The following is a 69,443-nucleotide window of genomic DNA, read 5'->3' on the forward strand; positions in this document are numbered from 1 at the left end:
ACACCATTATGCTCAACCAAACCCAATGATGCACATATTAGACTTGCAATAATCTTAGAGCCATGCAGCACGTCACTTCTTTGTGACGCATGGGCTTCCACAACTCCTAACAAATGGGACCCATGCAACCTACCTCCTTCTACCGCATCCTTTTGTTGCACCACAAGCTCCATACCCATTCCCCCAACCTCAGCAATAGGCATCTACTCCGTCACGGAAGCTAGCACTGGTTCCGGAGGGAGAGCACCCACTTCCAACGACAAACCGGCCATCGCTGCTTCCAGTGGCCCATTTCTGAATTTCTACCTTCTCTTGCATTAAAAAACCATCACACCCCGAGGCCTCATGCTCAAACAAGCTGCAATCCCTGCAAAATCCCTTAACTTTCTCATAAATGATAGTAATCTCAAGCTACACCGTGGGAGAGAACTCGAAAAGCATCCAAGTATGTGCCCTCCGACTAGTATCCAACACCAATCGGATTCTCTGCTCCTTCTCTTTCCTACGAAGAGCCGATTGATCAAATCTAATAACCTGACCGACGGCAGATCCAATTAGGGTTAAGACATGCTTGTTTCGAAATGCTAATGGCAAACCTTTGACCGCAATCCAAATCTCCATCTCCCATAAAGGAACCCTTTCCACCGTGCCAACTCCATCATATTCCCCTACCAGCAGCATCGTGTTCCTGTAGAACCACGACCCTCCATGCAGCGCTCTATTACGATCAGCTTCATGAGTGAATTGGAAAAGGAATCGATCTCCGGCATCATGAACAGAGAGGCCAGACTTGAGACGCCAGATGGAAGCAATGGTTCCTTTGAACCCGGGAAACCGCGACTTTGATCCAAGTAGTCGCCCGATGATATACCAGTTGTTGTCTTGCAGCGCTGCCTGCCCCACCTTGGCCAAGGACACCCTTGCGGAATCAGAAGGAGGACGAAGCCATAGAACTCGTAGGAGTCTGTGCCATAGAGCTCAGACAAAAGTTTGAAGATTTTGATCGAAGAAATTTTCTTCAAAAACCCTAGTAGAGCGAGCGGCTAGGTCAAGAGAACTTTTTTATTCTTAAAGAAGGATAAATCTATTTTCAGAAAATTCATTGAATTCTAATAAATTGTTAAATTTTATTTGTAAATTTATTGAATTTTTTTTTTTAGGGTGGTGCTATTCACATACCCCCTCTATTTTTCTATTACTTTAATTTAATTTTCTTTTACAAATTACCCTAACTACCCTCCCTTGCAATTATGTTTCTTTTTCTTATTTCTTTTTTCTATTTGGCAAGTCAATCATGAATCAAACATCATTTATACGATAAATCAAATTTTTTTGCTACTAAGATATTATGATACGAAGATCTTCCAAGTAACATTAATTTTTAGCAGTAAATATGGTTTTGCTCTCCACACTCTAATTATTACATAAAAAGGTACCGGACTTAATTCAACATTGTGAAGAGCATGCCAATACAATCACTAGTTGGTTATTTTGAGTAGGGCTGGGTTCGGTTAGGTACCGGACCTTGAAGCCCAATACCACCTACCGAACCAAACATTGTTGGTACACAAAATGGGCTACCAATTACCGGCCAAAAAGTCGGTATACCAACTTGTCGGTATACTGAGATAGCCTGTTGGTCTCGGTTGGTTGGGCCTCCAACCGACTTTAAGATTGGGCCAGCTTTCAACTCCAGCCCAACTGCAATTGTAAGAACCCAAACGGCCAAACCTGTCTAGCAAATGAAAAACTGCAATAATCATATGAATTTAAAGGCTCAACCATAAGCAAATCTGCAAATGAAAAATAAGCAAAGTTCAACACTTCATCTCATCATCACGTAAGTTCAACCATAAGCAAATAAAGCAATACAAACTTCATCTCATCATAACTTCAGTACCAATACATCGACTTCAGTTCATCTCATCGTCACTTCATAGTTCATACCATTTCTAATTTAAACACTCATAGTTCACACTTCACACAAATGAATGAAATGATACGTTGCTCCAGGTCTAAGCCGGCCTTGATTAGATGATTACTTGAATTTCTGAGATTGGAACAACACCTGAAAAGCACAGTAAGAAAAACAAACTTAAATTTACGAAGAACATAACAATTCACAGGTACATGACTATATTTTCTTCAGTCTTAATTCTATCTACAGCCATCACATATAGATAATGAGTACTGACATTACTCAAAATTACTAATTCATAATTCATTTGACATTATTTCGAAGAGGTATCAATCCAGGCTTTTACTAATTCTACCTTATTCTCAAGATGAGATCTATCTATATATTACTCATAAATCAAACCTACCACAATTGCTGCAAATCAAATCTACAAAGAATTATCAATTATGCATAATATGAATTAATGAATTATACCTTCAATTGTGCAGTGACTTTGCTTTCGTCTCCCTCAAAGTATCAAACACTCAAACTCAGTCCTTGGTCCTCCTGTTCCTGCAAGCACAGAAGGGAAGCCATGAAAACCTAGAACATATTGGTAAAGAAAGAGCAACAAATCATAGGTTAAGAACTCATAGATACCACTTGAGATCCACGATAGCAAGATGCAAAGCAGCAAAAGCATTAGAGTCTTAAAGATTACTCAATTTAGAAATGAATCGAATGAATCCATGCTCTTCTAGCTAAAATTGAAACAAAAATCGAATGAGTCTTAGGGAAAACTCACCGGCCGTAGGACACTAGAACATGAATCTCTTAACTCTGGGTTCGATTCTTGGATAGTTCGAACATCATCACTTCAAAGGGTTGAAGGAGAGGTTGAGAAGCGCCGAGGTTGAGAAGGTTCAGGTCTGAGAGAGACTAAGAGAGGGCTCGATCTAACCCGCCTTAGGGTTTGGAAAATTTAAAATCGAACGGTTATAATTTAATATGAAATCAAACTAATAATAATCAAAGGTTCAGATTGATATATATAAAATATATTTAAATAAATAAATAATATATACAATATACGGTTCGGTACGGTATACCGTATACGTCTAAAATTCAGTACCAATACCGTACCAATATATCACTCTCGGTTCGGTACTACCGTACCAAACTTTCGGTTACCGACATGGTCAGCTACCAACTTTTTCGGTTCGGCTCGGAATCGGTTGGTTGGTTTGTCTCGACTGAAAATGTCAGCCCTAATTTTGAGTAGTAGTTATAGTTACTGAACTGCAATGTATAGATGGTAAAAAGTTGGTTCGTATATAAAAATGAAATGTATAAACCATAGTTGGGGCTGCCAAACCAGAGAGTAAAAAGTTGCACATGATCTTACAGTAGCAAAGAGTAAGCTATCCTTATTTCAACACATTTAATTCCTTTCAACTAGAAACAATGATAAAATTGTCAACACAAATACTTCAATAATGTATATTGGAGCATAAATTACCCAAACAATTTGGTAGATAATAACTAATAACAAAAAGCAATGTACCAGTCCAGAACATTCTTCATAAATATAAAAGCTAATAAACAAGAGTAACTAGAAGCATCAAAATCAATCAACCCTCAATAAAAAAACACAAACCCTTGCTGAAATCCACCCCTACCCCCACAAACAATCACTCCTTATCTTGGATACCCCCTCCCAACTCATATTTGTATAATTTTTCTATGGCAAAATCTTTCGTATTCTAGCATAATATAGTAGAACAAATCATGTCTATAATCATAAGGCTATCATTATTAGGTTGTTGTAAAGTTCTATAGTTGCTAAATGGATTCAAATACACCAAATAATTTTAGTTAGAATCTTATCAGGAATGATGGATTCAAAGGGACTCGAATGATCACTGAACTCATATTTTTCTTCCATGTCTCCATTGCAAATCAAGTGTAGAATTTTCTCCAAACATGGGTCTAAAGTCACTTGTTCTGCTTTGATTGAACTTCAAAGCATCACATGAGAGAGAGAGAGAGAGAGAGAGAGAGAGAGAGAGAGAGAGAGAGAGAGAGAATGACTATATATGCTAGAGAAGTTTTTGATGAAAAGAAAAATGAAATCGAAAAGAGTTTTGAAGTCCTCTATGCCGGTGGAAAAATAAGGGCTTAGGATTTGGGGATGAGTGTATTGCCAAATAGAAAGAAAAGAAAAAAAAAAAAAAAAAAGGAGTGTAGTTAGGGTAATTTGTAAAAAAAAAAATTAAAGTAATAGAAAAATAGAGAGGGTGTGTGAATAGCACCACCCTTTTTTTATTGATGTTTAACTATAAGAGTAATTTTTTTTTTTTTGCATTGAATAACCATTCAATTTTAGTCTTGACTACCCTGAAAAAAGGTTATAAATCCGCCACTGATTTCTGATCAGTCATGGATGACCAACATCCTTCAACTGATTGCATCACATGCAAGGCTAAAGCCCTTTGGACATTAGTTCATTATTAATAGTTTTTTGAGAAAAGTGACCCTTAATCAGTAAAAGCTAGCACAAGGCATAACCACACTGATTGCGCCCTTCAATCGTCTCATTAGGTCTTTAGGAAGTGGTAACCAAAAAGATTGAATTGCATATATGAAGATTTCATTATACTAAAGCAGGTTTTTCTATTTAGATATTGAAAGAGAATTTAGTGCACCGATATGTACTTACACTAACAATAATGAACATATAACATTAAGTATATATTTTTTATTATTAAAAAACAGATTGCCTATAAATATCAACGGTTGAGATCTGTTGGATTTGGTGGAAATTTTTTTCTATGCACCGACGTTGCAAGTGACCCAACACTTATAAAATGATCTCAACACTTGATATTTATAATCAACATTTTTTTTAATAACCAAAAAGTGTATTTGGTGTAATCCAACCATCCATTTATGTTGATGTGAGGAAGATGCGAAAGAAAAGATGACTGCGAATGGCGTTTAAGTTTTGTTAAAACACAAGACTACCCAAATTTGGCATTTAATGTGAATTTTGATGACGTTATTGTTTATCAACAAAGCTAAGGATACCCAAAGACCATAACTAGTCAAGGAGAGGATCTAGATCCCTATAGCATATAACATGTCATTTGAGATCGAATTTCACGTATAATTGATGTTGGTCAGATGTAATTGCACTTTAATCATCAGAATTAGCAAGATAAGGAAGTTAATTAACTTGGGTATGGCCCCTCCCCAAGGGATGTTTTCACAAGCTAAGGCTTGAACCAGAGACCTTCTATTACCAGAAGAAACCCTACAGCGTCCGCCCCACTAACAGCCTAACATGCTTTGGCACTAGACCAACCCCATTGGCTTGTAGTTAGAGGTGGAGCCACGTGGAGACCCAGTGGGTCCCGTGCCCCACCCACTTATATATATACAGATCCTATCCAGAGCGAGGCATCGCTTTGAAATTTTAGAGCGAGGTTAGGGTTTAGGGTCACTTTTCGGTCGCATATCCACATCTCAACCGTTCAGTTTCTAGGTACCAATGTATAGATCATCTCTGCAAAATTTCAGCCAAATTGATGGTCGTTAAGGCATTGATAACTGCCTTAAAGCTAGTACGGTTCAGGTTGGACAAATTCAGTTCGTCCATTTGTTTAAGCGAGTTAGATACCTTAAACACCATCAATTTCGTTGAAATTTTACAGAGATGATCTATACATTAGTACCTAGAAACTGAACGGTTGAGATGTGGATATGCGACCGAAAAGTGACCCTAAACCCTAACTTCGCTCTGAAATTTCAAAGCGATGCCTCGCTCTAGATAAGATCTGTATATATATATATATATATATATATATATATATATTTTAGTTTCTTTATATGAAAACAAGTATAAATAGCTTACAGTTTCTCAACGTTATCACCAGCCAACCTAGTGTAGTGTCAAGCCTTGTATGGTTTTGCAGCTGGTCCCAACCTCCCAAGTTCAAATCATTGTGGAAACATTAGAAAAATTAATTTTCTTGTTTTTTTTTTAAAGGACATTTACATACAATTTTTCCTTAGAGTATGTTTGGATGAGGGAAAAAAATGATGGAATTTAATTGAAAGTGAGGATTTCATATTTCCTAAAAGCCAATTCCCTCGTTTGGCATTATCAGATTGGAAATTTAAATTTCTCTATGGAAAAAAACGAAGGAATTTGTTATTTAAATTATTCACTTCAATTTCCACCAAAATAGGTGTCATTTACGAATTCTTTTGCAGTATTCAATTTTTATTTCCAAAACAAGACTTTTTTCTATTTTATCTTTTTATTTGTTTTAAACTTTCTTCATTTATTACACATTTCAAATCCTAAATAGATGCAACCAAATAATAGAAATTGCAATTAATGGAACTTTAGATTGATGGAATTAAAGATTCCATCATTTTTAAATTCCTACGGATTTTATAATTTTCTCATCAAAACGCACTGTTATAGTTTTAATAGTTAAAAATAAATTGGGCGGTGCTATTCTCACACTCATTTAGTCATTTTCTCTATTCACACACCCCCTCTATTTATCTATTATTTTAAGGGATTTTGTCCATTTACCCCATTTTTAGAAAATTTTTTCTCACTTACCCTATTAAGTTTTTTTAATTCCCTTTTACCCAAAACACTCTAAGGAGGTCTTCCCTAATACCCCATTAAGATTTTTTTTTGGTTTTTAATTTTTTTTAATACCATTTTACCCTCATCCCTTTGTTACTTTAGAGAGAGAGAGAAACCATAAGAGACTTCGCCGGAGCCCCGACACCGCCCACCGGAATTTGCTGAAAATCTCACCGGAAATGTTTTTTTGTCCCCAATAGACCTCTATTGACATCTATTGCCCCCTAATAGGCGTCTATTGCACCAATAGTCTTTTTCCCCCTAATAGACGTCTATTGCCCTCTAGTAGACGACTATCAGCCATGTATTGCCCCTCAATAGACGTCTATTGCCCCCAATAGAACTTTCGATTGCCGGAATAGGAACTAATCTCCATAAAATTAAACAAATAAAACTTTGATTAAGGAAAAAGTGCAAGGAAATTACATCAATTCAAAACATGTATTGCCCCCCAATAGACCTTCAATAAAAGTCTATTGCACTCCAATAGATGTCAAAAATTATATTATACTGTAGCTCCGTAATGAGCAGTATCATCATCTTGTGGATTAGATGTATTATTATACAAAGGCCAATAAGAAGATAGAAACTAGACTAGGTCAAACTTGACTGCAACTAAACAAAACCAAGAAAGAAGCAACATAGCCATTGTCATTGTCACGAAAAAAAAAGCAACATAGCCATTGTCATGAAAAAAAAAGCAACGCAACCATTTAAAATGACTTCTACAAATAATATGATAATGGTTTTTTTTTTTTTTTGGTGTGGAAACGAAGATAATGTTCTTCTTTCTCAGTGAGATTAGAGAGAAGGATATGAACCTTCCCTAAGTAAACTAGCAGTAGCATGGTGGTATGGGGCTTCAAATGAAAACTTGCCTACAAACTCGGCGGACCACAAAGGAGAAAAGCTCGAGGAGCCTGACGAACAGACCCTGCATCAACGTCGCGGTTGTCTTCGGCTTTGAGGAGCTCTTCGCTGCAACCGGAGAAAAGTTTCTATCTCATCGAGTCTCTTCGCCACAACCTGAGAAAGCTCCGATCTCGTCTTATCTCTTCGCCGCAACCGGAGAAATCTCTGATCTCGTCCTCCAAGTTCGGAGCCTCCATGGTGCGGTAGTGTCAGCGTCTTGCTGGTGGGGATGGGAGAGAGAGGGAGGGAGGGAGGGAGAGGGAGAGAGAGAGAGAGAGAGAGAGAGAGAGAGAGAGAGAGAGAGAGAGAGAGAGAGAGAGAGAGAGAGTGGAAAGAGTGGCAATGTTGTAGTTTGATAATTAAGCTTAAGGCAAAATGGTATTTTCTCATTAAATTGTGTAGTTGGGAACAAAAATATCTTGCTGGGGTAAGTGAGATAATTTTCCCTCATTTTGGTGCTTTGGGTCAATAACCCATTTTTAATTTAATTTTTTTTTACAAATTAACCTAACTACCCTCCATTGATTCTTTTTTTTTTTTTTCCTTCTGATTTTACATCTGATTTGCAATTGAGACATGGAAGAAAAATATGAATTTAGTGATCATTCGAGTCCCTTTAAATCTATCATTCCTGATGTATTTCAATCCATCGCTCTCCGATAAAAAGATCAATTTCTCAGCGATTTGGTGGACTAGGAGCTTTAAATTTGTGGGTTCTATTCATCTTAGTTTGATTATGGTATGGCTTACTTTCTAATCATGGTTTTGCCTTGAGTTGATTGATAATTTTGAAATTATTGACTCTTTGATTTCATTTTGACTTTAGTCATATCATCACTCTACAAAATGCTTTATGCCACTTGGAATGGTATCTTGAATCAACGTTGCTTAATCAGATGTGAGATGTTTTTGATCTCCTTTAGTTCAGGTGATATGCTTATATCTTTTTTCAGTTGTATATAGCAGTCATGATGACATACCTAAATCCTCAAACTCAGTTACATCGTGATTTTTCATATGAGCCCTACACTTTGTCACACTAACTGTAGAACTTTTGACAGATTGCACTTCGTCCGGCCCATCAGTTTTTTTTTCTTCTAATCAATAATGACATTCACGAGAAAAATTGATTTATTGTATGATGATGTTTAATTCATGATTGACTTGCCAAATAGAAAAAAGAAAAAAGAAAAAAAAATATAACTACAAGAGAGGGTAGTTAGGGTAATTTGTAAAAAAAAAAATGTATTTAAGTAATGAAAAAATAGAGGGGGTATGTGAATAGAGAAAATGAGTGTGCGAATAGCACCACCCAAATAAATTATGTCACCATAATGAAAAATTGTCTAATATTTAAAGTTGTAAATTTTATTAATAAAATATATAATTTTAAGAAAAATATTAATCTTACTGTAATTTTATTCTAATGTATTATCTTTTATTAAAATTTTGGTATATATACAAAATTTCAATTTTTTTTTCCTAAAACTTCTAAATGTCTTACTTGATATAAAATTCTGGCTCTGCCACTTGTTATAGTCTGATAGTAATATGGTAACTATAGAACATGTAAAGGACATAAGGATATATGAAAACAGGTTACATTGACTATTCTGGGGCTGGGGCTGGGACAGGTCGGGTTTCCAACCATCATCTACCGGAACCGGCACCCAACCGATGTACTAAACTTCAGTTTGGTTTGAAGAATATCAGTCTCTAGAACCGAGCAAAACTTGAACTGATAAAAATTGGTTCCATTTCCTCGATTCTTCGGTTCTGTTATCTGTCTGAATCAGTGAATCCAAATCTTGCTCGATCTCAAATCAGTAGCTATGAAGAAGAAAAGAAGACTGTAGACCAATAGCTATGAAGAATAAGAGAACATGGGTTCAAATCCCTGTAATAATAGCTTCAAATTTTTTCAACATGCAAAGTCAGTGAAGAATTGAAGATTCAATACCTGAAAAATGATGGAAGAATTGAGATGGGATTGCAAGGAAAATGAGTTGAGACAGAACAAGGGTGAAGAAAAAGTTGAGCACCTCAAAGTCCTTACTTTGAGAGACGAAGAGTAGCAGCAAGTTGAAATTGCAAACATCGTCGAAGACAAAATCACAGCTGCCATTCTTGATGGTTGTTATTGCAGAGAAACAGAGAAGAAAATTCAAAGCTGGAATGGAATTACAGTGAATGGAAATAACTGGGCGGCTGGGCCTTTCATTGTGTGTGATGAAAAGATCTATGCACAAACCAATATACTAGTGATTTATGGAAGTGGGAGGATGAATGGGAGAAGAAAGTGGGAGGATATATAAGTTTAAAATGTTTAATTAAAGAAGGAAGTGAGTTTGTGCGGTATAGAAAAAGAAAGTGATGGGGATGGGCCGATAAGGTAGGTAGGTAGGTAGGTTAAAGAAATCATGGCACATGGGCATCAAAGGATAACAATGTAGGGAAATAATGACACCGAACAAAGAGAAAAACACCTCGGTTCGGGTAAAGACAAAAGCTAAATATGGGAACCCAAAAAATAACAACTAAATTAAGAGAAAAAACCGACCCGAACCTACCCGTTCGGATCGATTTGGACCAGTTCCTCAGTTTTTCGGGTATAAAGTCCCAGCCCTAGACTATTCCAATTCCAAGTGAAAACTAGTAGCCACTTATTTGGACTTTGCCACATATACACCCCTCCCAATAGGTCATAGCTACTCATAATGCACATGCGTTACAACTTACAAGTACATTGCCGTTGTTTGAAGTAGAAGCTGGTAGTTTTTCATTCAAAACCCACAAACCTACAATTGACTATGCTGCAATTAATCCAAGCAGGTAATTTGAGATATAAATATAAATTTCGAACATACATGTTTACAGTGGTGGAATGTGATGCTGTGACATGTAAAAACACATTATAAGATATAACTTTAAACCTCATTTAACATTGTGAAGAAATGGGGAAATGATCATTTACCCGATTTTAGGCTAAAAATTGCCCACTTGCTCCACCAACTGTTTTTTAACCCCATTTACCCAAAACACTCTAAGGGATTATTTCCCCTTTACCCAATTAATTCTTTTTTTTTTTTTTTTTTGAGACTTTTTTGCCCTCTCCTTCTTTCTCACTTAGAGAGAGAAGTCATCCTCCACCTCGCTGTGCTCCGATGACCAGTGGCCGGTGACCGGATTCCGGCGAACTGTGACCGGATTCCGGCGACCGTTGACCGGATTCCGGGAACTGGTAACCGAAATCAGGCGACCGATGACCGGAATCCAGCTATTATTGCCCCCAGTAACCATATTATTGCCCCCAGTAATCATATTATTGCCCCCCAAAAATCATATTATTGTCTCCCAAAAATCAAGTTATTGCCATCAAGCGAATTGTATGAACTCTCAAAACCAAAATGAATACACTACAGGCACAATTGACCAATTTATAATCATATTATTGGCTTCCAATAATCATATTAGTGCCTCCCAATAATCATATTATTGCCCCCCAATACAAAGTCCAATGTCTCTACTGCCTCCCAATAGACCACCAAAAATGCACCATTTTGTAGGATTCACAGATAATTTGACTTTAATACATGGAAAACAACATGTAACTTATCAAAACACCACACTATAGTGAACCCTGTCCCTCGTATCAAACTCTACCGGGGGCCAATAATGTGTCTACTGCCCCCCAATAGACCATCAAACAAACCCATATTGGTCAAGTGAAAGTGCAGCATGACTCTACAAATCTCAGACAAATCAAAATTGATACATAACTTCTAGCAACATCCCATATTGAAACTCAGACACCGGAAGGATTAGAAGAACTCAGGCTTTCCTTTTTATCTTCTTCTTACATTCAAGAAGAGCTACAATTTTGTGGAGGTGTATGTACTCCAGGTGCTCCAGTCCCACGTCGGATAACCCCTCAGGGTGGATATCCACGACAAAACTCTCTACCAATCCCTCCGACCCGATTGACCGGGCAAGCTCTTCCAGCGCTCGGACGATTCTAGAAGGCTAGATGCCAACGGTGGACAAGGCTAGGTGCTAGACCGCAAAGGAGAGAAGCGCTTCGCCAGCCAAAACTGCAACGTCTTCGCCGAAAACCTTGTGGTTGGTGGGCTTCCCGCGGCGGAGATCGTCATTATCCATGCACGGAAAGTCGTCATGGATCAACAACATGGTGTGGATCATCTTGACGGCGCAGGCCGCCGGCATGGTGACTGACTCAGACCCTCTGACGATCTCGCACGCTGCGACACACAGAACGGGTCGGACCTTCTTGCCTCCGGCGAGGAAAGATTACCGCATCGCTTCGTGGATCGTAATCGGGTCTTTCAGCGAAATGGCAGCGTCTAAGGCCCTGGTGAGATGGCGGCGTCGAGTTCTGATCTGGAGTTTGATTTCTGGCATAATTCCAGCGACGGTGGAGAGAGAGAGAGTCTGGAGGAGAGAGAGGCTGAGTGGAGGAGAGAGAGAGTATTTGTTAATTAAAATGAGGGTAATATAGTCAATATATGTTAGATCGGATAATTGGGGTTAAAAAAACTCTTAGTGGAGCAAGTGGACAATTTTTAGACTAAAATTGGGTAAGTGGTCACGGCCCCAAGAGAAATACCACTAAATTACTTAAAGATTATGACATGTCATTTGAGGTCACAATATTGATGAGATGTAATTGCATATTACTGATCAGAATTAGCAAGACAAGGATGCTAATTAACCCGTTTATTTAAGCAGCGCTATGCCTATATATAGATTGCCCTTTACATTGAACCGTTCGTTTCATGTTCGTTTCACGTTCAATGCTATGCGTTAAGCATGATCCAACTCCCACACTATAATCGGTTCAATGTGACTAGCCACCTCCTCATCGTTAACAAGTTCTGACCATAACACAACCCAAGCTACAACCAATTAATCCACCTCAGTTTGACAATTAATCACTATCAATGAGCATGGACTATATATTTGAACACCTTCCAACTTTCCAATGACACACTACCCAGTTTTGTTATCTCTCAACCCCTAAACCCTAAAACAAAGCCATGGCTCAATCAAGTAGTTCTTCATCTCTTTCCATTCTGTTCCTTCTGCTCTTGTTCATCCACTTTACTGGTATATTGCTCAATCTTTCACCAGCAATTGCATTCTACTAAAACTTTTTTTTGTTGGTGTGAAATAATTTATTAAACAGATTTGGATAGTGTGCAAATTAAAGTTGTACTTGTAATTTGCAATCTTTTTTTTTTTTACCTTTTTAAATTGTGTAGGAGGGCCTATAAAGCTTGTTAGTGGGGATGATCGAGAATAAGACCTGGTGTGCTGCTAAGCCTTCAGCAACTGATTCAGAGCTCTCTGCAAACATTCAGTTTGCCTGCAACCAATTGAAGGATTGCAGGGTGATACAAGAAGGAGGCTCATCCTATGACCCCAACTCACTCATTAACCATGCCTCGGTGGTGATGAATCTTTACTATAAGGTGGTAGGCCAAAACAGCTGGAATTGTGATCGACTTCAGAGGATCTGCTCTCATCACTCAGACTGATCCAAGTAATGAATAGACTATTTCAGTGTTAACTTTATTTTACCTTATATGAATTTGCTCTTATGATGATGAATTCACTGTTCGGTCTTGCAGGTTATGGTAGCTGCAAGTATGCATATAGCAGGTGTACAAGGTTTCTAGATTTTAATTGGCTAGAATAATTTGAGAAGAAATCCCCATTACTCTCTTGATTTGGTTTTTTTCTAGGATTATTACTTTTAATCGTTGATGTTGTAGTAGTGTGAACTTTTCATTTGGGTGTACTGAGGTTGGTATTTTTCAGCAAAGTGATTCCATAGCTAGCCATGAAGTTCTCTTCATAATGTCTTGTATGGAAACACTAAAACTTCGTCAACAAGTTATAAGTTAACTCTGAAGTAGTACCATCTTCTGGGAAAGCTCGGAAGCATGTTCGGCGTAGTTTGTCAGAACCGTTGAATTTACAGGGGTCATTTTAATTGGGTGATTCTAAGTGGGTCCTTCTCAACAGACAGAATTAACCTATTCTCATTGGTTCAGCCCTTAAAAGGTCAAAACTGTCATGTCAATCTTTTCCCTCTTAAATGATTAGAAAGTGACTGGTTCGAATCGAAATAATTCAGAGCTGGACATTAATCCCTCCAGGTGTAGCATGTAATCGTTCTGATAACATTTAGCCATCCCCAGAAGCTCCCCAGAAAGTAAGAGAGAGTTTTGTGTAGAAAATTAGTCGAGGGTCGAGAAAGGTTTCCGTATAAAACCGTAGAAGATGAATCCTCAAGTGCCGCCGTTCGAAAGTCCTCAACCCCAAGATTCAGAGCTCAGGTGCTTGCCATGTCGAGTTCCCGGTTGTGCATGCGCATCCTCTTTGGAGTTATCATTTGTCTGGGTAAAATTTTAATTGTAACAAATTTGTCTCACTATGGTTATGTGATTTTAGATCTTGGGTTGTTTTGGTTGTTGTTGGGCTTTTGGGCCTCGGTTTGTTATCGTTGGTTAATCAAGCTTTTGTTTATTAGGCGGACCCTTGCTTTCTTCTGTACATATACATTTGTAGTATGTTTCTGTTAATGAATGAACTATTTGACCCAAAAAAAAGAAAAACCTTTGGTTCAGATTCAGCTGAAATTTGATTTATTCTATTATGTAAATTCGATTGATCGAGCTAGTTGAAATTTGATTCATTCTAATTAGTTCCTTTTCAGTTCTCGTTTCAGATTTTGCTTACCAATTGAAAATAAGATTAGATCTTTTACTATAGGTTTGATTGAGTTTGAAGTAAAATTGAAAGAAATTACAGATTTATGTTCTCAGCTTCTGAATTTTTATTTTTTATTTTTTATTTTTTGAATGTTTTGACTTACTGATCAGACAGTTCTATGGTCACTGGGTTGTTGCTGTCCGTTTTGTGTTGATGGACGGCTTATCAATTTTACCACATTAGTTTGTTTGTAAATGGATCTTAATGAGTTTCTGATGGTTTCATTTAATTTGTTTCCTCATATATATATATATATATATATATATGAGTTTGAACAATTTTTTGCAGGACATATTCATATTTCACCTCTGAAGGCATTTGCACAGGTAATGCTCCAGTACATGCCTATATGAACTTGTAAAATTCTAGTATATGTGCTATATCCTCATTACTGACCTCTGTGTATATGTGCTTATGTCCTCTTGTAGACTTGGTGTGTAGCCAATCCATCGTTAGGTTATGATACTCTCGAAAACGTGGAAAGCTATGCATGCAATTACGTAGATTGCTCTTCAATTCACAGCGGAGATCCATGCTTTGTCCCCTCGAACTTGTTTAGTCGTGCATCCTTTGCCATGAATGCTTACTTCCAACAGGAACATGATTGCACATTTAGTGGCTCTGGACTCAGATCTATTACTGATCCAAGTATGTATTTCATTATCTCATAGGGCTTGTAATTGATTAGTTGCAAGCTGTGTTGTTTGTGATTGTTTTATCATTTTGCAGGCTACGGAAACTGCAAATTTGTAGGTTCAGAAGAAATGATTACTGCTCCAGCAGCTCTGGTAATGGATTTAAAGTTCGCTTTTACTTCTGCCAGCTGGTTTCTAACTCTTTGCAGAAGGGTGTTTACATTTGAGCTATTGTAAAATGTGTAATTATATACTGAAGAGGATATCTTTTATACTATACTATCTCCTATTGTGCACTGGCTTTAAGTATGTGCCTTTTCATATCATTTTTTAGTAGTTATTAACTTCATTGTGACGTGTTTTCTTCACAGTGAAAGTTCCTTTGCTGTATTTCTTTAGAACTGAAAATGTGTAGTTTTGTTTGTTGTTGCGTCTGTTTTTGCTGAAATCTTTAGATGTAGCTTCTCAGACTTCCCACTGCTCATACGCTTAACTCTTTTCGTATAAACTATGCTTATTGTGGTATTACAAATTACAGAGTAAATGGTGTATTGCAAAGCCAACTGCCCCTTACAGTTTACTACAAATGAACATTGACTTCGCTTGTAGTCAAGTCGACTGTAGCGTAATTCAAACCGGTGGTGAATGCCAATTACCAGACACTATAATGAACCACGCGTCTGTTGCCATGAATCTTTACTACCAATCATTTGGCAGAACAGATTTGAGCTGTCATTTCAAGTCGACCGGCATGATTGTGATTGACGATCCAAGTAAGTATAATCGTATCTGGTGGTCAAAGTGTACGTAGAAATTTCGTAGACCTTTCAATTTAAATTTATAGTTTGATTGTTGTTTTGTTTATAGGTTTTGGAACTTGTTTATACAAAAGAAAAGGGAAGGAAGGAGGTGCTGGTGTGAGACTCGTAAAAAAGCACGGGAAATCTAGTGTCATTTTAAAATTGATAGTTGCGTCGATAATTACTTTTGGGTTGGTAGGGACTGTAACTGTTGTGTGCGTGTGCCGGCGTTCTCGGAATCCCTCACAAGCAATAAAAAGTGAGATGCAACACATGCCAACCCCAGCCCCCTCTCAGTCCCAGCCACAGCCATCATGTTCAGTGACAGTATCAGTTCCCTGTGAGGCGGTATCAGTTCCTCTCAGTCACCCTCCCGGTCCTTCTCAAACACAACCCAAGAAAGACGACGGCCAACTTGACATTTTTATTTCAGGTAATCAAGTCAATGGAAACAAAGGAGACCATAATGGACAGTTCTCCGTTGGCAACACTATACACAAGACTGTCCATATCAGCATTTAGTAATTAATGTTAAAACATATTGAAGATTTGGGCAAGATATGGTTAGAGAAGATTTGATGAAGATATGGTTAACTTGCAATTTACATTTGTACATGTGGTGAATCCTCCATTATTGCAAAGCAAACATGGTGGTCCTGCTGCAGCGTGGTACAATCAGTCTTTTTTTCATGAATTAATCAAGTGCATGGTGAAGTATGGAGTCTCCTTGTTAGGGCCATACTTTCTTCTGTTGTAATCAGTTTAGTACATACTTTCCTTAGTCCTTTTTTCTCTTTCCTTTGTCTATATATATACTCATTCTTGTAAAGGTTCAGCAATTCAATATAGAGAAAATTGCACCATCAGATTATGTTTTTCTTCAAAAAAAGCCTTTATGGTATATATATGCATCTTTGTGAATAAACTTAGTATGTTGTTAATTTTCTGATCATGTTAATTATGTTGGTAAATGTTATTTACTGAATTACTGATGATCAGAATCAGAGGCAGATTCCCTTAACTTCAACTTTTTTAGCTGGTTAAGAAAGTTTAAGGATGGGAACACCTTTGGGTTTGTAAAAAGGAAAAATTCCACAAATAGTCACTCAACTATGACTCATTCGACACTTTGGTCACTAAAGTTTCAAATATATCACTTTGATCACTTAACGATTACACTGTCAATCACTTCAGTCACCCAAAGAGTATTTTTTATAATTTTTTTTAATGAAAAAAAATTAACAAAGTGACTTAAGTGATTGACAATGTAATAGTTGAGTGACCAAAGTGTCGAATGAGTCATAGTTGAGTGACCATTTGTGAAATTTTCCCTTGTAAAAATGGTAGAATGTGGCCAAGAGGAGGAAGACCAGTGTTGAAAAAGAACAACCCGCTGCGGTTCTTTTTTGATAAAGTAAAGCTATCTCCGAACGATGTCGTTAGGAGAAGCTGTATTGAACCAAAAAAAAAAAAAAAAAAAAAAATAATAATAATAATAAATATCTCCCTACTCCTAATCTCCTATTGTTTTTGTTTTTATTTCCTCTCCTCCTGCGCACTAATCAATTTGTTTGATGGTGATTAATCGATCAATCGAAGTCATCAATTGCACTCGACATCTTCAGTATGAAATTCATTGATTCATACAGTATTTTTTCAGAAAATTCTTTGAATTCTAATCAATTGTTAAATTTTATTTGTAAATTTATTGATTTTTTTAATTGTGATCATTAAATTTTTATTGATGTTTTTTTTTTTTTGATCAAAATTTTTTATTGATGTTTAACTATAAGAGTAATAACAATAATATTTTTTTTTTTGCATTGAATGACTATTCAATTTTAGTCTTAACTACCATGAAAAAAGTTTCTGAATCCACCACTAATCAGAAATCTAGTCTTGGATGACCAAAATGTTCAACTAATCGCATCACATGCAAGGCTGAAACTAGGGCTGTCAATTCCGACACGACCCGATAACACGACTCGAAACCCGCACGAAATAAAGCGGGTTGAACCCGCACGATTAAAAAGCGGGTCGACGGTGGGTCAACCCGCCATGACCCATTTAATAAATGGGTCGGCCACGGGTCAACCCGCCAACAGGAAGTGAACCCGTATAACCCAATTATGCTATGTTTCTTCTTGAAATTTTGGACGTTCAAAGTATTTTATCATAGGATTAGACAATTTGAAATATTTCGCTTTTTAATTATTGGATTTAATTATTTATGAATTATATATAATTATTTATATCATTCGTCTTGTGGAGTTTTTAGTGAATTTAATCAATTTATGCATTTTTTTAGTTAAATGGGTCCCATTGTTAACGCTTAAATGAGTCATTTTGTCTAACAAGACACGACTTATTTATTAAATCGGTTAAGCGGGTTGGAAACGGGTAACCCGTTTAATAAATGGGTTGGGTTTGGGTTTAAATTTTTGACACGATTATTAAATGGGTTGGGTTTGGGTTTATATTTTGCGACACGACAAATACTTTAACCCGACACGAACCCAACCCGACACGACCCATTGACAGCCCTAGCTGAAACCCTCTGGACATTAGTTCATTATTAATAGTTTTTCGAGAAAAATGACACTTGATCAGCAAAAGCTAGCACAAGGCATAACCCCAGTGATTGCGCCCTTCGATCATCTCATTAGGCCTTTAGGAAGTGGTAACCAAAAAGATTGAATTGCATGTATGAAGATTTCATTATACTAAAGTAGGTGTTTCGATTTATATATTGAGAGAGTATTTAATGCACCGATATGTATTTTCACCAACAATAATAAATAGCTAGATAACATTAAATATATTTTATATTATTAAAAAAAATTGCCTATAAATATCAACGGTTGAGATCTGTTGAATCTATTATAAATTCTTATAGTCACTGACGGTGTAAGTGATCTAACACTTATAAGATGATCTCAACCCTTGATATTTATAATCAACATATTTTTTTTTTAATAATCAAAAAGTGTATTTAATGTAATCCAACAATCCATTTATGTTGGTGCTAGGAAGATGCGAAAGAAAAGATGATTGCCGACGGCATTTCAATTTTGTTAACAGAGGACTACCCAAATTTGGCATTTAATTATAATGTGAATTTTGATGACATGGTTGTTTATTAACCGTTAGATATGTCATCAACGGCTGAAATAAAAAGCTGAGGATACCCAATGACCATAACTAGTCAAGGAGAGGATCCGGATCCCTAGCCTATAGCATATAACATGTCATTTGAGGTCGAATTTCACGTATAATTGATATTGGTCGGATGTAACTATATTTTAATCATCAAAATTAGCAAGAGATGTTTTTCACAAGCTAGAATTGGTTCTATTACCAAGAAAAGCCTTACAGCATCCGCACTTATAGCCTAACATGACACTAGACCAACCCTATTGGGTTATAGTCTGATAGTAATATGGTAACTATAGAACATGTAAAGGACATAAGAATGAGAACAGGTTACATTGACTATTCCAATTCCAAGCGAACACTAGTAGCCACTTATGTGGACTTTGCCGCATATACATCCCTCCCAATACGTCATATACTCATAATGCACATGCGTTGCAACTTACAAGTGCATTGCCATTGTTTGAAGTGGAAGTTGATAGTTTTTCATTCAAAACCCACAAACTTACAACTGACTATGCTGCAAGTAATCCAAGGTAATTTGAGATAAAAATATAAATTTCGAACATACATGTTAACCATGGTGGAATGAATCATATGTGATGATGTGACATGTAAAAACATATTATAAGATATAACTTTAAACATCATCTAACATTGTGAAGAGAAATACCACTAAATTACGTAAAGATTATAAAATATCATTTGAGTTCACAATGAGGGGACTTCCACGTATAACTAACATTGATGAGATGTAATTGCATATTACTTATCAGAATTAGCAAGATAAGGATGCTAATTAACTCGTTTATTTAAGTAGGAAGTAGCACTATGCCTATATATAGATTCCCCTTTATATTGAACCGTACGTTCGTTTCATGTTCTTATTCAAAGTTCAATGCCGTGCGTTAAGCATGATCCAACTCCCACACTATAATCGGTTCAATGTGACTAGCGACCTCCTCATCGTTAACAAGTTATGACCATAACACAACCCAAGTTACAACCAATTAATCCACCTCAATTTGACAATTAATCACTATCAATGAGCATGGACTATATATTTGAACCCCTTCCAACTTTCCAATGTCACACTACCCAGTTTTGTTATCTCTCAACCCCTAAACCCTAAAACAAAGCCATGGCTCAATCAAGGAGTGCTTTATCTATTTCTATTCTGTTCCTTCTGCTCTTGTTCATCCACTTTCCTGGTATAATTGCTCAATCTTTCACTAGCAATTTTATGTTGCACATTCGTTAAGTACCTAGATTGGGATGTGCATTCTACTGAAACTTTTTTTTGTTGGTGTGAAATAATTTATTAAACAGATTTGGATACTGTGCAAATGAAAGTTGTACCTGTAATTTACAATCTTTTTTTTTTTTTAAATTTGTTTACACCTTTTAAATTGTGTAGGAGGGCCTATAAAGGTTGTTAGTGAGGATGAGAATAAGACCTGGTGTGTTGCTAAGCCTTCAGCAACTGATTCAGAGCTCTCTGCAAACATTCAGTTTGCCTGCAACCAATTGAAGGATTGCAAGGTGATACAAGAAGGAGGCTCATGCTATAACCCCAACTCACTCATTAACCATGCCTCAGTGGTGATGAATCTTTACTATAAAGCGGTAGGCCAAAACAGCTGGAATTGTGACTTCAGAGGATCTGCTCTCATCACTCAGACTGATCCAAGTAATGAATAGACTATATCAGTGTTAACTTTGATTTACATTATATGAATTTTGCTCTTATGATGATGAATTTACTGTTTGGTCTTGCAGGTTATGGTAACTGCAAGTATGCATAGCAGGCATACAAAGTTTCTCGATTTTAATTGCCTCGAATAATATGAGAAGAAATCCCCTTATTCTCTTGAATTGGTTCTTTTCTAGGATTTTTACATGTAGTCTTCAATGTAGTAGTGTGAACTTTTCATTTGGGTGTACTGGTGTTGGTATTTTTCAGCAGAGTGATTCCATAGCTAGCCATGAAGTTCTCTTTTATAATGTCTTGTATGGAAACACTACTTCATCAACAAGTTTTAAATCTGAAGTACCATCTTCTTGACTATCATTTTTGTTGTGAGGAAAAATTGTTGATCATCTTAGCGCGCAATTCAATATTAAAAAATCCAAGGCACTAGCAGTACACAAGCTTGAATAGCTTCCCATGAGTAGAAAACTAATTGGTCTAACTACACTTATCATTAATTAGTTTGAGGCTTGAAAGTCCTAGGGTCCAGTTAACAATGTTTTAGAGCAACAAGAATACTCGATTATCGGTGGACCACGACAATGGAATTTTAGTTAGAAATAGTACTGCTAGAAGACCTTATTGCTCGGGATGAGCTGCAATCTTTTGGTTGAGGCTAAAGAAAGTAAAACTTAGTACCACTCCAGTTATGCTCGTGGAAATGACGAAAGATACTGCTCCTATTCTGTATTTGCAGTGAATACCAGAAAACCTAGAAATTAAACCATTCTGGTACAAAAATGTTTTCAATTTCATAGTTCGGAAAAAATAAACTCAATTGAAATGAAATGAAGTGGACAAAAAGAAGAGTAGTAAGAAACACTACACATCAAGATGTTCTTATGAGCTGTAACTGTAACACCAAAATCTGCTAATTAAATGACAAGCACCGCACCTCACAGGCTCACACTAGTATTAATAGAGCTGGTTGTGGTTTTGATTTCGGTCAATCTTCTGATCATCTGATGTCACATTCGTCTCCAAGTCATAAAATCCTCTGGCCATTATGCATGCACTAATTTTAATTGGTGCATGTACTCCATGTCTCAAAAAATACAGAACAATGACAATTGTCCTTATTACAACAAATTGCATAGCAAATGGTTTTTCACACAAAAGGGGTTGAATCTCTACTTCAAATCTAATACCCCTTTGAAAAGCAACCTTTCCGTTGGCTTGTTTAATCTGTAGTTAAAAAATTTAAGCCTTGAAGACTTGAAGTGTTCATGGCTAAAGCGGAAAGCTCTCTTTCTCCATCCTCATCCTTTTCCTTCTGCTGGTTTTGTTTTTCCTCAAAGGTATCATTTTCTTCTTTCTAAGTTGTACCAATTTTTCTTAATTCAAAATTTTTTTTTACAGATGACTAATATGACCGACATACAAAGAGTCATCCTACTTTTGAGCCTATGATTTTCCGTTAATTGTCTAAAAGAAAGAGAAAATTTGAGTGCCTCCCCGTCTGTTTATACTGACTCTCTAAATTTGCTCAGATTCTTTTCATAAATGAGAGCTTTTCTTTGTCAGAAGCTTTAGCTTGAATCCTGCTTTTGGTATCTATTGATAAAGAACCTATAGAAAAAAGTATTGCTGAAGACAAACCTTCCAATGTATACGTTATCTGGTCATAATGTCAAAATCTCTATTACAATTGTTCGGGTCATAATCTTCTCCACACTACTGCTATATATAATGTCTTCCTCTTGCAGCATTCCACCTTAGAATTTGGTAACTTGATTATACAACAGCAATGGCTAAGTTAGCTCTATCAAGCTGTATTCTTCCTGTCCTGCTTTTGTTCTTCATCTCAGTTACACTAGAGGCTCTTTGATTTTAAGCTGCAAAGACAGTCAATTTCCTTGCTCCAGAAAATAGTGGGTGATTCTGTGAGGATTGAAAGCTCAGTTTCCCCCACATCAGTGATCGATCCTGCCAATACCAAGTGGGAACCAGCTACTGTCTTACAAACCAGAATGGTCAAAAGGGCTGCTACTCAATGGTTGATCCATTGGTTGGAAGCCATGCCTGAGGAAGCTACATGGGAGTATGCTGATGAGATCATGCTCAGGTACCCTAATTTTGACTCGGACAACTGAAACTTGAGGTCAAGTTTCTTCTGAAGGAGGGAGTAATGTTATGATTTAATTCTTTAGAAATGGTTTCCCAGCTGTACAAGGACTGCTACAATTGACTTTCCAAAACACACCGTTTTATTTTAATTGACTATCGAGAGTAAAGTTGCCAGAGTACGCCTAACCTCTGGATTTGAAATCACTGCTTATATACCTGATATTGGCCATAATTTACAAGAGCATTCTGTAGTCCTAGTAAGAGGACCGTTTTGTGTTGAGCTACTGTTTGTCTATATGGATCGTGCACATGTTCTGCACGTGGCTTTTCCAGATAGGCTTTTGTTTGTTTAGGGTTTACGTTTGTTCACTCGCTCTCTGACAAGTGTCAAGAAATATCGATTATTTCTTAACAAAGGAAATTCTCAGACGGCAACTTATATATCAATCGACGTGTATCAGTGGTATCACACCTTGCAGGACAGAAATGTCCGCCCGGAGTGTACAGGACCGGGGAGAGAATCTGTCCCTGATATTTATAAAAACCCTAGATGATGAAGCCTCAAGCGCCGTCGTTCGAAAGTCCTCAACCCCAAGACTTGCTGGGAACACACAAGATTCACAGCTCAGGTGCTTGTGATGTCGAGTTCTCGGTAAAATTTTAATTCTAGCTTTATTAATGCGATTGGTCTGACTATGGTTCTGATTCAGCTGGTTCAAATTTGATTCATTTTAACCAGTCATTTTATGGTTCTTGGTTCAGATCGTTACCTACTTAGACCCAGTTTATTAGCTACTGTGTGAAGCAGAGAGTCTAAGTATGTAAATTCGATTGAGCTAGTTGAAATTCGATTCATTCTAATTAGTCCTTTTTCAGTTCTCGGTTCAGATTTTGCTTACCAATTGGAAATAAGATTATATCTTTTACTATAGGTTTGATTGGGTTTGAGAAGCAAAATTGAAAGAAATTCCAGATTTATGTTCTCAGCTTCTGAATTTTTTTTTTTTGGATTTACTGATCAGACAGTTCTGTGGTCATCGTCTTGTTGCTGTCCGTTTTGTGTTGATGGACTGCTTATCAACTTTATCATGTTAGTTTGTTTGTAAATGGATCTTAATGAGTTTCTGATGGTTTCATTTAATTTGTTTCCTCATATGAGTCTGAACAATTTTTTGCAGGACATTTTCATATTTCACCTTTCAAGGCATTTGCACAGGTAATGCCCTAGTACATGCCTATATATATGAACTTGTAAAATGCTACTATATGTGCCAATATTCTCATTACTGACCTCTGTGCATATGTGCTTATGTCCTCTTGTAGACTTGGTGTGTAGCCAAACCATCATTAGGTCATGATACTCTGGTAAACGTGGAAAGCTATGCATGCAATTTCGCGGATTGCTTTTCAATTCATAGTGGAGATCCATGCTTTGTCACGTCGAACTTGTTTAGTCGTGCATCCTTTGCCATGAATGCTTACTACCAAGAGGAACATGATTGCAAATTCGGTGGCTCTGGACTCAAATCTATTACCGATCCAAGTATGTATTTGATTATCTCTTAGGGCTTGTAATTGGTTAGTTGCAAGCTGTGTTGGTTGTGATTGTTTTATCCATTTTGCAGGCTATGGGAACTGCATTTTTGTAGGTTCAGAAAAGATGATTTCTCCTCAAGCAGCTCTGGTAATGGATTTTAAGTTTAAATTATTCGCTTTTACTTCTACCAGCTGGTTTCTAACTCTTTGCAGAAGGGTGTTTACATTTGAGCTGTTGTAAAATGTGTAGTTTTATACTGAAGAGGATATCTTTTATATGATGCTGCACTATCTCCTGCTGTGCATTGGACTTTTAAGGCTTTAAGCATGTGCCTTTTCATATCATTTTTTCGGAATTCTTAACTTCCTTGTGACATGTGTTTTCTTCAGAGTGAAGGCTCCTTTGCTCTTTCTTTAGAACTGAAAATGTGTAGTTTGTTTGTTCTTGCGTCTGTTTTTGGCTGAAATCTGTACATGTATCATCTCAGGCTTCCCACTACTCATACACCTACTCTTTTAGTATAAACTATGCTTATTGTGGTATTACAAATTACAGAGTAAATGGTGTATTGCAAAGCCAACTGCCCCTTACAGTTTACTCCAAAGGAACATTGACTTCGCTTGTAGTCAAGTCGATTGTAGCGTAATTCAAACCGGTGGCAAATGCCAATTAGCAGACACTGTCATGAACCTTGCATCAGTTGCCATGAATCTCTCTCTTCTATCAAGATTCTAATAGAACAGATTCAAGCTGTCATTTCAACTCGACCGGCATGATTGTGATTGAAGATCCAAGTAAGTATATTTGTTATCTGGCAGTAAACGTGTAGAAATTTCATAGACCTTTCAATTTGAGTTTATAGTTTGATTGTTATTTACTTTGTTTATAGGTTTTGGAACTTGTTTGTACGAAGGAGAAGGGGAGGAAGGAGGTCCTGGTGTCCCTGTGAGTCAGGCAGTGAAGCAGGGGAAATTTAGTGACATTCTAAAATTAGTGGTTGGGTTTATAACTGCTATTGGGTTGGTATTGACTATAACTGTTGCGTGCCGGTGTTCTTGGAAGCTCGAAGGAGAAATGCAAAATAACGCAAAACTTTCAACCTCAGCCGCCCTTCAGTCCCAGTCAAATCCAACCATCGATCATTCTTAGTGACGGTATCAGGTCTCTCGGAGACCGTGTCTTCGTCCCACGATATCACAATATGATATTTTAAAAAAAAAAAAAAAAAAAAGTAATATTGTGCCACCTTATGTAATTGTGTATCAGGGTCACTAGTACTAGTGTATCGTGGTCCGAACTGTTTTCACTTGGAGGAGTTATTAATCAATAGTCAATGTTGTAATGGATGGTAGTCTTTATTATTTGTAACACTTGCGTATGAATGAAATGATTTGATAAAAAAAACAATAGATGTTCTTTATTACTCAATGTACTTGTATGAATGAAATCATTTGGTCAAAAAAATAATGGATGGTAGTCTTTATTACTCTGAATGCAAAATATTTAAATTCGATTTTAGGATTTAGACATTGGGACATCAAAAAATTCAGAATGGAATAGAAAATTGAAACCTATCGTTTCGGAGAAATTGTGGGAAAAGATCAAAGGACAGAAAAATGTTTGGGGATCTTGCTCGATTTCGATTTTGATTTTGATTTTCTGGAATGCTATCCGTTCGACGGATATAAGGTAAACCAACTCGGACCTAGATTTAGAGTAAATATACTTCGGACGAAAAGGTTAGCCTGTGTGTATTTTCAATAGAAGAATTAGGGATTTGCTTAATCCGATGAAGGGTTAGGATATAGCCCCATCGGATTTCTGCCGGAGTTTGGGGTTGGAGCTTGAGATCCTTCATCTTGCCACCAAAAATCGTGTGAGAAAATCCACCAAAAATCGAACTCAATGAATTAATTGAGCCTGTATTGATCTTGGTCTACCCTCGATTATGAGGAGGGAAGGTTGCTTTGAGTGAATCTTGGATTTGGACCCTGGGATCTCAATGACTTCATCATCTCGAATGGAAACTGCAATTCTTGCACAGTGCAAACTGCAAAAGGTCGAGGTGAGGACGATAAAGAGAAGATGACCGGGAATGGCGTTTATGTTTTGTTAACAGAGGACTACTCAATTTGACATTTAATGTGAATTTTGATGACGTGGTTGTTTATTAACCGTTAGATATGTCATCAACGGCTGAAATAAAAAGCTGAGAATATCCAAAGACCATTATTAGTCAGGGAGAGGATCACATATAATTGATATTGGTAGGATGTAATTGCACATTAATCATCGGAATTAGCAAGATAAGTATGCTAATAAACTAGTTTTAAGTAACCCTATGCCTATCTATGATTCCCCTTTATTTTGAAGCGTTCGTTTCATCTTCTTATTCAATGGCATTTTGATTTACATTATATGAATTTTGCTCTGATGATGATGAATTTACTGTTGGGTCTTGCAAGGTTATGGTAGCTGCAAGTATGCATAGCAGGTTAGCAGATATACAAGGTTTCTCGATTTTAATTGCCTAGAATAATATGAGAAGAAATCCCCATTGTTCTCTTGATTTGGTTCTTTTCTAGTATTTTTACTTTTAGTCTTTAATGTAGTAGTGTGAGCTTTCATTTGGGTGTACTGAGGTTGGAATTTTTCAGCAAAGTGATTCTATATATAGCTACCCATGAAGTTCTCTTTTATATTCTAGTATGGAGACACTAGGAACGTAGTCAACAAGTTTTAACTCTGAAGTCTGAAGTACCATCTTCTTGACTACCTTTCTTGTTCTCAGAAAAATTGTTGGTCATCTTAGCATCCATATTCAATAATAGAAAATCAAAGGAATTAGCAGCTTGCAAATTAATACTCCGTAAACTTCTAAAGAAATTCTTTAATGGCATAGCTTGAAAGCTTGTCCATGAATAGAAAACTACTTGGTCTAACTACACTTGTCATCATTAGTTTGAGGATTGAAAGTCCTAGGGTCAAGTGAACAATGTTTTAGAGCAACAAGAACACTCGATTATCGGTGGACCAAAACAATGGAATTTTCGTTAGAAATAGTACTGCTAGAAGACCTTATTAACCATGATAAGCTGCAATATTTTGGTTCAGGTTAAAGTAAGGTTAAAGGTAACTACTTAAGTACTACCAGTTTTGCTTGAGGAACTGACGAAAGTTACTGCTCCAACTAGAAGCTAAACCATTCTGGTAAAATATGTTTCCGATTTCATAGGGTAGAAAATATCAACCCAATTGAAATGAAATGAAGTGGACAAAAAGAACTGTAGTAAGAAACAGAGACATGAAGATGTTCTTAAGAGCTGTAACCGTAACACCAAAATCTGCTAAATGACTAGCACACACACCTCACACTTGTACTAATAGAGCTGGTTGCGGTTTTGAGTCAAATCTTCTGATTTCACATTCGTCTCCATGTCATAAACTCCTCTGGCCGTTATGCATGCACTAATTTGAATTGGTGCATGTAGTCCGTGTCTCAATCAAGAAATACTGAACAATGCCAATTGTCCTTGTTAAAAAAAAATTGCATAGCAAATGGTTTTTCACACAAAAGGGGTTGAATCTCTACTTCAATTCTCATACCCTTCGAAAAGCAACCTGTGTGTGAGCTTTTTCAGTCTGTAGTTAAAAAAATTAAGCCTCGAAGTGTTCATGGCTAAAGCGGAAAGTTCTTTCTGCATGCTCATCCTTTTCCTTCTGCAGGTTCTGTTTTTCCCCAAAGGTATCATTTTCTTCTTTCTAAGCTGCACCAATTGCATGTTCTTAATGCCAATTTTTTTTTTCCAGATAACTATGACTGACATACAGAGTCATCCTACTTTTGAGCCTATAATTTTCCCTTAATTGTCTAAAAGAAAAGGTAAATTTGAATGCCTTCCCATCTGACTCTAAATTTGCTCAGATTCTCTTCATAAGTGAGAGCTTTTCTTTGTCATAAGTGAGAGCTTTTTCTGTTAACCAAGATTTCAGTGTCTTTCCTCTACCAATTTTCATTTTGAATGCATGAACTTCCACCAACAATTTTGCAGGACAAATGGAAGCTAGCAGAGCGGCGTATGTGAAGGTAATGCCAAGCATATGAACTGAGAAGAATAAATTAAAATGCACAATTTCTACTTCCAGATACAATCCCCTTGTGATTACATTGTTGTAGACGTGGTGCATTGCAAAGCCTTCAACAAGTAAAGAAGCACTGGAGAACAATCTACAATATGGTGCAGCTGCTAAAATAGATAGATAAAAAGTTAAACATACTCTCCAAAATAACTAAGGAGCCACAATAGAGAGTCTGTTAAAGATGCTCTTAGGAGTCTAGTGCAGCTGTTAAAATAGATAAAAAGCTAAACATGCTCTCCAAAATAACTAAGGAGCTAAAATAGAGAGTCTGCCAAAGATGCTCTAAAAATATACATATTTGTGTATTCATTTCCTACATTCTCCCTCAGCTGAGGAAAATTGAAAAACAAAAGTACGGATGCCTTGCCACCTCTTTCTACTAGATATTAAGCCCCTCAAACCCTCTTCATTAGTGAGAGCTTAATTGTAAGAGGTAAATGTGACGCTTTAGCTTGAAGTTGTGATAAAAGAAACTAGGTACTAGACTACTAGATAATGTTCAGGTTATCTAGTACACTATTCCAACTAATCAACATTATGGTACCATTTTTTTTTCCTCGATGAAACAAAGGAACAACGAAGCTACAAGGTATCTCGGCTAATACAACGTAATCGAAACAGATCAAAATAAACTTAATCGGAACAGATCAAATTACAAGGCTTGAGCAACTTAAGTGGGTGAAGAGCCTGTCCAACTAGCGACATGGTACCACGCCCTACTTGCTATGTTTGCTTTGAGATAATTGAGATGGAAGGAATGACGGCAAATGAAGTCACCACCAGAAGTGGTGGATGGCTTTACCAAAAGTCCACAAGGTACCCCGACAAATTAAAGAAACTGCCAAAAGTACAGTCCATGAAGTTCCCCTTTGGGAATGATTTGCTCATCAATTTCACAAAACAAAAGATTCTGTTCTTCTATTCTGCCTGCTACCAAATTGCTGAAACCACGTACCAAACCCCTATTGGTGTAATCCAAATCCTCTAGGTCACCACCCAAAAGGCCAAAACCATTCAAGCTCCTTATTATGCCTTGCAGATCTAGCAGCATGAAGAATCAAGTCAATAACTCGAAAACACTCTTTCCAACTATAACAATGACTCCATGTCTGCATCAGTGTTTCATCTCATCCACCACACTGAAAACAATGGACAATATTTTTTGGATAAAAAGTATTATATAGACTTTGATGAACATTGGGATTTGATATGTGTTTGTGTTTGATGAACTCTTTGTCTATTATGCTTCATTTGTTTGTTTTCTTCGCAGATTTTCTGTTTCTGGTTTTAATTCTGAAATAGATTATGAATTTGAAATTAAATCTTGCAGGAGATAGTCATACTCTGTCCACGGCAGACACTGCAGAGGTAGACCCCAAGACTTGATTGCCATATTCATATGTGAATTAAATTGTGATATACAATTTATATGTGTGTACACTTATTCTTAAGCTCTGTGTCATTTATGATCTTAGACTTGGTGTGTCCCCAATCCATCGTTGACCTATAAGAATCTGCAAGAGATAGAAACCTTTGCTTGCAATTATGTGGATTGCTCTTCAATTCACAGTGGGGGTCCATGCTTCAACCCCTTGAACGCCTTCATTCATGCAGCCTTTGCCATGAATGCTTATTATCAGGAGCAACACCAGTGTTTTGGTAACTCTGGACTCATATCTATTACTGATCCAAGTATGTATGATATTAACTCCTTTGAGTTGTAAGTTACTAGTTGCAAGCTATGCAGGTTGTGATTTTAGATTTGTCATTTTTCAGGCTATGGGAACTGTCATTTTGCAGGTAGAGAAGAGAAGGTTTCCTCTTCAGCAGCTCTGGTAAAAACTTTAAAGTTACAGATATTTGTTTTTACTTTATCTGGTTGCATTAGCTCTTTGCAGAATGGTGTTTAATTACATTCCAGCTCTTGTATTGGTATAATTAGGTGGTGTGAGAATGTGTAGTTTTGCATTGCAGTAAATGTCTTGTACACTATACCCTCTCCTTTCGTGAGTCTGTCCTCTCCACTTTATGGATTTAAGCATGTGTAGTTCATACCAGTGTTTAAGTTATGGCTGTATTTCTTTAGACTGACAGTTCCTTTGTTGTAACTTTTTACAATGGGAATTCAAAATAGTCCCGGAGTTCTGGTTGTATGTTCCTTTGTTGTTTTTGGCTGGAGTCTAGATGTAGCTCATCCAACCTTCTACACTTTCTCTTTATAGCAAATTTAATTATGCTTACTGTGTTATTAATAATTTCAGAATACATGGTGTGTGGCAAAGCCGACTGCCACTGACAATTTGCTACAATTGAACATTGACTTCGCTTGTAGTCATGTCAACTGTAGTGTCATTGAACCCCGGTGGTGAATGCCAATTACAAGACACTATGATGAACCATGCATCTGTAGCCATGAATCTCTTCTACCAATCTTCTGGCAGAACAGATTCGAGTTGTTATTTCAACTCGACCGGCATGAATGTGATTAAAGATCCAGGTAAGTATATCTGTCATTTGGCATATGATTGTAGAAATTCGATAGGCCAGTGGAATTAACTCTATAATCTGCGTGTTCTGTACTTTCTTTATAGGTTCTGGAAGTTGTGTCTATAACGTTGCTGTCCCTGCGAGTCTCAGAACAAAGAAGAGGAAATCTAAAGCTTCTGCAACATTTATTGGACTGATGGTGCTGTGTTTGATCATTGGTTGTGTGCTGCTGGCAGGGGTTGTGTATCTCATCCTCAAGCTTCGTCAGACACCCACAAGAGCAGCAGCGGTGGAACCTCCTCCCATGTACAGATTGCAGGAGCAAACAGCAGCCACTCTTCCTTAGGGTTCATATCATATTATGTTTGCATAGTTTGAAAGGCTAATAGTTTTGGAAGTTGGAAGCCTTATGCACCAACTTCAGAGTCTGGAAGATTGATGGACTGCCTACACCTCATGAGTCATGATAATGGTCTTGGTTCTGTTTAGGACTGTTTTCTCTGGTTTCATTCGTTTCCACTTTGTTTGGTTTTTTAGTCGTGTAATATATGAGGTGTATCATCGGAAATAACAATTGGAAGGTTTGCTATATTATTCCATTGCATGCTGTTTGTATTATGGAAGACTGTCGCGTTAGTTTTATATTATTCTTGGTTGCGGCAGCCCAGGAGTTTGGGAGGGAATCAGGCACACCCGTTACATATTTTAACCGCCCAATAAGCCTAAAACGAACTGAAATTGGTTTCCAGTTTGCGCTTTGGGTCTTCTAGTTTGCAAGGCAAAATGCAAAACATTTCATCCGGCCCATTGGATCGACTAGAAAAGAGAGACCACTTTCTTTGTGGGATTCTAAGGACTGGACCTTGTTCAATCATGAAATGGGCCTGTTACTCATTTGATTTGGAAACATTTCTTCCCTTCTTTTTTGGATAAAAATAAACACAGACGTTGTCCTTCAGCATTTCAAGTTTACAACAAAAAAGGTGGCTGTGCGGGTCCAATTTTCCATCTAGATAGCTTTGCCTTTGGAGATGAGTATCATCACATTGTTCTTTAACTAGATTCACCTCTCGGTAAGAGTTTAATTTCAGAAGGATATAGGCTATGTCTTAAATTTATTTTTAATCTAAAATATAAATTTTCAACTTCTTTTATTTTGCATAAATTCATGTCGAATTTCATTAACTCAGATCAGAATAGCATATTACATACATTTCTTCTGCAGACTATAGACATATAAGAAACAAATGGCATACAGATTAGCAACATCATACACATTATGAAGCTGAAGATATGTAAAATGGTCAAATTGTCTTCTAATTTTTTATTTTTTCTTAAAAATATATGCTGCAGATTATGAAGTTTTAGCTCAACAGCTCCGGCAGTACTAGAACACCCCCAATTGTTTCCCAGACTTCTCCAACCTTAATTTTCCAGGCAACGTTGTGGGTCGACTTACGCCGTGTCATGATGACCGCTCCGCCGTTTCTCGCCACTCCCGGTTTTTTATACATCTCTACCTCTCTCCCCTCCCGCAGCTTCACTCAAAAACATCGTCTTTTTCATCGTCGACCTCCAACTCCAACCTACGATGGCGAATGTTCTTGTCCTTCGCACTGTTGTTATCGTGGCCTTCCTCGCTCTCTCGAACCTCGAGCTCTGCGCCATTGCTGATCTTCCAGGTAACAACAACTGATTCTCAGTCTAAGGTCTAAAGTTTCCATCTTTAGGATTTGTGTTTCTAGGGTTTTACTGCCAAATTCCAGTTCTGACTTCTATGCACATGATCAAAGCTCTTCAATCACTCAAAACCAAAACTTGGGGCTTTTTATTTTTATCAATGGTGAATGGATAATCTTAGTTATACACTGTTATTTCTCACTGAAAAAGTGAAAATGGCTATTGTCTTGTCACTTTGTGTTTGATTATATTCTATACTCTGTTCTTTCTCACTGAAAATTCCTAGTTCTGGTTTTGATACCGAAATGGTTTCATTTCAGTTTCCTTCACTGATATGAATTTAAATTGCAGGACATGGCCATGCCGCTTTCATGGCAGACATTGCTAAGGTGTGCCCCAAGACCCCATTACTATATGCATTTATGAATTAAAATCGTATGATATATACAATTAGATACCTATTATTATTATTTTTTTTTTTACTTTGTGTGGCTGCATTCTCTCTTTGCAGAAGGGCGTTTTATTGGTATCATTAGGTGGTGAGTAAGAATGTGTAGTTTTGTATTGCACTAGATGTCTTTTACACTGCACTATGCTACCTCCTTTTGTCTACTCCACTTTAGAATGCTTTAAGTATGTGCAGTTCATATAATTGTTGAAGTCATTAAGATTTCTTGACATCCTTATGGCCTATCTTTATTCAGAATGGCCGTTCGTTTGGTGTAATTATTTAAAATTGGCATGCAGGAATAGTCTCAGACTTCTGGTTGTTTGTTTGTTACTAGTTGCTGGAGTCTGTAGATGTAGCTTCCCAAGCATAGTTTGGATATCTAGTCCAATTTTCTGTACTTCCCTCGTCTTCTTGTATAAACTATGCATATTGTGCTATTGATAATTGCAGAATACCTGGTGTGTGGCAAAGCCAACTGCCGCTGATAGTTTGCTACAATTGAACATTGACTTTGCTTGTAGTAAAGTCAACTGTAGTGTAATTGAACCCGGTGGTGAATGCCAATTACCAGACACTATAATGAACCACGCGTCTGTTGCCATGAATCTTTACTACCAATCTTTTGGCAGAACAGATTTGAGCTGTTATTTTCAGTCGACCGGCATGGTTGTGATTGAAGATCCAAGTAAGTATGTTTGCTTTTTGGCATTTAGTTATAGAGTTTCCATACGCAAATGAAATCATATCTACAATTTGAGTACTGTTCTGTGCTTTCTTTATAGGTTCTGGAACTTGTGTCTATGAAGGGGTTGTCCTTGTGAGGGATGCTGTCCCTGCAAGTATCAAAATAAAGAAGGGGGAAAGTAAGGCCTTTTCTGCAACATCAATTGGACTTATGGTGGTGTGGTCGATCACTGGTTGTGGACTGGTGGCAGTGGCTGTATATGTTATGCTCTGGCTTCGTCAGAACCGCACACCAGTGGTGGGAGTTCCTGTGCACACATTGCCAGAGCCATTGTATTTGCGGCTGGAGCCATCAGCTCCCCCGCTTCCTGTTTAGGGACATATCATGTTCTCATAGTATGAAAAACGGTAGTTGAAAGCCTTATTCAACAACTTCAGAGTCTTGGTGAACCAACCTCCACTTTCTTTGATGCGCATTCTGAAGATTGAGGGACTGCCTGCACCGCATGATGATGGTTTGTTTTTCTTTAGGATGGTTTACTCTGGTTTTTTGCCTTTCCAGTGAGTTCTATACCGCAAGCAGTTTTACTATGAAATCTTCCACTGGTCAAAATAGAAAAAAAAAGAGTCTGGAGTAGTTGGAAATCCTAGTATTTTGGTTAACTAGTTTGAGGTTATTAGAGATTTTGTCAAATAGAAGATGCATTTATTTGAGATGTTCTCTTATGCAAGCAGGCAACACAGGGTGTGTGATACTATGATGGTTCAACTTTTATACGATGTTTCATTTACTTTCTAAAGCTTAAGAAGGACTTTTACCATTTCATGCCGTTTGTATTATGGAAGATTGTTGTCTTAGTTTTACTTTGTTCTAGGTTGCATCTTGGTTGTTCCTGCCAGGGGAAGCTAATATTTCCCCTCTTCTCATTTCCACCGTGGATGTTCCACGGATGCTTACTGGCAGGACAAGGAGAGGCACCACTGTAACTGTAATTTTGGCGGAAGTGTTTCATTTCCTCGACAGATTCAAGTATACCATTTAATCATTTGTACATTCTGAACTACAACTTTGCAATTAATAGTACTCTGACTGCATTAGTTTTTGCAACTTAGCTGGTTATGGTAGCTGCAAATACGACCATAAGAAATGCAGTATCGGGTGGTTTGTCGAAACATGAATAGAGATGAGAGAGTAAGCCTAGTTTGTGTGAGAAAGTAGTTCATATATTTTGAGTTGGCTTCCTTGAAGATTTACATTATGTATGTGCTGGGGTTTCACATGAATGTTGTGTGAGACAGACTATGTATGACTAGATCATACAAAAAGACTTGACATTATCCTAGACAGAGTTGGAATCAGTGTTCCTACTACAAGTCTGATCTACCCGTTTAAGTTCTCTTGCTTTGCTGATTTCAATGGCCTGTGCTACACTTCGCAACCACAAACTTGAAACTTTTAAACTTCCTTCTCAAATGTGTGTATAAAAACTGAGACACAATTGCAATTGGTGGAATGGGGAAGAAATGTTGTGTTGTAATTCTAAATGGTTATGATCATCTCAAATAACTAATTATTAATTTAGAATTTCACAAAATTTCAATAATAGAAGATCACAGACAACAAGAATTATTGATATGAAACCCTACACAATTAGTTTTGTAAATTATATGGACTGAGTTGCTTGGAATTAAATTGGATATCTAATTCGTGTTTTTAGTAATCGATCTATTGTAATTGTAGATGTTACTAAACAACTTAATGGGAACAATTGTTTCGACCACTGTAATTTATTCATACTTTACTCCTGCTCATCGTCTATCATCAACCCATCATAGAATTAACGAAAAAATTTCACACTAATTTATCGGAATGGCAATTTCGGCCGCTCCCGGTGTCTCTATCCTTCTTCTCTCATTCATCATCATAGAATTAAGGACACGTTTGGTTACGGAAAGTAAGCATTAGGAAAGGAAACTCATTCCTTTCTTGCGTTTGGGATACAAAAGGAAATGAAATACTTTCTTGATGAAGAGAAAATGAAGGGGGAAGTGGATCATTCCAAACTCTAAATGAATCACTTTCCCTCATTCTTTCTTTACATTTATTACTCACAATACAATATGTTATTGCATTAATTATAAACTTTTTAAAAATTTTCCTTATAATTTTCCTTATGTTATCAAATATGGGAGTGGAAAGTGTTTGAGAAATTTCATTTCCCTTACAATTAGTTTTGTAAATTATATGGACTGAGTTGCTTGGAATTAAATTGGATATCTAATTTGTGTTTTTTGTAATCGATCTATTGTAATTGTAGATGTTACTAAACAACTTAACGGGAACAATTGTTTCAACCACCGTAATTTATTCATACTTTACTCCTGCTCATCCTCTATCATCAACCCATCATAGAATTAACGAAAAAATAAATGAATCACTTTCCCTTATTATTTCTTTGCATTTATTACTCACAATACATTATCTTATTGCATTAATAATAAACTATTTAATAATTTTCCTGATAACTTTCCTTATGTTACTAAATATGAGAGTGGAAAGTGTTTGAGAAATTTCACTTCCCTTTCCATGAGAAAGATAAAGGAAATACTTTCATTTTCATGAATCAAACCAGACCTAAGGAAAAAAAAATCCGATTAAGTTGAACAAAGACACGATAAAGTGCAAAAACGTCATTATGGACGGTATAATTGAAGTGATTAAGGGCGTAATAAGTAAAGTGGGGGGCTTTCACACGAGCATAGAGAAGTAGAGAACAGTGGAGTCATTTCCACGATACGCATTCGTCAAACCTCGTGAAAGGGCCCCACATGGTCCCTGCACGCGTGCCCCATCCAACGGCCATCATTGCCCCCGCAATAGACGGAAAGCATTTCCAAGGCCCCCAATCCGACGGCTCCCGCTCTCCGTGTTTGACTCCTCTCTGTCTCACAGTCCCAACACACATCCCAATAAAACCCAAAAACTAAAATTAAATACCAACCCAAACCCAAAACTACCAAACCCAGAGCTTTAGATCTTCCCTCATCTGCTCCAATCCACTGAATTTCAGCTCACAAATCCGACAACCCAAGTCCGATCCTCTCAGAAAACATAGGTTTTGATCTAAAGTTTCAGTCTTTTTTGTTTGATTCTTGTGTATTTGAGTTGGGTTTGTTTTTGAAGGGCTTAAAGCTCTGATCTTTGAGCTGGTTCATGTTGATTCTATTTGATTTTTGAAACTTTTAGTGCTTGGTTTGGTCTCATGAAGTTGGGTTTTCTATTGGAACTATGGTGCTTAGATTCCTTGGAAATTAGCTTTTTTGTGAGCTCAATCTGGATTAAGATAAGTTTGGTTGCTGATAAGCATATATAGAAATGAATGAATTTAGATTAATCTCAGCTCATCAGTTTAGTAAAGGGCTTTGCTTTGCCAGACCCACATCATGAAAATGAAATGTCATTTTTTTGTGGTTTTCTTTGTACTTGTTTCATTATCCAAGCTGGTGTCTTTTTTGGTGTTATATATTCTGCTACCTGACTTGAGATGTAAATGTCTGATAAGGTTTGATTAACTTTGTGTTTGTCCTTCTTCTTTTTTGTTGTTAGTGGGGGAGTTTGAAGGCTAGTACCTATTGTTTTGGAATCAAAGAAGTAAAATCAAAATGCCGTGGAACAGGAACTGTGTTCGTTTGGTGGTGTTCTTCCGCGTCATACTGTAATTGTATTCACTCGGTGAGACTATACCCTCCCTGTATTATAGTATGTTTAATGAGTTGGCTATGCTTACGTCAATTCAGCTTATAAGTTGTAGAAATTGATGTAAATATTGAAACGGGACTACCCATTTAGCTCCACCATCTCCTTTTACCCTTTATGTGCTCTGCAAGATTTTTAACAGCAGTGTAACTATTATTTCTATTGGTGTTTCTGAAAAGTTTCTTTTGTTACGAATCGAACAAAAACTTCCTGCAAGTAAAGTGGTTCCTTTTAGATAAATAATCTGTTAAGTTTTTTTTTTTTTCCCCACATTTTTTAAAATTACATGGTGCATTTTGTGATGTTTACTTTGTTTCTTGTTTCTTTTTCAATTTTCATACTGACAAATGCTGTTTTGAGGGTATACTTCTGCAGGAGAAACTCTTTGGTTGTTGAAGAAATCTTATTTGGTGATTTTTACGGGTAGCTAGAGTTGTGAGAATGTATGTTGGGGTAACCATAAGGAGATACAGAGCTATTCAGGACGTTGGGAAATTTATGATGTATGTTGGGATCATTGCCTACTACCAACTGATGCAAGTTTGCCAGGTACTACCAATATTTCATTTCCCTTCTGACATGCTGTTGTTAATCTTCTACGAGCACCAATTGGATTCTTTGACATGTCTAGTGGATTTCATATGTTCACCAAGAAGGATGGAATAAGATAACTGGCATGGAATTCTCTGATATGTTTAATGTATTTCATTTCTTCACTATAAAGCATAGAATAAGATGATCAACAAGAAAGATGCAACTATTTCCAAAAAAAAACTCATGGTTATTGGCATAGTACATGGTTTGCTTTTGGCTGTTTATGTATATCAGGACTAGCATATGTAGGGTGGGATGTTCAACTCTGTTCCTTCCTTAATAATTAGACTTCAATAGCTTGTTGGCTGTTTTTGCCTGAACTTAAGTGATGATATACTTTCAATTGAAATGATTTTCAAAACCCTGCATTAAGTGGAAATGTTGATATTTTTTATTGTCCTTTGGCATCTTATAATTTAAGATAGGTTACTTTGAAAGCTGTGGAATCGAGCTCCTTTTTCGTTTCTTTTTTAACCGCACAGTTTGCATTATTTTTGTATTTTCACAAATGCATATGTATGTGTTGAATATTCTCATTTCTGCCTTTTGTGGTAGTCTTGGCAATGTGATTTAGCATGACTGCTTGTACCCATTTGAAGATATATTATTGTGTTGATCTTCTTCTATTTGCTCGTACAGGCTGAATATTTTCGTCAGTTGCTTAAACCTGTTACGTAGTCTAATATTGCGGACCTTGTGACTCTGGGATTTGGATAGACTGCTCTCCAGCTGTATTTATACATAAGAAGGCAGTGGTATTGATTGTGGTTGCTGTTAATTGGGAATTAGGCGGCTTTCCAGTAGCAGAATGGCAATAAGTTGATTTGCAAAACAGTCCTTTGTATTACTTAACGAATCTTTATCTAGTCGAAGTCGTAGTATCTTCTAATCAAGTTGAAACTCCACCTGTTCAGCTTTAATTACTTAGGATTTCTGATGCAGAGTGACCAAGCATTTGACCCAAACAAGGCAGCACGGCCCTTTGCAAATCAAGTGGGTAATAACTACATGCATATGCCTGTGGCATCTCCTTTTGGTACTGTTTTACCTCACGATGCAATGCACTACAAACCCTTCCATGGTGTTGAATTTCAAACCTCTGACATTTGCCCAAAGAATTTCATAATCTTTGACCAGACTGATCATCGCAGTCAGATTATGTTCAATCCTGCAATTGCCCACAAAATTTCTGGTCCTGCCTTTGACATCTGTGCAGCTTACATGCAAGACAATTTGGGATTGATTGAGGGAAATAATGAGAATAGAGAAACATCTTCATCTCTGAAGGAGGATTCAGATGATATTGATGCATTGTTGAGCTTGGAAGATGAAGAAGAGCAAGAAGAATATGATGAGGAAGAGGTCAGTACAGCACGAACTCATGGAAACTATGGGAGTTCATACTCTGATTCTTGCTCCAGTTATGGTTTGAAAACCAGGAATGAAGGGCAGAATTTTTCACTTGAAAAAACTTCTGGCATTGGTAGCAGCAGCAGCAGCAGCTGCAACAGTGAAAGAAAACGAAAGAAAATGAAGAAGATGGTGAGAGCACTAAGAGGGATTGTACCTGGTGGGAATGAAATGAACACGGTTGCTGTTATAGATGAAGCTGTTCAGTACTTGAAGTCTCTCAAAGTCGAGATGCAGAAGCTTGGAGTTGGGAATTTGAATAACTAAGATGGAACCTGCAATGGTGGTAATATTAGGTTTCTGTGCTTTCTGGAGCTTCTACTGGAAACTTAATCTCCTCATTAATGGTCAGATTGAAGATATTTGCTTTGCTTTGTAATATGAATACTCATTTTCTTGTTTTCACTTAATTTTCAATGGCATGTTGCAGCTACCAACTGCTATGTAAAACTATGCACCCTTTTCTCCAGCCTTGACTGGTTAATCAAATTTCATTAAGTTAGTATATTTGAAGTTCCATCGTTTCTTATAGATATCCGAGTTATTGTGGGAACAGGTTCACTGTCATTACTCACTTCTGTATCGCCTATTCATCTGTTTGAATTCCAGAGACATGAATATCGTGGAGATACATGCATGGTGCATTGTTGTATTGCCCGGCATAACCAATAAGCATTCATGTGTGTGGCACACTAGTGTAATACATCATCCATTTGTATTTGGTGCTGGATTTATCTAAGCTCCTTTTTCAAAGGCCAGGTTGCTTTATGTGAGCATGACTTACTCAAATCTGTGTCACCATCTTGGTTTCTTATACTTTAAATCCATCCATGTATGCTTTACATTATCTTTTAGGTGCTGCTATTGTAGGGACATGGATGTATGGTGCTTTTGTGTCCTATTCATCCGTATGTTGAAACCCCACTGAAGACTATAGGCGCTTGTGTTAGTGGAGCACCATTGAAGACTTTTCTCGAGTTTTTCCACTACTGCCATTTCTTGCTTGCTAATGGCGCCTTTAGTCCCCACTCTGAAATCAATTTTGTCAAGTTGGGGATGTCTTTACTCTTTAATACCCATCATCCCAACAGTGCTCGTGTTTTCTGGTAATTTTGTTCTTGGCTTTTTCCCATCCATCTATGTACTTTATTTCCTATTGAGATTTGAAGTAACTTTAAGAAAAACGAAATTTTTTTGCTGAAATGTTGTTGAAAATATATGGCCCATTACAGTTGGAGCTAATGTAGTATCTGTGACTCAACAGAATGCAGAGTGAGGGCAAGAAGATGCAGAATGATCTGTATCTGCTGTTTAATTAGGCCACTTTTATTTGATTGTCTATGTTATTAAAACTTTGAAACAGTAAATACTAAATTCATGTCTGCGAACCCTCGAACCGTCCAATCCCCAAAGGACATGGGCATTATCAGATCAATAAGAAACCCTTTTAGCTAATAACTCAACAGCTAGGAGTATCTGATATACAGAGGTGATTGCACCGATTGAGTGATTAGGAACAAAACGATAAAAATAACTAATTTATTAATAAGTTGGGCTAAATTGAGTACAATTAAAAATAAAAGAGAAAAGCGAACTAAATTTTCCTACACAAAATCCTCATAACCAAACCACTAAATTACCAACTTTAAGCCACCAAACCAATCTCTACACAAGGTTAACTTGGAGAGGGAATGTAACCAGATCGTCTCCGAGCGAAATGGTGTGGCTGCCTGATGGTAAAAGATTATAAGCTGTATAATCAATAATTCCCAAGCTCTTGTAAACATTGAAGACAAATTTGACTTTCTCAGTCTTGCCAGCCTCAACAAACACCCTCTGAAACCCAATAACCTGCTTAGCATGTGTAGAGGCAATGCCACTTGGGGGTTTAGAGTAAACTAAAATGACTTCACCTCCATCCCTTCCACCCACATTTCGTACTTCAACCTCAAACTCGAAATCATATTGGCAGTCCAAGTCATCAATGAGGACTGAAGGGCAAGCTGGTTTCTTTTCCCCTTGTTTGTACTCCAAGTCACGGCAGTGTTGGGTCTTCTCCAACTTAATGTCTACAGATCTCTTTGCAGATAGTATAGTGTAGTTGAATTTGGTGTAGCTAAGACCATATCCAAATGGGTAAACTGTGGATCCATTGTAGAACTTGTATGTACGACCAGGATATCCTAAGCTATCAATTGGCCTCAATGGCATGGAGGTTAAGGGTAGCATATCCACATAATCAGCTGGGTACCATGTAAGAGGTAATCTTCCACCTGCAACATAGTGAACAAACAAGTGTTATTAATTATGAACAAACCAGTGCTAATAATTATGAGTTTGTCACATCAAAGGTGAATCCTCAAGCATTATTGATACTTACCCGGATTGTAATGTCCAAAAACAACATCTGCAATGGCACGGCCACCTTGCTCACCAGGGTATCCAGCCCACAAAATGGCTTTGATGTTATCATTGTTCTTGGCAAAGTTGATATCAACACCCCCTGCAGACAATATCACAAGAATTACCGGACCTTTTGACACTTGAGCAACTTGGTTGATGAATTGGGTTTGATACCCCGGGAGAAGAAGATCAGTCCTGTCCAAGCTCTCAGCCTCAACTGATAAGTCTAATCCAGCAAAAATTATTGTCACATCAGCTTCCTTTGCAGCTTGCATGGCTGGGAATATCAGGCTCTCATTTGGACACTTAACATCACATCCCACTTCATACTTCACTTCTCCATATTTCGAAAAAGCATCAAGAGGTGAGATGAACTTGCAAGGAATACCTGCACACGGTAAAAATGTATAGTTCCTTAGAGTGAACTACAATTTTGGTGTTAAAATAATTTTATTGTAAAACAGTTAGAAAACATTATAATCTTCAATATACCTGCATAATTTCCAATCATAGCTGTAGTAGCATTGGCATGAGGCCCGACCACGGCCAATTTCTTGATCTTGTAAGAGTTGACAGGCAAAGTTTCATTGGCATTTTTTAGTAAAACAATTCCTTCTTTGGCTGCTTCTCTTGCCAATTCAATGTGTTCTTGGGAGCACACATCTTTCTTGCCAAGTGAGTTGTAAATAGGGTTTCCATCAAAAAAGCCTAGCCTCATAAGTACCACATAAAGCTGCTTCAAAGAATTGTCTATTTCTTTAACCTTCACCTTCCCTTGTTTCACAGCAGACTCGGTGAAATTAGGGTAGTAGACTCCACAGTCCAAATCCATCCCTATAGTAATGTAATATAGATATTAGTTAATTGAACTCGGATATGTTAATTAAAACCAAAAGCTAGAGATTAGCTCATCCACAAAGAATCCGAATATTTAACTCTTGATAGGAAATTGCAAATTAAGACCATAAACATGACTATATATAGGAGAATAGGATAAAATATATCTGATGCTACCAGCAGCTATTGTCTTTTATAGAATGAGCCATAAATGTGAATCCATACAGCAACTGCATGCAAGAACGAAAAGCTAGAAGTTGGATGAGTTATGCCAAAGATTAACCTGCTTTTAATGCTTGTGCAGAAGCTTCCACTCCAGTGTCACCAAGCCATTTATGGCCATTCACCATTACTTCTAGAGAGTCACAATCTGAGACAATGTATCTACAAAACAAATAAAAATTAAGATGGTTAATTGCATTATAGGTTGCAGAGAAAATTGAATTAAGTTTAAAATTTTAAATTAAATACTACAAATCATACCCATGAAGGTCCCATTCTCCTCTAATGGTATCTTTCAAGAGCTTTGTATCAGCACAAGCTGGTATTCCATTAATCCTGTTGTAGGAGCACATTACACTACTAACATCACCATCTTTAACACACATCTCAAATGGTTTAAGGAAAGTCTCTGACATATCTTGCTCCGTAACCTTTTGATCAAAAAGTAAAGAACAAATTTTAGAAACTTCATCAATATGTAACATATAGAAATGTAGCAACTCATGTGTTCAAATACAGTCACCTGGGCATCAAAATGGTAACGATCCACACCAAGCCAGTTATCAACATCATAGGCAGCATAGTGCTTGCAGCAAGAGGAGACCTTAAGAGGCCTAGAGTTCAAGTCTGCAAAATTCTCTGTACCCTTAACATCTTGCAAGCCTCGGACATAGTTTATAGCATAAGCTCCAACAACATAAGGGTCTTCACCGGGCGTCTCTGTGGCTCTTCCCCACCTTGGATCCCTCACTACATTTATATTGGGACTCCAATATGTCAATCCACCCTTTCCTAGGTTGTACATGGCTCTTGCTTCTGTTGAAACAACCTGAAATAAAATAAATAATTCAGCTAACGTAAATCACATCATAAATTAACAAAATCTAAGCTACTTAAAGAGGAAACATGATTTCGGAGCCTATAAATGATCGAGTAAACATCTAATATAGGATTCCATCAGTTGTGAATCACTGTTAAAATATGCAAAGCATGCATTTGCTTGCCCTAGTTTTTTTGCTAAAGTTCGTTTCCATCTACGCTACTGATGATATACAGTAGCATGTTATATATACATATATATTTGTGTACGAAATTTTTTTATGTAAATATATCTTCTCCAACCAGAAACAAAGAAGATGAGTAATTAACGTAGGCATCATGGGTGTATTTCAAATATACCTGGCCAATCTCCTTCCACAAGGACTCGTTGAATGACGCGGCGGTGAGAATGACAGGGGGGAAGCTTGTTGCACCGGGAACAACATCATCAAAGTACGTACCCGGACCGACATTGGATACACCGTGGAGTGCCTCAGACCACCACTCGTACTTGGGCAAGCCTAGTCTAGGCACCCCAGCTGCTTTGTTTCCGAGCTGCTGCACTTTCTCTGCCAAGGTCATCCTATCCACCAAGTCTTTGACCCTAGCATCGTACGGCAAGGCTGAGTCGCAGAAGGCAAAGTCAGATATGTTCAGGCCGATGTTGGAGTACCTTGACGGATCACACACAATGGTAAAGTTAGTGGCTCCATTGGTGGAAACACTTGTAGAGTTGAGAAGTTTTCTTCCAGCATTAGAAGAAACGAAGAAAGAAGAGGCAATGGAAAAATAAACGAGCAAACTGACAATGGTAGCCATGATTACTCCTCTCTCAAGCTAGGTGACGATGAAAATACCAAGCTACATATATACCTATATATAGTAGTTGAGTGAAATGTGTTTGTTTTCTAAATATCAGATAAAATATTTCAAACGGATTCATTTAGATAATTGGATAAGTTTTCCATATCTCTAACATTGTTTCAATTCAGTAAGGTAAGCTAATATCATGAGTTAAATGAAAAGAGGATATTTGGCTAAAAGCTACATATATACCCATATATAGTAGTTTAGTGAGATATGTTTGTTTTCTAAATATCAGATAAAATATTTCAAACGGAGTCATTTAGATAATTGGATAAGTTTTCCATATCTCTAACATTGTTTCAATTCAGTAAGGTAAGCTACTATCACGAGTTAAATGAAAAGGGGATATTTAGCTTAAAGCTACATATGTACCTATATATAGTAGTTTAGTGAGATATGTTTATTTTCTAAATATCAGATAAAATATTTCAAACGGATTCATTTAGATAATTGGATAAGTTTTCTATATCTCTAACATTGTTTCAATTCAGTAAGGTAAGCTAATATCATGAGTTAAATGAAAAGATGATATTTAGCTGAATGAACATTGTATTTGTATTCAATCACATAACAAAAATATATACAGATTACAAGAGAGAGTTCTTATTCTACAAGAAAGCTATCTCTACAATTAAGGAGAATCAATCACTACGGTCAAGGAGAGAATAAGGCAACAGATAACTATGCCAATCTAATTTTGTCACTCATACTTTGTACTTTGGACCAATGTTCCCCATATTTATTGTGATGGTTTTTTGGCACTAATCTGTTTTTCTTTTTTTCTTTTTTAGGGAAAACAAAAAGATCCAAAAGCTTTTTGCATAAAATCAGTACTCATAAACCTTTTACTCTCCATCTCCGTTACTTTCATTCAACTCACAGTCTCCATCATCGTTCCAGTTTCACCGCGATCTCTCTCTCCCTCTCTCAGACTCACCGCCAAATCTCCACCGTGGTTGATTTGTTGTCTCACATTTTTCGAATCCTTATAGCTGTTCACTTTCTCAAGATTCATCTCTTATAACCTATGGGCTTTATCTCCGGAGATGATTTCTCCATTGCTGGCAATCCGTCCGTCTCTCTCTCTCTCTCCCTCAATTTCACACTCGTCGCAACATTCAATTTCAAATCCTTATAGAATTTATGGGCTTTATTTCATAAGATAGATTGCTCCTTGACGAAATCCTAGAGTCCTCCTTCCTCTTTGGGACAATTTATTTCTCTCAATCTTCTCATTAGTCTTAAAATGTTGGGCCTTTTCTGCTCAAGTATGTGTATGGCTTTTTCTGAAATTAGAAAGGATTTTGGGCAAATTCAATAGTTTTGGTAAGTTTCTGTTGATAATTGCAGATGGCCAGGTATATATTTTGCCTTGTTTCATTTTTTTAATTATGCAGAGAGTAATTTTATTGACACATAGCTGGGATTAAGAAATAGGCTGCTCAAGTGACTATTGGTTTGGCACAGATTTGCATTCTCGTTGAAATCTTTTTTTTTTTTTTTTAATGTAAATGAGAGTATAAGAGGAAGTTTTGATGAAAATATTTAACAAAAAAAAAACTGCAAGGTGTGTATTAACTACATAGATATGTGTGAATAAAATTTCTCTTATGCAAATAGAGTGCCAACTTGTTTCATTTTGACTAAAATGCTTGGATTTGAATCTACCCTTAATTGATATGCAAAACTGCAATGGTTGGAGAGTGAACCTAATGTGACAATCCTGTGTAAAGATTGCATTGATGGGTTTCTTGGTTCAATTGAGAAAGACGTATCTAATGTGTTTGTAAATTGGGTTAAGAGCAATCAGATCAAAACTGTAAGAGTTTACCAAACCCTGAAAGTGTTTGTTTGCTTGTGAGTCTTTGCAATTTGTATTTTGTATGTTTTAGGTCGTTGGTGGCTTTTGATTATTTGTTGTTTCTGTCTGATTTTGTAAGTTACTGTTTCTGAAGATCTTAGTGCTAGGGATATGCACACACACACGCGCGCGCGCACACACACACACATATATATATATATATATATATATATGTACACACACGTGTGTGTGTGTTGGATTTTCGCAGTATGTGAATAAATGTTCTCCATACTTCAGTTCTTTTAATTAGATAGCTCAAATGTTGGGGAAAGAAGAAAGAGAAACAATAGCTCATAGTGGTAAGAATGCTTTGTGAGGATGTATATAAAAGCTTTACATTTTTCTTTTCAGTTCAGTGAGTAATAAGGCTAGACTGTGCCAATTATCTCCTCTCTCTTTTTCATCCTTCAAGCTTTTCTTGGTTTGAAATAATCTCGGGCTAACTCTCTCTTTGGTTAACTCTAACGTATCAGGTTACAAGCAATAATCCAGGTTGCCATTAGCGTCATCTTTGTTGCCGGTGAGTTATTCTAGTCTAATTTACTTTGCTTCCTTGTGTTTGCCTGGTTCTTCAAATTTCCATACTAGTATTTTAATAAGAATTTATAGTGTGAAAAACAGAGCTCAAGTAATTAGAAATTGACCTCATAAAGCTTGGAATTTTGAAGCATTAGTGTTGAAATTGCTGAGACAATTTCTTTATAATGCAGCTGTTCACTCAGAAAGGACTAACTATTGGGTGCTTTCCGCGTAGACGTCCATTTTGGGAAAGCTTAGTAATTGTAAGTCAATGCATTCTTAGCATATTATCTTATGGGATTTTGGCTCAATCATCTAATTCCGTATTGCAGTAGATTTAGTTCTACTATTTTTTGGTGTAACATTTACTTTTGACTTTATATCAATCTCTCGGCTTTGTAGTATCCACTTTTGCATGTTAGCCAGGATTATGATCTAAAAACTATTGGAAGGAATAACATACAGTGTGATGTACTGTGAGGATTGTGGAACCACAATGCTTTGCTAAAGTTTGTGTTGAATGTATTTATTTTTGTTGTATTGTTCTAGAATCAGCATTGGTAATTTCTTATATATGTAAAGATGTTCTATGGGTAAAGCACATGGTTGAGAATGTTTGTATGGACTATTGAGCTCCTTCCTCCTCCTTTATGGATTCACTACAATTTGGATGTAAATATGATGCCTTGAAATTTCAAATGCATCCAGCACCTGATATGTAACTTTTCAGTTATTATATTTGTAAAGTACTGCTAATAAGCATGTTAACACATATTTATGCTACTTATGTACCTATTACTTGTTGTTGTAAAGTGTTGATAACATACATTTATTAATTTAAAATTAATTTTCATATATACTATATATTGGAGAAAGATTAAAAAATAAAAATTAATATTTTATAATTAGACACGAAATTAATTTGGGGCACAAATAGTATTGCATTTGGTGGGTAAAAATGATTCAAAAATAGCAATGAACTATTTTCGTCGCCAATAAAGTCAAATTTGGCGGTAGCAAAAAAATTTGGGGCAAAAAAAAAAAATAGGAGAGTAAGATTTGCATTCCTCAAATTCCTCAAATTGTAATATGCACTCGTACTATCTACATTTAATATATTTTATGCTTCTTACAACCTCACTTCCTGTTTTGCCCTTTCATTTTTTTTTATTTACCAAAAATTAAATTAACTCTCAGTTTACTAGTGGGGATCTGAGAGTCTTGGCCACACTGGCTTCTCATACGACGCACTCCCTCAGCTCTTCGCCGTCTTCTATGGTGGAATCCGTCTGCTTTCTGAATGGAGGGTTAAGCATTTCTCAAATTAAACCAAAGTGGCCCAGTATGTCATTTGATAGATGTGATATTCGTCAACATTCCAAGCGATCTACTGGAGATTTTCAAATGTCACCGAATTCCATTAACCAAGATGCTGAGAGCTTCCTCATTAATGCCATCAATATGAGTTTCTTAGAACCGTTAATTCCAACTCATATCGTTCCTTTTGGAAGATAATCTTGTAGGAACAGATTGAGCAATCTCTTCTATTTCATTGCAAAAATATTTCTTTTCTATAGTAGAATATCTTTTTCTGTTCTGGTTCTACTCAGGATCTGAAATCTGTCACAAAAGGCTATGTCTGTAGATCATATTGGATATGCGCAATTTTCATGATTTGATAAGTTATTGATGAGAAGGCTGTGATTTGTTCATGCATTTTTTGTTTTCTCATTGGTGATGAGATCTGTATGAATCTCTATTGATTCAAAGTATATTAATGTGTTGAAATCCGAATGATAGACAAGTTTTGATGATTTAGCTTTCAATTGAGCACTCTTTATTCACATAAATCTTATTGTTTGATTATTTCGCATACAGGGATGCAAGCCACCAATTGAAATTGCAGGCACTCCCACAAATACCAGTGCGCATTCATCTATGCAACCAAGCCCACAATCCTCATCGTTCCCAAGTCCCATGCCGTCCTACCATGCTAGTCCATCATCCTCCTCCTTTCCGAGCCCAACTCGGTTTAATGGAAACCCCTCCTCTTACCATTAAAACCTTTTCTCTTACCTTCTTCAATTCCCGCATAACTTGGCTTCCATTCCTATAGATCTTCGTCCTCTTTGAATTTCCAATAGTGTTCCTGTTACTCCACCTCTTTCTTCTCCAACCTCTAGAGGATCAAAGCGGAAACCTGACTGGGAATCCCTTACTATCAAATATAGCCAAGCAGCTAGTGCTTGAAGATGATCCTCTTCTCTGACAGATGTGTAGTTAGTGATGAGGATAAACGGAAGATTGTCAACAATGGTGGTCTCCTTGGCCACAATTTCTTTAGCTGGTCTATCAATTTTCACCACTTCCACCTTCGCGATGACCACCACCACTTCCACCTTCGCGATGACCACCACCACTTCCATAGACACCACCTCCGACGAAGCTAGGGTTGAAGATGAAGAGGATCAGTGGGGTATATGGGTGAGAGCAATTTAGTGTTTTGTATAAGGGCAAAAGAGGAAGTGCAACAAATAGAGTCATAAAATATATTAAATTAAGATAGTGGGAGTGCAGATTACAATTTGAGGAGTGCAAATTTCACTCTCCAAAAAGAATAGGTGACGAAATGTCAGAGATTTGGTGACTAATTTATTTCGTCAGCCATATCTATTTTAGTGATGAACTTAGCATTTCGTTACCTAAATGAACCAGTCACGCACTATAGGTGACGAAATTGGTGACAAACATTTTTCACCACCCATACTTATAGGTGATGAAATTTTCAGAATAGGTGACAAAAGTGGTTTGTCACTCATTGGGTGAATTCTAGTAGTGTGCTAAACTACTTTCCTATTATACATGATACACAATATTTACTTTCCTAACTAGGCCTGGGCACGTACCGAGCCCGTTTCTTATTTCACTGGGCCTGGGACCGAGCCCGAACAGTTCGGGCCGGACCCATATTCAATTTTCAACATCCAGGGACCGGGAAGGCCCGGACCGTTAACAAACAGGCCGATCCTTCAGGCATTTCGGGCCCAACTATGAATTTCTGGAAAAACTATGAATTTTTGCTAACAATAACGTTCAACTTAAGCCATCACAATCACATTCAACTTAACAAATCACACTGCCAACCATGTTTACTGCCTTGAGTCTACTGCCGAACAAGAACAAACCTTGAGTCTACTGCCGAACAAGAACAACACAGAACGAAACAACCTTGTCCTGTTATTGATCACCTCTACATTCAACCCACTCCAAACTTCTCAATGCAACCAACCCAATGAGCTGAGCTTCCCCGGACCTCAGACGATGCTCATAGATGTCGGATAAGAGCCCAGAAGCATAGAACGACCAAAGAGGACAACGGCTCCGCCGGTACCCCCGACACCCATCAAAACATCAATCCATCAAAACCCATCCAAAACTAAAAACTAAGTATACCTGAAATGTTGGAAAAAGGGATTGGAAATCTAAAATTGGGGGTTTTACTTCTTGTTTTACTGTTTTAGGGTTCGAAGAAAAGAGAGGCAGAGAGATGAGGTCGTGCTAGCTGCTAAACGAGTAGGATTGGAAATCTGAAATTGAAATTGGAATTGGAAATCTGAAATTAGGGTTCGAAGAAAAGAGAGGCAGAGAGTGAGAGAGATGAGGGTTCGAAGAAAAGAATTCCAGAGAGTGAGCGAGATGAGGTCGTTTAGCTAAGTGGGGGTTGTTTGAAATTGGGATTGCAAATCTCGTTTTAGGGTTCGAAGAAAATAGAGGCAGAGGCCAGAGAGTGAGAGAGATGAGGGTTCGAGGCGGAGAGTGAGAGAGATGAGGTCGTTTAGCTAAGTGAGAGTGAGAGAGATGAGGTCGTTTAGCTAAGTGGGGGTTGTGATCACTTGTGGTCAATTTCACGGTATACTCAAATAAATGACCTATCACAGAGGGACATATGGCAGTAATGGGACTAAGGGCTTATACGGGCTGTAATCCGGGCTTTTACTCATTAGAGATACCAGGCCCGGGACTGGCCAGTTTTATTCATAAACGGTCCGGGCCTCAAATTTTCATCTTTTTTTTTCTTAAAGTCCGACCCTAACCAGGAGGTCCGGACCGATCCGATCCCGTTTTTCTGGTCAAAACACCCAGCCTTATTCCTAACACTCCCCCTCAAGTTTGAGAGTGGATATCGCGAACTCCCAACTTACGAATCATAGGAATGAAGTCTTCTTTTCCCAATGCTTTACTAAGAACATCAGCTAACTGATGTGAAGAACTCACAAACTTTGTAACAATAGAGCCATCTTGAATTGTATCTCTAATGTAATGACAATCCATTTCAATGTGTCTTGTTCTTTTATGAAAAACAGGATTAGCTGCATATAGCTGCCTTATTATCATAGTATAGTAGAGCAGGTTTTGATTGTAATACACCTAAATCATGGATAAGAAATCCCAACCAAGTCAGTTCACAGCAAGCCCCCATCATTGCTCTATACTCTGCCTCTGCTGAAGAAAGAGAGACGGTCTTCTGCCACTTTGATCTAAATGAAACCAAAGAGGGTCCAAGAAAGACACAATAGCCTGTAGTAGACCTTCTAGTAATCGGGCAACCTGCCCAATCAGAATAAGTTCGCAACTTGAGATCACTTTCTGAAGAAAAAAATAAACCTTGACTAGGTGCATTCTTAAGATATAGCACAACACGAAGAGCACTTTCCATATGACATTTTCTAGGTTCATGCATGAACCTGCTCAAAACGTGAACTGGATAGGTAATATCAGGTCGCGAAACCGTAAGATAGATTAACCTTCCAACAAGCCTCCTGTATCGAGATGGATCCTTGAGCACCTCACTTTTATCAGACAATTTCAATCCATGCTCCATAGGAGTATCAATTGGAGTTGCACCTAATAATCAGGCATCTTTAATGATCTGTAAAGCGTATTTCGTCTGGGAAATAAAGATCCCATGGGCAGAAGGTGATACTTCAATGCCAAGAAAATATTTCAAGTTCCCAAGGTCTTTAATAGGAAATTGACTATGCAGAAACTTTTTAAGTGCAGAAATACTAGCAAAGTCATTCCCAGTAATTAAAATATCATCAACATATATTAGAAGAACAGTAAAAGACTTGCCTTGTTTCCTTGTGAATAAAGAATAGTCTTCTTTTGATTGAACATAGCCAGCTGATTGCATAGCAACTGAAAACTTGGCGAACCACTGGCGAGATGCTTGCTTTAGTCCATACAAAGACTTGTGAAGGCGACAAACCAAGTGTTCCTCCCCCTGTCACCAAAGACTTGGAGGAGGTATCATGTAAATTTCTTTGTGAAGATCCCCATGTAAGAAGGCATTGTTGACGTCTAACTGAGAAAGTGTCCATCGCCGAGCAATAGCCAAAGCAATTAAGCAGCGAACTGTTATGATCTTTGCAGTGGGAGAAAAAGTGTCCTGATAGTCAACACCTTCCATCTGAGTAAAACCTTTGGCCACCAAACGAGCCTTATAACGCTCGATGGAACCATCAGAACTGTGTTTGATCTTGTAAACCCATTTATAACCAATTGGCTTCTTACCGGCCAGAAGATGTGTGAGAGTCCATGTGCCATTAGCATGGAGAGCCTCTAACTCGGAGCGCATCGCCTCTTGCCACTTAGGATGGGGAGCGGCTTCAGCATAGGAACTAGGCTCAGAAGCTTGACTAATCTGAGCAATGAAGGATTGATGCCCAGGTGTATACCGATCATATATGACATAATTGGACAAGGGATAGCGGGTACCTTTGGTTGGACTAGAAAACAAAGAGGACGATTGATCGGAAGTAGGCAGTGTGACCTGAGAACAAACATAATCCCAAAGTTTTGGGGGTGGTGCAGTGGTGTGAGCGGAGTGACGGAGAAGAGCCTCAGGTGGTGGTAGAACTATGGGTGCTGGTCGAAGGATGGGATCCCGCGGTGGTGGCACAATCAGAGTGGATAAGGTGGAGGGCGAGCTGGTGTTGGAAGGGGATGGGATTGGGTGAGTGCGGAGATCGAGCGAGGCAGAGCTGGGATTCAGAGATGTTGGGTGAGATCGAGTGACGAGGTGGTCAGAGGCGAAGCAATTGGAGAGGGAGAAGGAGGAGCGAAATCCATGGGAGAACAAGAAGGAACAACGGCATCAATGGGAGAAGACGCGATGGAGTTGTCGCAATGGGGTTGACAAGATTGTGAGTAGGAAGGTGAAGTCGGGTCAACGTCTAGTGCTGGAGAAGGAATTGGGCCAGTGGGTTGAGTTGGGTGAGTTGAAAGAAGTGGGCTGGTCGTAGATTCATTGGGTGCATAAGGAAAGATAGTCTCATGAAACACAACATCGCGACTTGTGAAAATTTTTGAGTTAAAAGATCATAAAGCTTGTATGCTTTTTGACCTACTGGATAACCAATGAAAATGCAACGAATTGCACGAGGGGAAAATTTGTTGGTAACGTGGGTGTTGGTGGCAAAAGCCAAACATCCAAAAATTCGAAGATGAGAAAAAGAATGAGGTTTATTATAAAGACGTTCGAATGGAGTGTGGAAAAAAAGAATGGGTGTTGGAAGGCGATTAATGATGTGGACAGCGGTGAGAACACAGTCACCCCAAAAATGAGTTGGAAGATGAGCATGAAATTTGAGAGCCCGCGCGACTTGCAAAATATGATGATGTTTGCGTTCCACCACCCCATTTTGTTGAGGTGTGTGGACGCATGAATGTTGAAAAAGAACTCCATTGTCCTTACAAAAGTTTTGGAGAGAAACAAATTCTCCACCATTGTCACTACGAAAAGTTTTGATACGAGAAGAAAAATGAGTAGTGATAAAGGCAAAAAAAATGTTTTAAAAGTGATTGTGTCTCATCTTTATGTCCCATTAGGAAAACCCAAGTAAATCTTGTATAATCATCCACAATGGTAAGAAAATAGTGAGCCCCAGAAAGGGAAGGGTGCTTGTAACGACCCCAAATGTTACAATGAATTATATCAAAAGGTCTTACAGAGGAAATTGAACTAACACCAAAAGGGAGATGACTTTGCTTTGCCAAAGGATGGACATGACAAGCATTATTATGATTGACAGAGAAATTTTAAAAAATGTTTGGGAATAAACTTTAAATGAGAGGAAGAGACATGGCCTAGACGCCGGTGCCAAAGATCTATGAATGAAATAGTGAGGTTGCAGGAGGGTGGTTTGGTGAAGGTGGTTTGTGAGTTGGGAAATCTTTCTCCGTCGCCAATGCCACCAAGTAATAAAGGCCATTACGCTGCTTACCCAAACCAATCGTCCTCCTCGAAGTGAGATCTTGCAAGATACACCAATAAGGGAAAAAAGTCACGGAGCAATTTAAGCCTCTTGTCAAGCGACTAACTGACATCAAATCAACCTTTAATGTAGGAACACAAAGCACATCTCGCAAATAATAAATAGAATTTAAAGGCAAGGATCTTGTAGCAGTTATGGGTGCTTTTTGTCTACTTGGTAATAATACAGGCGGTAAGGAATGATTTTTGTTTCCATGAATAAGCAGATTTGAAGAGGAAACAATGTGATCCATCGCGCCGTTGTCAATGATCCAACGACGTGAGGAAAATTTTGACAAACCTTGTTTATTGGTCGCTGCTTTAACTTGAGTACTAGCACCTTCATTCTCTTTAACACTCAAGAGACTCAAAAGTTGTTGGAGTTGTGCTTCTGTAATCCTTGATACAACTGATTTCCCTTCATCTTTAATCATTCTTTCATAAACTTGATTAGCTGAAGAAGAATGGCCATGGCCTCCATTATTTTTGGAATGATTAGATCTGCCCTTGGGATGACCTGGTGGATACCGAATCAATTGGTAACAAGTGTCTACATAGTGTCCCATTTCATTACAGTAAGTGCATTGAGGTCGACCATTTGAAGAGCCAAAACGCCGCCGATCTGGATCATGATGTCACCCATCTTACTGACCATTGAAAAATTAATCAGATCGCTCAGTTCTTCCTTGTCTAGCAGAGTGATTAGGCCTGCTATTTCTAACAGCCATTGCAGCACTAGAATTTGCGGATACATGTGTAGCACTGAGAAGTCTCTGCTTTTCTTCTTGACAAACAACTGAATAAGCTTGACGGACTGAAGGGAAAGGATTCATCAGGAGGATCTGTCCACGAGTAGCACTGTAGGATTCATTCAACCCCATTAGGAATTGCATCAATTTTTGCCGATCTTGTTGTGTTGCACAGGTATAAGAGGAAGCATCAGCATAAGAGGCTAATTCATCCCACAAACTCTTCAATTTTGTGTAGGAGGCCGAGACAGAAAGCTTTCTTGTCGGTGATAAGCAATCTCCCTTTGAATTTCAAAGATGCGAGGAGCATTGCTTTGAGAGAAACGCTCACGAAGGTCTTCCCAAACCTCACGAGCAATAGTGTAGTAGATGACACTATCAAAGATTTTCGGAGAAATTGAATTGATGGTCCACGAATGCACCATGTCATTACATCGGGACCATGTTGCATGATCATTTGGATAAGTCTCTATTGAAGGTGCCTTGATGGTACCATTGACGAAGCCGAGCTTGTTCTAGGCATTCAAGGCAATGGTCATTGCTCTTAGCTAAGTTGAATAATTGTCTCCATTCAATGGTTTGGAAATTAAGACCAACCTTGGGTAATCTAAATGGTGAATGAAAAAGGGATTGGAAACATCAGTGGTGGAGATGTATGAGGAAGAAGTTTTCTTGTCATCAACCATGATGGACAAACGTTGAAAAATTACTACACGAGAAGGTAGGGTGCAGCATCAATGGAGTCAGGATTTTTAGTCCTGCTCTGATACCATGAAAAGAGGATATTTGGCTGAATGATCATTGTATTTGTATTCAATCATGTAACAAAGATATACACAGATTACAAGAGAGAGTTCCTATTCTACAAGAAAGCTATCTCTAAAATTAAGGAGAATCAATCACTATAATCGAGGAGAGAATAAGGCAGTAGATAACTATGCTAAACTACTTTCCTATTATACAAGATACACAATATTTACTTTCCTAACATTAAATTCATTAGAGAATTTAGTTAGAGAGAATTTGAGTTTTAGTTATATTCTCCCTCTTCTAGCTCTAGTGATATTTAGTTAGAGAATTTAGTTTAGGTATTTTGTCAAAGATTTTATATTAAAGTTAGCCATCTTTTACACCATTAGCCCATTAGGATTTAATATTATCCTTCGAAAAGAATTGTCTCTATCTAGCTAGTGAGTTGATCGATCTCTAATTGAAGAGTGTTTGAAATTGGAAAAACATGTGACTTTTAACTGTATCATAGTGAGATCTCAAATGCTCATAATGTGGAAAAAGGGATAAGTAGATAACATGTACAATTCTAAACATTTGTGATGTATTAGGAGTAAAACTCTCCGCGCAGGAAGAGCCTTGATCTCACTTATATTCTGTTTCGGCTCCTCATCAACAAGATCCCTTTCCTCCCTCTCAGGTAGGGGTGGGCAAAAATGACCGAAAGACCGGAAGGGACCGATCCGGACCAGCCGATTCGGTCCGGGTTTTAGAAGGAAAATAAGTGTTTTCGGGCCGGTTCGGTCCCTATAATCAGTGTGGCGGTCCGGTCCCGGTTCTTGAAAATAAGTGTGTTCGGGCCGGTTCGGTTCCTAAGTATCCTTGGCGGTCCGGGTTCGGTTCTTGACTAGAGGTGACTGCGTGGACCGGAAAACCCGAGCTTATGTAGGTGTCGTACAATTATAGGTTTGTTTTCGAAGTATATTGTGTTAGTATGGACACCATCACATGTGATTAGTTAATAGACCTAAAATCTAAAACCCGTAGTCAATCTTCCTCAGCTCTCGCAGACTCCGCCAGTCCGCCTCTAACTCTCTCGGTCTCTCGACTCTCTCCCAGAAATCGATCTTCCTCAACCTTCAGTCAGTCAGCCGGTCAGCCCCTCTGTTCCTCACAATTGGTCTTCCTCAGCCCTCAGCCCTCACCTCTAGAGAAAGACGATCCGATTGAAGATTCAATTTCGATTTCGATCCGATTGAGAAATCGATTTCGATTTCGATTTCGATCCGATTGAGAAATCGATTTCGATCCAATTGAAGATTCAATCTCTGTGGGCGCTGCTTCAATCATCATTTCAGGTCTTCTTCTTCTTAGTTTTTCACTGTATATTTTTTTTGGGTTTCTAGCATTACCAGTTGTTATGCAGCTATTTTATGTCTTGTTGTTATGTTATGCTGTGTTTGGTTTTTGGAGTATTGATTGAAGATTTGGGCTAATGAAATTATTGAACTCTTGGATTGATTTGAGGAATTACTTTAGGTGTGTTGATTGATGTTTACGAGATTCATTTATTGTTTTAGGATACTCTGCACCTGTGGCTTGGCAAATTAGATTACTTACCGGAGCTATGCAGAATCTGCACCGTCTTATATCTCGTCTTTCCTCGGGTCTGTGAAAAGCTTGCAGCTCAGTTGCACCACCAAGTTGAGAATAAGAGAGCTGAGGTCGAACCCAAGAAGGTAGCTTTATCATCTGGGTTTTGTTCTATTGGCTTTGTTTGAGGAGTTGAGTAATGGCTTGTGGAATTTGATTGTGGGTGTTTGTTTGTTTTTTTTTTTTTTTTTGGAGGTAGATCTCGGAGTATCAGATTATTGAGATTACGGAGAATGTTTGTAATCTGAAGAAGGCGGAGGTGGATTGGATTTTGCTGATTGACATAGTTGAACAAGGAGATAAGTTGCAGGTAAGAATTTGTGCTTCATTGCTTTGGATCTTGTGGACTGAAAGTTTAGAGATTGTGTTTTTGTCAACAGAAATATACTGAGTAAGAGACATTGTTTGATATGAGCTGAATTTTGGTGGTTGGTATGAGATTTTGGAATCGAAGTTTGGGTTATATGTACAAGTCGGGGTTTGAGTTGTGGTTGGTTTGGTTTCGATCCCATAAAGCTGTGTGTTGGTTTGGTTGTATAATTTGTGATTGCATATTAGCTTCTCTTAGCTTTGGAGACTACACTCAATGTTTGGTTTCAGATATTTCATTGGCTTTTGTTTTGTGACATAGCGTCTTGTTTATTTCTTTGACAAGTGAAATGAAAGAGATTGAAACAATAAAGGCCAGTGAAAAGACGAGAAAAGACCAATATGTATTGAAATGTAAAGTGTTTAGCAAGTGTATTAATCTCATAACCATTATTTAATCATGCAGCTTGTATTTTCTGGACATTTTACAGACTTGAATACTAGATGGCAACCTCATCGGATTTATTGCCACCAAGAAAAGCTAAAGGTATATCAATTTATTGCCTTGCTGCCTTTTTTTGGTTTTTGTTTCTATGATGTTGCATTGGTGCAAAGTATAAATGTATAACTATATAATGTATAAATGTGTAATACAATGTCTTTTTAAACTGAAATGTGTAGGGAAAAAAATTTGAAGACGGAGGACTGGAGGAGCAGCTGCATGGCAGCATGGAACTGATGGAAGTTTGGTTGTTCACTTGTTGTCTTGTCGAACATTGTTTTCGTTTTTAATTTGTTATGTTGTTAAGACAATATGTGTTGTTGAACTTGCTGTGTAACTATGTTGATTGAAATCATTGAATGACTGTTATTTGCAAGATGGATTTATTTGCAGCCTTGCTGCTAGTGCAGATTGCACTTTGCAGAATGGTTTATTGGTTTTATTTTTTGCGCTTCAGCCTTGTTGCTAGTTCATAGAATCATATTACATTACTCTTTATACTCTCTAAATAGAAGCAGGTCAAGCAGCAAAATGCAGCAGTGCTGCAAAGATTGACTGGAACCGGAAACCCGAAAAACGGGCCGATTTTGTCACGGTCCGGGTTTATCCCGGTCCCTGTTATCTTCAACTACGGTCCCGGCCCGAATTAAGACTGCCGGTCCCGGTCCCGGTCTCGGTTCTTGTAAAACAATTACCGGTCCGGGTTTAGGCCGGTCCCCATTCTCTGCATCTGCAAGTCCGGTCAGGGTTTAGCTTTGCCGGTTCTGGTCCTGGTCCCTGTAAAAGCAGTGCCGGTCTGGGACCGTGCCCAGCCCTACTCTCAGGAGTACCCTTCAAACCTATCCAACAAAACTCCCAAGGCCTCACATATCTCAACATACGGCCTAAAACTCTCCTTCATAACCCCATAAAGCGAAACAATCACCAACCTATTAGTCTTAGCCAAACCCGCCGGCCTACAAGCCAAAACTCAAGCATGAATCCTCAACAAATCATTCAATCTCCCCAACAATCTCTCCGGCCTCATTTCCTTAACCGGAGTAGTAGACTTGTTAAAGAATAAAATCGTAATTTTAGTTGTTTTTTTTTCTTAAGGCAGTAGTCAATATATTGATCAAAAGCCAGAATGACCCTTACATACGCTTCCGCTGCCATCTAGACAAACAAGAAGATGTGTTAGTACCCACAGTGATACATAGAACTAGGTCACTCATTTGATATTGAATACGTCGTAGACATAGCGGAATCCCCCTTTGGTACTACGTCGGAGGCCCTAAAAGAACTAAATAAAATAGAAGGATCCGACCCTCCCAACCCAACTCTAAAACAGTGAATCTAATCGCCTAGAGACCTTAATTGGTGTACAGCAAGAGACATTGAGACTTAAGTCGACAAGACCAAAACCCAATACTAAACTAGATAGCAAAAAATCTACTAGACTGCCCCAGAAAAGGCCTATAGAAATTAGAAAATAAAACTCAGCCTAAAATAATAATGGACTAGGGCAGAACCCTAGTCCAAACTTGAGCCCAATAGGGTCACCAAAGAGATCTCCAAGCCCATCCTCTTGGTTTGGACCCGTCCATCAGCTCCTCCCAGACCTGTAGTGCACCACAGTTAGGCCACATTTCGTCCAAACACGTCGTCGCGTCATTACGATCTGCACCGCAATACCATCCCCCCCATCCAAACCTCTGAGCCACTTAGCCGTAACCTGCAAGACCACTGAAACATCATCCCCTAGCCAGGCCTCGCAATCCCCACCGCCATCAATCAAGATTGAAAGCGTCAATGATCCAAGAAGCCATCAGCGGGGATAGAAGAAACCAACCTATACCGCACGACCACTGCCGTCGCCACCATCCCAGCCAAACCATCTGACAAACCGGAGAGAATCCCTTAGACGAAGTCCCCTGGGCAGTAGATCTCCCGTCCAACAACTAACCCTACGACAGCAGTGAGGTCGAACTTCCGGGCTCCACTGAACGAGAATTAATTGCCAACAGAGAGGCCAGCCTAGGGTTACTTAGAGAGAGAGAGAGAGAGAGAGAGAGAGAGAGAGAGAGAGAGAGAGAGAGAGAGAGAGAGAGAGAGAGAGAGAGAGAGAGAGAGAATATGTAGTCTTTCTCATCATAATTTTAGTTGTTAAACCTAATGGTAGTGGTTTTAGTCGTTTTACTATATTGAGTAATATTTGGTGGTTTTACAGTTTTACTAGATTGGGTAATATTGTGACGTCCCGAACCCGGATTCACCGGTTTACTAGTCATTTGGACAGTAAACAACTTTTACTTTCACTTTTACTGTCGTTTCAATGCTTTTAGGGGGCCCTAAAAGTTGACTTTTTGTTTGGGTCAAAATTTGAGAAATTTTCCTTCATGAAGGTTGTAGAGGACGTTAAACCGAGCGCGTGCATATGTGGTACGTAAAAATCGGACTTCGTATGTGAGAGTTATGGCCAAAAATGTGAAGTTACTGTTCATGGTAATTTTTGATTAAAATAGAAATTTACCCCGGGTAGGTTTCCATTTTCCGGAAACCCACCCCAGCTCTTTCTCTCTCCTCTCCCCCGACCTCTCTCTTCTCCGGTTCGACCATTTTCCCTCTCCCTCCGATTTCCGGCGATTCCGGCCACCAACCGGCGTGCCACCGGTCACCAGAGGAGCGCCTCCTCCCTCCGAGCGCCCTAGCAACCTTGGTTTTCCACGATTTGGCCGGAAAACCACGGATCGAAGGAAAAACTCCTCCGGCTGCAGTTTGAAGCTTTTGCCGATTTCCGGCGATTCCGACCACCTCCGGTCCCCATCTCGCCGTCGAAGGTTCGGTTTTCATCACTGATCATTTCCCCTATGGCCTTGTATCACGATTTGTTGTGTAGATGCCGAATCGACGAATTGAAATTCTAGGGTTCTTGAGGATTTCTGGGTTTTTGTTCATTGAATCGATTTCGGCCATTTTTAATTGTTATTTGGGAATGTTGTAGTTGAGAAGTTGAATCAGTGTGTTGAGAAGGTGCTACTGCCAAATTTTGGTGGCCATCGGAGATGGTGGCGGCGGCGCCGCCACTGTGGGCGGCGGTAGCGGCGGCTAGGGTAGTTTATAAATTTCAATTTTTAGCTAGTTAAATTCTATAATTATCATTGAGCTTATATATGAAGTTTGGTGAATTTTGGAGGAGTTTGGAATTGTTTGTGAATTTTCGAAGTTTGGAGTTTTGTGGTGGAATTATGGGAAATCCGGCCGTCGGATTTTCCTTGTTTTCATTATGGAATATGTAAATTGAGGAATTAGAATTGTGGAAGAGATTTGGGTTGAATTTGAGAAGTATTGGAGATAGGGATTTTCGGATTTCGTTTAAGTTCGTAATTATTTTATCGGATTGCCGTTTACGGAAATATAATTGTGTACAGGGCAATGTCGCGAGCTACGGTTAGATGAAGGAACTCGTTTGCGTGGTTGCCAATAGTACTGTGAGTGGACATTTGTTTTTAAATTAATTCCGCATGCAGTATTATTATTATTTTCTTCCAATTGAGATTTAATTATGTTTTGAATATTTGAGATTTAGTTTATCGAGATTTATTTATGGATTACGAGATTAGTATTGAAATTCCTTCCCGAGGGTTTTTAGTAGATTTTTGAGATAGTCAATCATGAGTTATTGAATTGAGGAATGATTTTCGGGAAGTGACTGATTCAGAAAATATTATGAGAATTTTGGATTTCGAATATCGGTTTTTATGAGGATTCATGAGTACGAATGTTTCATCGAATATTTGAGCATGATTGATTTATCGAGATTTATTGAGCTTTGAGCTCCGTACTTATCAGCTTTGAAGTTAGATTGAGTTTTCTTCCGAAAGCATTTATTGATTTACAGAGTATTTGATTTTATGCTTTCGAGGATTTATTGAGATATTGAGGTTTGATTTAGTGAGTTAATCCTGAGTTATGCTTTCGGTGAATTATTATTGATTTATTGAAGTAATACCGAGTTTCTTTCCGAAAGCAAGTAATTGAAAGAGGTTATTTTCAGTTTCTTGAGGAGGCTATTCAGTTTATTAAGGAGGCCAGTTTTGGCGCATGCGTATCTTACCTAGTTGGCAGTCCCTTCTAGGTAATGGTCTGGTTGGCAGTCCCTTCCAGACTACAGCTCGGTTGGCAGTCCCATCCGATGCGTCACCTGGTTGGCAGTTCCTTCCAGATGACATGAGGTAGTTGGTCGGCAGTCCCGTCTACTACCTGTGGTTAGTCGGCAGTCCCGTCTACTACATGTGGCTAGTTGGCAGTCCCATCTATCCACCGCCTCCTATTCCGGTTGGCAGTCCCTTCCGATGCGTCATCTGGGTGGCAGTCCCTCCTAGATGGCATGAGATGACTAGACAGCAGTCCTTTCTAGTCATCGAACGAGCCTCATGAAAAGGATGTTTTTATAAGGATTGAGGATGAGATTTTAAGAGATTTCAAGATGTTCTTGTTACGTGATTGAGATTTCAGTAAAGAGGATGATTAAGAGTGTTTTCAAGATTGTTACTGCATGCGAGATTTTAGAGAATAACTTGGGAAAGCATTAAGTTTTACTTATTCATTTGAATTACTTATTTTTCGTCCACTCACTCTAACGGATTTTAAATGTTTTCCCCTGGGCCCTTCGGTTTTAAATGCCCAGTTTGCAGGCCAGTTTAGCTTGAGGTCGAGCGTACTTGGGGTTGAGGCATAGCTGTCATAGCTTCCGCATTATAAAAGCATCGGTCATTTATCTTGCTTTCTATTCTCTTGTTCGCCTGTATATTAGATTGCTCTGATAACCTATGAGATTAATATTCTCAAGTTTTAGGAATTTTGGTGATATGAGAGATGTTGTGATATAGGGAGCAGGGTGGCTCCAGGAGAATAAGGATGGATGATTTAGAAGTGTAATTGTTTTTCTACAGGTTTTGGGTTGTCCATTTTTTTGGGAAGTTCTGTCAAATTTTTGGTAGAATTTCTTCTAAGGTGGGCCCCGCAGGGCCTCTTCGGATTTCAGGGTGAAACCCGGGGCGGGTCCTGTCAAATATAGGTTTTCGTATAATTTGATAACTCTTTATCCTATCAAAAACTTCAAAATGATAATGTTGCGTACTCAACACTAAACCCGAAAAGCAATGTGAGTTTCTATTGGACTACCAAGCATGGAGGATGTGATAAAAGACCAAACGGTGGCGGAGCCAGAGACTTAAGGTTACTGGGACACAAAAATAAGATAATAATATCATAACACAAAAAATCTTGGAAAATAACAACAATTTTGTAATTGAGTTGAGAGTCGATACATGTTGCAACTATGCTTTTCTATTTTAAAGAGTTTTCCAAATCACCAAAAAGTAACAATGAGTGATGGAGCTAGAACTTCATCCTATGTGAGGACTTTTAGAAATTGAAAAGAAAAAAATTTAGAACTCAAATTATATATCAAAATTTTAATGAAATCCGATGAAAAAATTTGACAGAAATATTATATCTAGAAATAAGATTAATTTTAAGATAAAAATATTATTAAAATTATGTCAAATTTATAATAGCAAGCAACTTGAAAAAATAGTAATTCTAATAATAACAGTTTTGAAAGCTCTAATTAAACCTTGGAAGAAAAGCAAAAAAACATATAGAAAATTACATGCAAGTGTCATTTTGAAACATAAATTAGCCATAATGCCACCAAAGTTTTTTTGTACACATAGGGCCACTTTTATCTTAAAATTATTTCCATCCTGACAATTTTGCCCTTCGTGGAAGAAAACTGACTCCATCGATCAGTCTCTCGCCAAAACGAAAGAAATTCACTCTCTCTCTCTCCCCGATGAGAAAACCCTTCCTCACCATCTTGCTAAACTCCGAAAACTCCCTTCCTCACCATCTCGCTCGGCTCCGGCGGCACCCTTCCTCAACGCCATCGCCGTTTCTGTCGCCGATTCCATCTCTATTACCTTTCTCAATCGAAGCGGACCCGAACGGAGAAGAGCCAGAGTAGATTCTCACCATCTCCGCGCACGAGGATAGCGTCGCCGGAAAATGGCTCATCGAGGTCCTTAAATCCACCACCTCTAACACCAATCCGACTATCTCACGATCCCGCAGCGCAAGGCGAGAAGGATGGAGGTGAATTTGATCTGATCTGATCTGATCGGCGTCTTCTAAACAGCTGTGTCGTTCAACTCCGGTATCCTTACACTCCTCGTGGAGATACGAGGTCATCGCTGTCCTCTAATTCAGCTTGAGCGGATTCCAGATCATGTTCTTTGTCGTCGGGCCTGAGCGCAATCGGCCCTAATTCATCATCGTCGTTAAGCTTCAGGTTTACCTTCTGTTTCCATATCACATCTCGGAGCTAATTCAGCCTAGGATTATTTGATTTTTGAACATTCGGAGCTTAACAATTCTTAAGTTTGATTTACTAAGTATTTGGACTCCAAATTTCTTGAGTTTGATTTGCTGTAAGAATTGAGAAACCTCTACATGATTACAAATTGTTTAGAGTGATTGGAATTAATAGTTAAGTTTGATGTTTAAGTGAATTTGTGATGGAGTCATGAAGTAATTACTTGAAGATTATGTTAGTTTGGATTTTTAATTATGGGATTAGTGATGGGTTTACAGGAATATGTGGGCAGGCTTCAGTTGTGAGCTGGTTTTGAAGGAGCGAATTTTTCCAATTTGTATCAGTGTTATGTAAGCAGAATTCCAATAGTTGATGTGTATTCGATGTCGTAGAATTACCGAGTGGCTGTTGTGTCATGATAAGAGACTTGCGTTAGATCATCAAGTGCGGCCAAAACTCTCTCTATTTATCTAAGATGCGGTTTTCAATGTTGGTAAGAGTAGCTTTCGGAGTTTGTGAGAGTAATTTTCGGAGTTGGTGAAAGTAGTTTGTTATTGTTGGTGAGAAGAGTTTTTGATGTTGATGATAGTATCTTTTGTTGTTGGTCAGAGTAACTTTTGGTGGTAATGATTGTAGCATTTTGCGGTTGTGATAGTAGTTTTTGACACTGGTGAAAATAGCTTTTGTTAGTAGTAAATGTAGTTTTTTTGCGGTGGTGGTAGTAGTTTTTGATACTGGAGTAGCTTTCTAGTGTTAGTGAGAGTAAGTTGTTGGTATTAGTGACAGTAACTTTTATTGTTGGTGAAAGTAGCTTTTGGTATTAGTGAGAAAAACTTTTGCTATTCGTGAGAATAGTTTTCTTTTACTGGTGAGAGTAGCGTTGTTGCTGGTGACAGTAGCTTTTGTTAGTGGGGATAGTAGTTTTTGGTTTTAGGGAGCATAGGTCTTTTTGGTATGGAGTACCTTTTGTTACTGATGACAGTAGCTTTTGTGACATCGTCGGAGGTTACCAGAAATCTCATCATAGTAGCTTTTGTTGCTTGCGACAGTAGCTTTTGGTGTTAGTGACAGTAGCTTTTGTGGTCGCCGGAAGTCGGTCGGAGTTCACTGGAAGTTCGTCGGAGGTTGGCCAGAGACCCGCCAGAGTTGGCCGGGGACCTCAGTGGAGAGGAGAGAGAGGATGATTGTTAACTTTTTACTCTAGTGGCATTTATGTAAATATATTAATTTTATATCCAAAATTTAATACATTTTTTATTTTAGTGGCCTTATGAGGGAAACAAATAGTTGGTGGCCTTACGGCTAAAAAAACATTCAAATATGCACTTATATGCAATTAACCCAAAAAAATACTGAAGTTAGCAAGAATCGAACCTTAGATATGCAATGTAGGAAAAAGATGCCAGACCACTGCATTATGCAAGCCACTTACATTACTGGGTAACTCTAACTGCTTATAAAATAAAAAGTTTATTGGGTCCCTATGTGGCTCCGCCACTGCTTTGAATCTTTCTAACTAGTTACTCAGACGTCCAATTTGATTAGCCTACAAAACTAACTCCATAACTCATTCTCACCGTATCTCATATTTCTAAGATCAATGTACAATATATTTTCTCCAAAAAAAAAAAAATCAATATACAGTATATGTGACAACCATTAATCTTAATCTAATCTTTAGACATTTGGGTCCATCAAATATAGAAGTTGAAAATAACTACATTTTTTTTTTATCAGATATACAACTCAAATGCTACAACTAGTCTATCGTGGGTCGAACTTACAACCTCTCACTTACAAAGGGAAAACTATGTCACTAGACCAAATGGTACTGAGTAACTTACATATTTTTGAAAGATGTTTTAATTTTCTATTATTCTTTTAATTAATTTACTATTGTATTCTAATTATTATTATTATTATTATTTTTTACCAAATAGCTTAGTATTATGACCCACCCTCTACGCGCTACGTCAAATTTGAACCATGTAAGGCCACCCTAAAGCAACCTAATATTAGGGTATGCCACTGCACAAGTAACCAAGAAAACAATGTTAGGGTTTAAAACCGTAGTCCATCGTAACTTATTCAAAAAACCGTAGGTTCACCCCACGCGCAGAGCCTAGGGTCAATTAAGAAACTAAAAATAAGAAAACAAAAGCCCAAGACTTGGTACAAAGGCCTAGACGGCTAGACCCAAAATGAACAACTTCAACTCCAACAAGGCTACCAAATGAGGCCTAAACAACGAGAGCAGCAAAACCCTACCATCAGTAAGAGCAAGTTCACCCGTTGAGGTTGGCTGGTCAAGACTATTCACTGCTTTTTGCCTTTCATTTCCACCCTTTTTCTTTACCAGTCAGATACCGTTCACAAAAAGTCACCAAATGTCAGTTAGCAGGTCAATAAATTGACCCAGAAAGTGACACAGAGTGACTTTTGTGAACAGTATCTGACTGGTCAAGAAAAAATGTGGAAATGAAAGGCAAAAAGCAGTGAATAGTCTTGACATGCCAACCTCAACGAGTGGACTTGCTCTAAGAAATACTCGATCAACCAAATAGGCCGGAAACAGTCTCCCGATCCGCCCACGAACTGGCCAACCAACGAGCACCGCCACGAACCAATACTCATCCCCTCACCGGAGGAGACCCACATCCATGCATAAAGACCGATCTGATGTCGGGAAATCAATCACGTACGTACATCCCCTCTAAAGAGAGAGATGAAGAGGAGAACCCATATTTCTATATGGATAAGTAGGAAATCCTAATTCTCTGCTAAGAAATACTCGATCAACCAAATAGAACAGCAAATCACTCAAAATTTGATTAGCAAAACAAACGAAATAGGAAATTTTTTTCCCAATAGATTTTCTCTTTTATCTCATAGTTTTTGAAAGCTTTCTTCAGATCAAATAAACTAGGATACTGATCTTAATTAGAGGACAAATTCTACTACACAGACCAAACTAGAGTACATACATAACGATAATTTTCACATAAACATTTGAGTGCAGAAAAAATTAATTAGCCTCACACATTTTTTTTTATTTTAACACTACACTTTTCTTTTTCATAACACGCAGCGAAGCAAAGTACGTAGCAAACTTCACATTACCATGCATGCAAACTCAGAAACGTAAAGTACAAAGGTTGCATTACATGACAACCCTTCAAGAGGCTGAGCAGTTTGCCAGAAATACGATGACCGTTGTACGGGCATTCTACACTCCAGTGCTCACCGGCCATGCCAGTCGCTTACAATCGCTCCTCCCTTTCATTTGATAGCCACGCTAATAATTGAGTTTTTTCGGGACACAATTCACGTTACGAGCATGCAAATGAAGTGTTCATCCACCAAGGAACAAATAAAACATTTACCATAATTTGACATCTTGGTACTTATATTCCAAACAATCTTTTAGACATGCAATCCCTAAAGAATGTGGCTGAGAATAATGTAATGCTTGTGGTTGCCAGAGCAGGGACTAATTTCTAAAGAAAGCATATAAGTAGTCCATGGCCATCAAAACTAATTCTATTGATCAAGAATTCATAACTACATCTTTATTATTATTTTTGAGATTTTTATTGAAGAAAGTTTGTCGGTGCATATGCTCTTTTATTTTAAAAAATACCCACGGATTTCGTATTAAAGATGTTTCGCTTTTTTTCTTTTCCTTTTTTTTTTTAGCTTTTGAGATCATCGTCTTTTATTTTTTAGATTATTGCCAACAAGTTTCAACCGCCAAAAGTCTTCAAAAGTGCGACGGCATAAGAAAAGAATTGAAATAACTCTGATCGCGAAATCAACAAAACACAGCCAGGACTTCGATGAGACTTTCTCAACGGTCATAACTCAGATGGTATATATGCTTTTCCTTTTGATTTTACCGTTTCTGCCAGCATTTAATTTTTTGCCTCAGCTTTTGTGAACGAATTTATTTTTTTATTGAAAATTTCGACCTTTTAGGGAATTATATGTTTCAAATGCATGCGGTGCAAAATTTACCTGTTTACAGGCTAATTGACTTGCCACCTCACTACTATGATTTGGCAAACTTCCCCCAAGTGAGGCCCAACATCGTTAACTACACAAGATCGAGGCTGTTCTACTCTCATTTATATAGCATGAGGCTATAACCTCCGCACTAAAATCGCATGACTAGCATCTCATATATAGTGAACTTGTGAAGAGATGTGCTAAATAGACGATAATTCATAACCAAAGCAAATAAAAGAAATAAACAAAGGATTTTATATATACATATCCATTATTGTTTAAGATATTGGAGGAAATTAACAACTTCATAATATTAGTGGAGACACTTGAGAAGTTTTCTTTCAAAATTGGAAGAAACAAAAAAGGAGGTGGCAATAGAAATAAGCAAAGTGACAATAATAACCATGGTTACTCCTCTCTCCTCTCTCGAGCTAGGTGATGATGGAAATATCAAGCTACATATATAGTATAGTTGGAGTGATATAGTTTTTTTTTTCTTCGACTTATCAGATAAAATCTTTCAAATTGACTTATTCAGATAATTAGATAAAATTTAAGTTGATAGATTTGATATGGATATGTAATATGAGATCTGAGGGTGGTATATGTAATAAAATGATGGAATAAGAAAACAAATGACAATGTATTCATTGCAGTAATTCACTAATAGATGTGTATTTTTTTGAGAAAATGTTCATTTACCCAAATTTGAGCTATACTAACCCCATTTACTCAAACAACTTATAAGATTGCCCACTTACCCAACAAATTACATATTTTTTGCCCTAATACCCAATTAAATTATTTTTTTATTAATTTTTGGGACAATTTTGCCCTTTCTCCCTTTGTCACTTAGAGAGAGAGAGAGAGACTTCACCGG

At 37.9% G+C, this 69,443-nt stretch overlaps 7 protein-coding genes, 3 long non-coding RNA genes and 1 pseudogene across 11 annotated transcripts; 8 read left to right on the forward strand and 3 right to left on the reverse strand.

The window, feature by feature from the left end:
* Window positions 1-8,947: 8,947 nt before the first annotated feature.
* LOC121049530 lies at window positions 8,948-9,781 on the reverse strand. Its single transcript, XR_005800648.1, has 2 exons — window positions 9,532-9,781; window positions 8,948-9,435 (listed from the first exon to the last, which is right to left on the reverse strand). It is a non-coding gene; the product is annotated as an uncharacterized LOC121049530 (long non-coding RNA).
* Window positions 9,782-11,306: 1,525 nt separating this feature from the next.
* Window positions 11,307-11,894, reverse strand: LOC121049138 (annotated as a pseudogene).
* Window positions 11,895-13,597: 1,703 nt separating this feature from the next.
* On the forward strand, window positions 13,598-16,544 carry LOC112202191. Its single transcript, XM_024343124.2, has 6 exons — window positions 13,598-13,898; window positions 14,559-14,596; window positions 14,699-14,918; window positions 15,000-15,058; window positions 15,444-15,678; window positions 15,773-16,544. Exons 1-6 carry the CDS (start codon window positions 13,844-13,846, stop codon window positions 16,225-16,227), a joined length of 1,062 nt encoding a protein of 353 aa, XP_024198892.1. The 5' UTR covers window positions 13,598-13,843; the 3' UTR covers window positions 16,228-16,544.
* Window positions 16,545-19,966: 3,422 nt separating this feature from the next.
* LOC112203069 (glucan endo-1,3-beta-D-glucosidase) lies at window positions 19,967-20,831 on the forward strand. The gene is made up of 3 exons (XM_024344092.2): window positions 19,967-20,069; window positions 20,276-20,548; window positions 20,638-20,831. Exons 1-3 carry the CDS (start codon window positions 20,000-20,002, stop codon window positions 20,661-20,663), a joined length of 369 nt encoding a protein of 122 aa, XP_024199860.1. The 5' UTR covers window positions 19,967-19,999; the 3' UTR covers window positions 20,664-20,831.
* A 2,301-nt stretch (window positions 20,832-23,132) lies between these two features.
* On the forward strand, window positions 23,133-25,484 carry LOC112166032 (glucan endo-1,3-beta-glucosidase 1). Its single transcript, XM_024302782.2, has 6 exons — window positions 23,133-23,304; window positions 23,854-23,891; window positions 23,999-24,218; window positions 24,301-24,359; window positions 24,768-25,006; window positions 25,102-25,484. Exons 1-5 carry the CDS (start codon window positions 23,226-23,228, stop codon window positions 24,945-24,947), a joined length of 576 nt encoding a protein of 191 aa, XP_024158550.1. The 5' UTR covers window positions 23,133-23,225; the 3' UTR covers window positions 24,948-25,006; window positions 25,102-25,484.
* Window positions 25,485-29,442: 3,958 nt separating this feature from the next.
* Window positions 29,443-31,231, forward strand: LOC112202766 (glucan endo-1,3-beta-glucosidase-like). The gene is made up of 5 exons (XM_040505621.1): window positions 29,443-29,720; window positions 29,828-30,044; window positions 30,129-30,187; window positions 30,614-30,849; window positions 30,944-31,231. Exons 1-4 carry the CDS (start codon window positions 29,658-29,660, stop codon window positions 30,719-30,721), a joined length of 447 nt encoding a protein of 148 aa, XP_040361555.1. The 5' UTR covers window positions 29,443-29,657; the 3' UTR covers window positions 30,722-30,849; window positions 30,944-31,231.
* Window positions 31,232-31,814: 583 nt separating this feature from the next.
* On the forward strand, window positions 31,815-34,862 carry LOC112166679 (glucan endo-1,3-beta-glucosidase 1). Its single transcript, XM_024303557.2, has 5 exons — window positions 31,815-31,912; window positions 32,193-32,521; window positions 32,871-32,908; window positions 33,421-33,655; window positions 33,753-34,862. The coding sequence occupies exons 2-5, from the start codon at window positions 32,431-32,433 to the stop codon at window positions 34,028-34,030; spliced, it is 642 nt and encodes a 213-aa protein (XP_024159325.1). The 5' UTR covers window positions 31,815-31,912; window positions 32,193-32,430; the 3' UTR covers window positions 34,031-34,862.
* Window positions 34,863-36,612: 1,750 nt separating this feature from the next.
* On the forward strand, window positions 36,613-39,944 carry LOC112165669 (transcription factor bHLH144). Its single transcript, XM_024302272.2, has 4 exons — window positions 36,613-36,770; window positions 37,262-37,387; window positions 37,787-37,960; window positions 38,645-39,944. Exon 4 carries the CDS (start codon window positions 38,942-38,944, stop codon window positions 39,680-39,682), a length of 741 nt encoding a protein of 246 aa, XP_024158040.1. The 5' UTR covers window positions 36,613-36,770; window positions 37,262-37,387; window positions 37,787-37,960; window positions 38,645-38,941; the 3' UTR covers window positions 39,683-39,944.
* Window positions 39,945-40,974: 1,030 nt separating this feature from the next.
* On the reverse strand, window positions 40,975-44,531 carry LOC112201989 (beta-xylosidase/alpha-L-arabinofuranosidase 1). Its single transcript, XM_024342912.2, has 7 exons — window positions 44,057-44,531; window positions 43,401-43,706; window positions 43,139-43,308; window positions 42,939-43,039; window positions 42,311-42,652; window positions 41,796-42,206; window positions 40,975-41,688 (listed from the first exon to the last, which is right to left on the reverse strand). The coding sequence occupies exons 1-7, from the start codon at window positions 44,513-44,515 to the stop codon at window positions 41,081-41,083; spliced, it is 2,397 nt and encodes a 798-aa protein (XP_024198680.2). The 5' UTR covers window positions 44,516-44,531; the 3' UTR covers window positions 40,975-41,080.
* Window positions 44,532-45,409: 878 nt separating this feature from the next.
* LOC112167256 lies at window positions 45,410-47,587 on the forward strand. 2 transcript variants are annotated; one of them, XR_002923672.2, is made up of 3 exons: window positions 45,410-46,382; window positions 46,662-46,944; window positions 47,135-47,587. It is a non-coding gene; the product is annotated as an uncharacterized LOC112167256 (long non-coding RNA). The 2 variants fall into 2 exon arrangements; XR_005800140.1 differs by having other exon boundaries at window positions 46,675-46,944.
* A 9,733-nt stretch (window positions 47,588-57,320) lies between these two features.
* LOC112203070 lies at window positions 57,321-58,642 on the forward strand. Its single transcript, XR_005810647.1, has 3 exons — window positions 57,321-57,475; window positions 57,589-57,699; window positions 58,396-58,642. It is a non-coding gene; the product is annotated as an uncharacterized LOC112203070 (long non-coding RNA).
* The last annotated feature ends 10,801 nt before the right edge of the window (window positions 58,643-69,443 follow it).

Source organism: Rosa chinensis, chromosome 5, assembly GCF_002994745.2.
Source record: "Rosa chinensis cultivar Old Blush chromosome 5, RchiOBHm-V2, whole genome shotgun sequence".
NCBI classification, from domain to species: Eukaryota; Viridiplantae; Streptophyta; class Magnoliopsida; order Rosales; family Rosaceae; genus Rosa; species Rosa chinensis.

Excerpts from the sequence above, each read along its gene's own strand:
- LOC112165669 (XM_024302272.2), top strand. The coding sequence starts at position 38,942 with ATGCAGAGTGACCAAGCATTTGACCCAAACAAGGCAGCACGGCCCTTT.
- LOC112202766 (XM_040505621.1), top strand. The coding sequence starts at position 29,658 with ATGAATTTGAAATTAAATCTTGCAGGAGATAGTCATACTCTGTCCACG. Across the intron at positions 29,721-29,827 it reads CCACGGCAGACACTGCAGAG|ACTTGGTGTGTCCCCAATCC; the intron begins GTAGACCCCAAG and ends TTATGATCTTAG. Across the intron at positions 30,045-30,128 it reads CATATCTATTACTGATCCAA|GCTATGGGAACTGTCATTTT; the intron begins GTATGTATGATA and ends GTCATTTTTCAG.
- LOC112166032 (XM_024302782.2), top strand. The coding sequence starts at position 23,226 with ATGATGAAGCCTCAAGCGCCGTCGTTCGAAAGTCCTCAACCCCAAGAC. Across the intron at positions 23,892-23,998 it reads CTTTCAAGGCATTTGCACAG|ACTTGGTGTGTAGCCAAACC; the intron begins GTAATGCCCTAG and ends GTCCTCTTGTAG. Across the intron at positions 24,360-24,767 it reads TTTCTCCTCAAGCAGCTCTG|AGTAAATGGTGTATTGCAAA; the intron begins GTAATGGATTTT and ends TACAAATTACAG.
- LOC112203069 (XM_024344092.2), top strand. The coding sequence starts at position 20,000 with ATGGCTCAATCAAGGAGTGCTTTATCTATTTCTATTCTGTTCCTTCTG. Across the intron at positions 20,070-20,275 it reads CTTGTTCATCCACTTTCCTG|GAGGGCCTATAAAGGTTGTT; the intron begins GTATAATTGCTC and ends TAAATTGTGTAG. Across the intron at positions 20,549-20,637 it reads CATCACTCAGACTGATCCAA|GTTATGGTAACTGCAAGTAT; the intron begins GTAATGAATAGA and ends TTGGTCTTGCAG.
- LOC112202191 (XM_024343124.2), top strand. The coding sequence starts at position 13,844 with ATGTCGAGTTCCCGGTTGTGCATGCGCATCCTCTTTGGAGTTATCATT. Across the intron at positions 15,059-15,443 it reads TTACTGCTCCAGCAGCTCTG|AGTAAATGGTGTATTGCAAA; the intron begins GTAATGGATTTA and ends TACAAATTACAG. Across the intron at positions 15,679-15,772 it reads GATTGTGATTGACGATCCAA|GTTTTGGAACTTGTTTATAC; the intron begins GTAAGTATAATC and ends TTTTGTTTATAG.
- LOC112166679 (XM_024303557.2), top strand. The coding sequence starts at position 32,431 with ATGGCGAATGTTCTTGTCCTTCGCACTGTTGTTATCGTGGCCTTCCTC. Across the intron at positions 32,522-32,870 it reads CGCCATTGCTGATCTTCCAG|GACATGGCCATGCCGCTTTC; the intron begins GTAACAACAACT and ends TTTAAATTGCAG. Across the intron at positions 32,909-33,420 it reads TCATGGCAGACATTGCTAAG|AATACCTGGTGTGTGGCAAA; the intron begins GTGTGCCCCAAG and ends TGATAATTGCAG.
- LOC112201989 (XM_024342912.2), bottom strand. The coding sequence starts at position 44,515 with ATGGCTACCATTGTCAGTTTGCTCGTTTATTTTTCCATTGCCTCTTCT. Across the intron at positions 43,040-43,138 it reads GGAGAATGGGACCTTCATGG|ATACATTGTCTCAGATTGTG; the intron begins GTATGATTTGTA and ends TTTGTTTTGTAG. Across the intron at positions 42,207-42,310 it reads TATGATTGGAAATTATGCAG|GTATTCCTTGCAAGTTCATC; the intron begins GTATATTGAAGA and ends TACCGTGTGCAG.